The sequence below is a fragment of the Telopea speciosissima genome, chromosome 10 (genome assembly GCF_018873765.1).
Source record: "Telopea speciosissima isolate NSW1024214 ecotype Mountain lineage chromosome 10, Tspe_v1, whole genome shotgun sequence".
Taxonomy (NCBI): Eukaryota; Viridiplantae; Streptophyta; class Magnoliopsida; order Proteales; family Proteaceae; genus Telopea; species Telopea speciosissima.
The window spans coordinates 20,197,975-20,270,063 of NC_057925.1; the positions used below are offsets into that span (position 1 = coordinate 20,197,975).

Consider the following 72,089-nt stretch of genomic DNA (forward strand, 5'->3'; position numbering starts at 1 on the left):
TGTCAATAATGTAATTGTTGAGTTTCATCCTAAATGTTGTTATGTAAAGGACTCACAAACGGGGAAGATCATGCTCCAATGAACAAGTGAAACCGGCCTCTATAAGCTCAATAAGGCTGATTTGCCATTGCCTACTTCAACTAAGTGCTGCCAAGCGTTTATGTTGGCGAAAGGGTTTCCAAGTCAATATGGCATGACCGACTAGGACACCCGTCATTGAAGTTCTTAAACTCTCTCTTGCGCTGCTCCAGTCTTCCATTCCGTGCATTATCAACTCCATCAGTTTGCGTTTCCTATCGAATGGGAAAAGCGCATAAGCTGTCATTTGAAGCTAATAAGAATATTATATAATTTCCTTTTCAATTGATGCACTTTGACATTTGGGGACCATCTCCAACTCCATCGGTACAAGGCTATCAATATTATATCTCCTTCTTGGATGAGCACAGTAGATTTACCTGAATTTATCCTCTTATACGTCGATCTGGAGGCATTATCTACATTTCTTCAATATAATTCTCACATTGAAAATCTTTTCAATTGCACAATTAAGATTTTTCAATCAGATGGAGCAAAGGAGTACCAAGCATTTGATTCCTTTTTCAAACAAAAAGGGATAACAAATCAATATTCATGTCCCCATACATCAAAACAAAATAGAAGAGCAGAGCGCAAGCATCGTCATATTGTAGAGACTGGCTTGTCTCTAATGGCAAGAGCTTCTATACTATTACATTTCTGGCCAGCAGCATTTGAAAGAGCTGAGAATTTGAAAAATTGTCTCCCAATACCAGTGCTTCAAACAAGTGTCCATTTAAAGTGCTATTGATGAAGTTTCTGTTAGAGAAGGCGATGACCGTATTGGAAAATCTGAACCATCCCCCTCAATCTGTGATAGCAGATGAAACTTTGAGATTATAAGAAAATCTTAAATGTTCCATTATTGGTACAGGTTATGATATAGATAAATCTTGCAAGGCTATATTTTTCCAGCCTCAGATAGCTTCATACTTGAATTTGAACCATTTCAGAGTTGTAATCTTTAAAGTACTCTTTGTTGCCAATAAAGGAATTCTAGATTTAAGTGGGTCTTTCTTCTCTTTCTTAAAACCCTAAATTGCTTATATGCTAGTTGAAATATTGTAATTCAATGACCGGCTAAAGAACATCATTAATTTTTAGGAAATTATCATCGCCACCCCCTGGGTTACACCCTTATTTTAATGCAAACCCACTAAGTATCCAAATATCAATACCAACCCAAAATCTAATGGGGTTAACTGTGTAAAATGCAAATGATCGACTAAAATTCCCTCTACAGTACAACATAAAAAACCTAGCCCCACCTCACTTTTTTACCGTTGGATTTCAAATCTGTGAAGGAAAATAGGGCACCCAACCTCCATCTTCCATCCTTGCGACCAGCACACCGGAGAACCTGCAACTGTCTGGCCAAAACTCGAAGTACAGACCTGGACTGAGATTTCCAATTTTGAGTGACAAGCTCACATTGTGCAACCGACCATTTCGCTTGAGGGGGAGTGTAATGGAAAAGGATATGGATAAACCCAATTCAAATTCAAACTCTATATTGAACAACTCAGCGCCCGTAGCAAGTCTCCTAGTTCGTTGGAAGATCTCCAACCTTAGTGAAGAAGAGTTTGGATCAAACTCATTCAAATGTAAATGTCGTTTGAAAATTCAAAATGTAGTTGTGGTATTTAATATTTATAAATACACAACCCAATAGTTAAGATGAGATGGGAAAGAATTTAAGTCACTCTAAACTTTTAACAGGACTAAAAAAAGATAGAATTTTGTTTTACTGGAATGAAACAAGAATTTGGAAAATGAGTTTCCCTCTCCCCCCGACCCAAAAAAACAAACCTTCAAAAGGCCTTGATGTCTAATATTTTTATTTGACTTTCTTTTTTTTTTTGGTTGGAGGGAGGGTGTAGGTAAGCACACGAATAATATAATAATCAACATAATTTTGCCTTTCATATCCATTAATTATTAAGAAAGTTTCCTCCACCGGTGGAATAGGATTCACTCATTCATCTAGGGTCATTTTACTCTATCCTCCTACTGTACAAGGTCGATAATGCACTCCCTAGGACTGCAATAGGGTCGGATTGGGCCGGGCTTTATAGAACCCTAACCCAACCCTAACTCCCCTTAGCTGGGCCCAGGCCCGACCCGACCTCAGGGCCTGAAAAATCCAACCATGACCCGCCCTCAGGGTTGGGCCGGGCTGACCATGATTTGCCCTGATCATGTGGAGGGGGAAGGAAATACATGTGCCGGAATGGGCCGGGGTGAAAATTATCAATTTTACGTAAAATAACACTATAATAAAATGTATTATATCACTTATTGTCTTCATATATAATATATTATTTAACAAAAGTGGGTGACGTTTAAAGTTTATAATATATATATATATTATATCAATATATATTTTATAGTATAACTTAAAATAGGGTTGGGCCAGGCCAGGCCATGCTTAGCCCGAAACCTCAATCCTAGCCCAAACCGACCCTGACTCAGGGACAAAAATTTCCAGCCTTGACCCGCCCTCAGGGCCAAATATCTCAGCCCAGGCCCTGTTCGAGCTCAGGGCGGGTTCAGGCCGATAGGACCAAACTTGCACCCCTAGCAGTCCCTATAGTTTTGGATACACATCTCGAGACACCCATAGACAAGGGATTCTCCATTCACCGTGGATAAAGGGAAACTGCCTCCGTTAATTATTGATCAAATGTAACATGAAGTCATGAAGCCATGTTCTAAGGCTCCATATAACTTAAAAAGAGGGGGTTTACCAGGTCAGTCAATCTACTTAGAAAAGACTTTAAAAATAAATAAAAATGTTCAATAGAGCCTTGACAATTGTGTCATCCAACATGTAAATTAAGGTACATTCCATCCAAATTCTTTCTTGAAAGACACTATCAGGGGAAATACAAGGAAGAAATTAAGAAAGTCTAAGAGGGTTTTAGATTTTGGTTTGGTACCGTCTCTATCTACTAACACCAGTAAAGTTTCACATAAGAGAGGTCATCTCCTTTCCATATTTTATGATTAAGGTTTTGATTTTTGTTAAATTATACCATTACTCCCACTATCTCTATCATTGGATCAATTGGGCTTTATGTCATAATCTTAATTTATGAAAAATTAAGCACATGCAAATACTTAATCATTGACTTAATTTGTTTTTCATTCCCATTGTATCGCTAGCCAAGGCACCATATGCAGTGTGAAATCAACCTTTGCGGCCGTAGGACCACCTTAATATAAAACATAAGTAAATCATATAGGTCATCTAAATATTATTTAGCTAATCCCATGCTTATCATGTGATCGATCTTGATAAACAATTTCTCGAATTTTCTCTCATCTGATGAAAGGGTTCATACGAGTAGATTGAAACCAAGGGTTAAGAATGTGTTTGGGAAATTTTTTTGTTATAGAATGTATTTTGAAACTTGATTCTTCTCTATTTTCTCACTTTACAATGCATTCTATAAAAGTAAAGGTCATAACGATTAATATGCAGGTTTCATATATTGTGTCCTCTCACATTCCATGCCATGAAACTCACATTCTCTCTCCACACTAAATGCCCTTGATTATGAAGTGATTCCATGAAGAAACTATACTCTTACATTGGAATCCTTCACCCTCCCCCCTAGTTTAATTTGTTACTTTCTCATTGTAGTAAAACATAATTGAGATCCATCTCTCATGGAAAGCACCCAAAAGTTTTCCATTGAATAATTCTATGTTTCCAGGCAACCAAACAAAGTTTTCTTTTTTGTTTTTCACAATCAAAGTTATAATTTTTTTTTTTTTTTTTTTTTTTGGTGAAAAGAAAATTTATTGAAACATTAAACTGAGTACAAGCTAGAAAAAAAAGTAACAACTTCCCCTGATGATAATATGGAGCGGGCATAGTATGCTAAGTGGTCGGGTAATGAAGTAATAAACACAGACCGAATTAAAAAGTTTTTTTTCTTCATATATTATTGATAATTTTAAGGCAAATTAAGCAGGTACAAAACAGATTAGTTGACATTAACTTCTTTTTTATTTTGGGGACTTATTAAATAATAAATAAAAAAGGGCTGTGCATCACGTCCATAACGTTTAGGAATCTTAGGACATAGAAGATGATTTTAATATATGAGTAAGGACCACTGCCAACTTGTACACCTTGTCACTTAATTTTTTAGGGTCAACCATTAAATGGACTGAGGAAAACCACTGCCAACCTGTATACCTATCCAATACGATAAATGTAAGAGTGTGTGGTTTGACTATGAGCCTTTTCTTTAGGTTAAAAAACTTAGTTCAATTTTAAATATTTTTGTTCAATAGATAATTGTTCTGTGTTTTTTTTTTTGTAAATCAATAGATAATTAGATTATTAAACAAAAATTACAAAATGTAAATAATAAATTGTAAAGCATAACCTAATACAAGGCTAGGTTGGGCTAGGCTTAGCCCGAAGCATTAACCCTGGCCCAGTCCGACCTTGACCTAGGGCTTGAAAATTTCAACCCTAATCTGCCTTCAAGGTTGAAAAATTCAGTCCAGGCCCTATTCGAGCTCAGGGCGGGTTCAGGCCGACAGGGCCAAACTTAAACTCCTACCCCTAGCTAAACGGACTCAAGTGGACAATGATAATCACCTATCCTCTAATTAAGGTCAACCATTAAAAACGATGGACTCATGGAGAGGACCATTGCCAACCAGTACACCTATCCTCTACACTTGTTTATCATGTAAGACACTTAACAAGTAACAGGGTATTATTGAGTCCAACCCATATGCTTAAGAAATCATCCACGCACTTGCACGACCATGCATAAAAAATTTTGCCTCATTTTATTTAAGTTGGAAGATTTCCTTTTGATAAATTTGTATTATATGTATTATTATTTTATTTGTTAAATAATACATATGCCACTCAGACAGTTTTACCAAAAAAAAAAAACTCAGACAGTTAATATATGTTCGTGATTTACTTCTAATTTTTTAAAAAAGAGTCGTATTAAATATGCACTAGTCTTACCAAAAAAAAAAAAAAAAAGTATTAAACATGCACACTGTCATTGATGTGCATGTTTTTTACACCAAAACTTGTTAAAATATTATTGAAGTCTAGGTTCATTTAATCCCCATACTTATCCATACTCCTTTTTTATTATACCATATTTACTAATCATTGGTATGATTCACTCTTATAAAAATAAATAAATAAGAGAAGATATTCTTTTGTTGTGTCTGAATTAGAATCATGAATATCTTTTAATTATAATTATTAATAAGAAAATGAGAACTACTAGGAAAGCTAGGTGTGACTAGATCAAGGTGTTCTACCAAAAAAAAAAAAAAATGAATAAATCAAGCTGAGAACTACTGAATGATGTTGTTTACCCAATAAATAAATAAATGATGATTTAGAGGGAAACCACATGTCAATTTTGAATTTAATTTAGAGGATTCCATTAGTCTTTCAATTGTAGTTGGTCTATGGGCCCTTAATTAGGATAGATCCAAAAAATATAGATATATATAATTTAAAGGGAACCCACATGTCATTTTGACTTCAACAGCATTGACTAACAAACAAAAAGGAAAGTTCCATTACATCAATTACCCCATTTTGGCTTACTATATGACGAAAATACCCTTAAAATTGAATATAAGAATCATTCTAGGTCACTTTGGGGGATACAATCATACACCACTCCTCCTTCTTGTTGTCTTTGCTTACAGCTTAATCTCCTCTTCCACCTCCTCCTCAATCGTAGAATGGCTACTCCACAAGAGTTAGACATTCTCACAAAGTCTTTCACAGGTTCGCTCCTCTGTTTCTTTATTTCAATTTCTCTCCTTCATTCGTTCGTTCTTTCTCTGCTTAATTAATTTCTCTCCTTCATTATTGATTGGGTTTCTCCTTTTGCATAATCATCTATTTTTAATCTGTGTTACAGGATTTGGAGTTGATGAGAAGTCAATAACAAGAATATTGGGGAAATGGAAGCCGGAGGAAAGGGAATCCTTTAGGAAGGGATCTCCCAACTTCTTTAAACAAGATGATCGTCTCTTTGAAAAATGGAATGCTGACCATATTGCCCTCCTCAAACGTGAATTCTCTCGTTTCAAGGTAATTCATATCTAATTTTTTGGATTAATTAGAAAAAAATTTCGACAATTTTTACTATGTAGGGTAATGATTACAAAAGTTTTTTTATTGGATATGAAAATTTTCCTTCCCTTTAATTTTCCTTGCAACCAAACGGAGCTATAGAATGTAGTGGCTTGGCTTGATTTTCCTTCTTTTTTCTTTGTTTCAATCAATGTATTAGAATGCAGTGGTTTTGTGGACAATGCATCCTTGGGAAAGAGATGCTCGTCTGGCAAAGGACTATTTGATTAAGGAGAACCGATCTTGTGATGTTCTGATTGAGATCGCTTGCACCAGATCATCGGAAGAGCTTTTGGGGGCGAGGAAGGCCTACCACTCCCTCTTTGATCACTCCCTCGAGGAAGATGTTGCTTCTCATATCCACAGCACCAACCGCAATGTGAGTTTGAGTATTCATGATGGGCCCTACACAACCCATTTGTTGATATATATGGGTTCATTTAAGGCCCATCCAAGCCCTACATCTAAGTTGGGTGTCTTGGGCCTTGAACCTATTCACTGTCTCTAAAATCTATTGGGCCTTAAAAGCCCATTTTACTGCCAAACCTGCTATAACATGGAGTTTTCGTGATGGGCAGTTTTTTGTAGCACTGGTGAGTGCCTACCGATACGAGGGTTCGAAGGTGAACGATGAGGTTGCAAAATCAGAAGCTAAGATCCTCTGTAACGCCATTAAGAATGCCAATACGAAGAACCCGGTCGAGGAGGAGGAAGTAGTAAGGATACTATCAACTAGGAGCAAGGCCCATTTGAAAGCAATCTATAAACACTACAAGGAAATGTTTTCCAAGACACTTGATGAGGTAAAACTATTGAAACACCAATACATTAGATTAAGTAGAACCATTTTTCTCTGCAACTGATCAATGTAACTAATTAATTTCATCCTTTTGTTAGGATTTGGAGCATGGATCAAGCTTAAAAGAAGCAGTTATGTGCCTTTGCACTCCTCAAGCATATTATAGCAAGGTAATTAAGGATGAACTCATCTACTAGAGTTACAACAAAAATACTAAGTTTTTAAGATTGATTTTCAACTTTTTTTTTTTTTCTTTCTCTTTCTCATTCTCATTCTGGGACAGGTATTGAATGCTTCACTGAAGAGTGGTGCAGATGAGAAAACAAAAGTTGCACTTACTAGAGTGGTTGTAACCAGAGGTGATTCTAACATGAAAGAGATCAAAGAGGAGTACCATAAGGAACATGGAGTTTCCCTCTCTCAGAAAATCGAAGAGACAACTCATGGGAACTACAAGGACTTCTTGCTTTCCTTGATTGAAAGGGGAGAGTAATTTAAAGAAAATAAAAAACCTTAAATTTCTTTTCTTTTGTTTTTTGTTTTGACCTTCCTCCCTTGAACTTCACTTGCAGTCTTCGAATGTTGTGTTTGTATGAGTATCATGTTTGCAAAAGTAATTGGATTTTAGTACATACACGGTTTCCTTTTTCTTGTTACCTATTTTGTAGGGAAGGATGTGTTGGCTAAGAGATAAGTTGTGAGAGAGATAATAGGATGAGCTCTATTGAGGAAGCTCTACCTCTTTCGCATAAGCAAATTAAGGGGGTTAAAACTCTCATTTCATATTTACTAATAGAGAATAAATAGGGAAACACCTGTAACTACAAAGTAGCTATCTACAACTCCTTCTAACTCCTTCCCATTACCCACAATTCCCATTTCCATCCAACTACTAATATAGTTACAACTTCTACCACTTAAATAATATAATAACCGCATATTTCTACCTCTTAAATATAATAACTGCATATTTAAATTCAAAAGTATAACTACCTCCTATATCCTGCTTGTATGATGCACGTGCATGCGTGCATGTAACAGATTCCTACCAATGGTGACCTTTCTATTGAGCCAATTTTATTTTATTTTTTTGTGCAAACACCCTTGATCACAGAAGTCCTATTCCTAAAAGAAGGGATGGAGGCTTTAAAAATCTACCATTTCTCATCTTCGATATCTTCCAAACAGTAATGCTATGAGTAATGAAGAAGTTGTTCCTTCTGTATAGACCCTGACAATCTACTCCATTTGATGATCCAAGATGAGAAAGTCAAGCTCATATCAAAAGTGTATCTCGACATATGTTTAGTTTTGGTCCGACCCTGACCAATTGGTCATTTTTGGGCTCTAGGGTTAATTTTGTACTTTCTGGGTTAGTGCTTCCTTATATAATGTTCTTTTCTCTGGGAGGGTTATAAGAGAGGTTTTGTAACATTTCAAAGATATTGAAATCTGTTCTGCTATTCGGCCGTTGACGTAGCTTCTCATCTTGGGGGTGAACCACGTAAATCCTTGGTGTTGTGCGTTGTGTGTCTTCTCTATTTTTCGATTTCTGCTACAAATCGCCACTTCTGGATATTGTATTCTTAACAATAACCCCTTGGGGTAAGACCCCCAACAGAGCTAGTCCAAGAAATTTATAAAGCTGAGGGGGATCTTCAAGATAGCCTCAACTTTCGCAAGAGAGAACAAACTTCTAAGGTTAGGCAAGTCCCACTATGCATTAGAACCGGTAAACTCAGAGACCCATTGATATGGGCAGTCTGGGGTTCTAGGTAGGGCTGTAAACGGATCGGATTCGGTTCGGATAGTGCTATATCCGCATGCATCCGCATCCGATTAGCTATCGGACGGATTCGGATAGTGCTAAACGGATACGGACACGGATACGGATCCGATATTTTATCCGTTTACATGTAAATATAGCTTTTCGAATAGCTATAGCCTATCCGTATCCGCATCCGTTTAGCTTTTGGACGGATTTGGATAGTGCTAAACAGATACGGACACGGATATGGAAACGGATTTCAGCTATTCATTTACACCCCTAGTTCTAGGAGAGTGAAGACTGTACCCTTCCAGCAATGGAATCCAAGAATCCTTCCAAGTCTGAATAGAGGTTGCCATCCCAACCACACATATAAGACCTTTTTGTAACAGAGTTTTGCCTTTCACAATATTTCTCCAAGCCCAAGGTGTCTTATCCCTTACTTGTGCTTGATTAAAGTCATCGTCTGGTTAGTAAATGCTTTCTTTTTTTTGCGAAAGGTCAGCAACTTGTATTCAAGAATGAAAAGAATAAGGTTTTACAGTGACTGGAAACTAAAAGAAAATAATGCTTTGCTATCTACAGTATGAACATTAGCACTTCCCTCTTATGTGAATCTATAGTGCATCCTCCCTAGGGCTTCCCAATTAACCACCTGAACAACCGAACTCGGGGCTGAATCCCAACTGATCGTAGTCCTTCCTTTTGCCGCATGGTTTGCAAGTGCGTTTGCAGCTAAGTTTGCTTCTCTGAAGTAGTGCCTGATGCGCCATTGGATAGTGTCAAGATAAGCCGATACAACCCACCACTCTTGCATGAATCGCCAAGGAAATGATCGACTAAGGACCGTTGAAACAAGAGCTGCAGAGTCACTTTCTATCCACAAATTTTCAATACTCAGCTCTTGGGCATGCTTGATTCTAGTGAAAAATGCTCCCAACTCTGCCATATAGTTGGTCCCTACTCCCTAAAAAGTCGCAAAGCATCTTCTTACCATACTCTGATGGTCTCTAAAGATACCTCATGCACCCATCAAACCTGGATTACCCAAAGATGACCCATCAATGTTCATCTTCCACCATCCAGCGGGGGGTGGCCTCCAACACACCTCAATTTTCTTCCTATCAGGGGGCTTTGAAATAGCACACTGAAGTCGCCTAGCTATCACAAGGTCATGGATCGTCCTGACTTGTACTCCATGTGGCCGAGAGCAGCACATCACTTCTCTATAACAAATCTTTGTCACCTGCGATGGAGTTCTTCTGTGATTGTCATAACATCGCCTATTACATTCCAACCAGATTTGTTGGCATGCAATTAATAGTAGTGCATTCCACGCTTACGGGAGAGGGACTATGTTTGCTTTTCTTCGCCACCATGAGAAGAGCAACTCAATGGATGGGAAGCCTCCCCATGCCACATTAAAGAGAAGCAGCATTTCACTCCAAACCTGGCCAGAAAATGCACACTCTTGGAACAAATGATGTCCCGTTTCACATGCCTCAAAGCACAGTTCACACCTAGACGCCATTGATACCTTCCTTCTAATTACTTTGTTATCAGTAGGAAGGGCATCGTATGCCAATCTCCATCCGAATACTGAGGTTCGAGGGTGCAGGTCCTTATTCCAAATCTCTCCAAACCAGGCGGGTTAGTAAATGCTTTCAACCAGCCTAGCCCACAAGGATTTTTTACCCTTGATGGGCCCTCCTGAGACTGATGGTTTTGACCCAGCACTACTCTCAGAGGTCATACGATTAAAAATGAATATTTTACTCATATGTGATTTGAGTACCCAAACCTTATCAAAATTGCCTGAAACTTCTAGGATATCTTTGTTTGTAATTTTAAGTCTGTGTCTATTCTTTGGTGAAAAGACGATGCAATTTGGCCATCATTTCATATATGATACGCATTTCCAACCCCCCCTGCGATTTGGGCAAAATTTTGATTGTATTCCTAGGTAATTTTGTTTCCAATCTTCGCACCATTGGATGGTTCTTGGAAGAACCTTTCGGGTGATATATGACTCATTGAAGTCCGATGGTTGGATCTTTGGATATTGCCACCCAAAGATTTGCTAAAAACAGACAAAATTGGGATTTATGGCCTTGATTTTCGTCAGCGAATTTCAAAGTTCTCTAGCAAAAGTCATTGCGAGTTGCTAGCGAATTCCAATTCCTACCAGAGAAAGTCATCGGAATTTATTGGCGAATTCCTTTTTGCCGACGAATCCAAATTTTTGCCAACAAAAGTTACCAGAGTTCACTAGCAAAACCCATAATTTGTTGGGAAATTTGTCAATGAATTTTTGGGGTTTTTAGTTTTTTTTGAAAAACTATGATTACCCCTCCCCCATATTCAAAAATAACTTGGAAAACCTTAAGAAACTTAGAAAATTCCATAGAAAAGCTCTGGAAAAAAAAAAACAGAAGAGAGATTATGGGAAATCCAAAAAATCCTAAAATATAGAAAAATACGCAAAATACCCCTGAGAGTCAGAATTCTATTGTAATCACATCATGCTCATTGGAACCCTACAGACCTGAGTCTGTCCCTTTTGGCCAAAATAGTTATTTTCTCTCTCCTCCTTAATTTAGTTATTTTAATCCAATCATTTAATTAATTTAATTAAATATTGATAAAATTTAGTAACCTGAATAGGGTTTTTACCCTAATCAGGTGTTTCGTTTCAAATGCATATTATTAGGATAACAAAACATATATATGCATCTACTTTTTCAAAATTTCTGGTACATTGTTGTAATGTCAGTTTTCTTCCAACTTCTCTCTTTATATGCCATTATAATGCCAATCCTTCTGATCATGTCATTGTGCTATCGACCCTTAAATAATTTCCCAAAATGTATATATTGCATGTAACATTGTACATACCATGTCTCCTGAACTACGTTATGACCTGATTCCTAGTAAAGGTACATAAGCTGCTTGCCAAAGTTACGTTCATGTTCGGTCTCCCCCATGTATATATTGTTTATTTACTTCTTCATTAATACAAGATTCATTTTGTTTAGCTTCATTATGATAATTTGTACCTTGTTTACATTAATTTACATGATTTCCTATTTGCTTTATTGCTTTTCAACCTAAACACCAAAACTATGTTAGATTCACTGCTTTCACTATGAATGTTAAAATATAGTTTAGGAATGGTCCAAATAGAGGGAGACCAGCCCCTCGATGGGGCAGACTGGGTGTCTAACACCTTCCCTGCCCATAATCTTGATACCCTACTAGAGATTTGGTCAGACCGAAGCCTTATTTATTGGATCTCTTTTTTCTCCCTGAAAGAGGAGACATTTAGGGGTCTTATACCCTTAACTAGGTGGCAACTCCCAAAATAAATCTTTTTCACCCCTCTTCTAAAACCAGTCGACACGAGAGAGGTGATCCCCTTGGGTGCATCTTCCGCATTTGTACCTACAATGGCGACTCCGCTGGGGGCACTCGTGACTCCTGTTTTGGACTACTCTTTATATAATGTATAGTAGTTATCACATTTTTCTGGTAAATAGTTCCATCATGTCATCGTGCTCAAAGTGAAGTCGTCCGACAGGGTGCTCCCTATTATGCCCTAATCCTCGGGCACACTATACTAAGCACCTTGAGATCAGCCAATACCTTCTTTCTACACCAACACTACACACCTACTATAACCAATGATGTAGATGTTGGTCCCTTATGTAGATTTGGATCGCCAACAGTGAAAACATACCCTTTGATCTCGTACTCGTTAGGTTTGGAAAATTAACCAATCGGCAAAGTGTTCTCTGGCATGCTTTCAAAGGCACTATAATAAACTCTTTGAGACCGATTGATTGGGCTATTCCCCTAAGACTATTTCATATGGATAAAACCGCATACCTTTGATTGACTCCGTTTGACGGATGATAGGTATATCGATTCCCAAAATACGTTACCCCCGACAAGGAGTGCGCTCCATGTTGGTGCTGGGTCACTTTAGACTTACATATACAAAGGCACAGCATGTGAGTACTTTGAAATTGGCTTGTACATATTGGTTCCTAGTCAAAGGTGAACCTTATATCCCATTCTCTCCATCAAAGTGACTAGGTTTTCGCCAAAATTAACAATCATCTAAGACCAGGATAGGAGCTATGTTAGCTTAGATTCTATCTTGATTTAGTTCTATTCATTTTCAATTTAAAACTCGATGAACCCCAATACCAGTCTTGGAATACACAACTTTGTGGTATTTTCGTATTGGTATCCGGCAAAACAAAGTCCCAACTTGCAAAATTTTTAGTAACTAGATAGGTACAGAACTGAGTTAAGTTTGTTCTTAGTCAGATAAAAATTTCTTTTAGATCAAATGATTGTATTTTAAGCTAGTTTTTTTTCTAATTGTGATACTGTTCGAAACAGATTCAACTGAGGTTTCACTCTAGCAGTCTTTCTGTTCATCTTGAAACACCATTTCTCGTCAAAAATACCATTCCTGACCCCTATGGGTCCCAGATCCTGATCCTGCTAGTCTTAGATGGTTTTCCTCCGAATCCCCATCTAGAGCACTGTCCAATTCTTCAAGCAGTAAAATGAGTCAAGACAATGGCTCTCCACCTAACAGTGACATATTTTGAAAAGTTAAATTCATTTATTAAAAAATGGCAATTCTATCATTCAGTAAGTTACCACCAATTCTTTTTTTTTTTTTTCTGTTTTTCTTGGGGGGGGGGAGGGGAGGGAGGACAACATCGAGAAAAGTTGAAAATGAAACTCATTTTCCAAATTCTTGTTGTATTTCAGTAAAAAAAAAAAGAAGAAATTTCTATCTTTTTTAGTCCAATGTAACTTTCTATTGTTGTGAAAGAATTCCTGTAACATATTTTGATTATTTTCCAATGAAACAAGCAAAGCATAAGGCATGTCCTGTGTTCAGGATTTTCCTCTCTTTCTCTCTTCTTTTATTTTTTAATGGTAGTTATGAAAATCTCCAAGAAAAAGCACCTGCACAGTTTTGCCACCAAGCACCAAAATCAATCATTTTTTCTTCCAAGCAAATCTCCCCTCTTGGAGTTGTGGTAGACATTTAGGAAACGAAAGATGCTTTCATTGCAACAAAGCAACACAATGCAAGGGTCTTGATTGCTGTGGAGTTGAAATACATTGAAAAATTCAAATTTCTCAAAGAAGACCTGCAAGGGCTTGTACCTAAACAAGAGATTATCAAAACAGATATTTCATTATATTAGCTAAAAATTATGGGACATTATCGAGTTTTATGCTAACATCGAAATCCCAAACTAAACTATTTTCAGTACTTTCAATCATTAAATGTAGCACTGTCATGGATGTTACAGGAAAGTTCATCCAGTCTTGAATGAGTTCTGATTTTGAACTTTGATGATTGAAGTTTTTGTACAAGAAATTGATATTATATGATCATGGGCTGGCTAGTATCAGAATTTACAAACTGCAATTGAGTTCACAACACAATTCATCTCACAAGAGACACAGAAGTGATCTAGTGCAGTTCAAATTTTTCCTCCAAGCAGAGTGACTAAGAAATCCTTGTAGTCTCCTGATGTATCACCAATAACTGCCTTGTCAAGGTTACTTTTGTATGTGTTGAAGTACTCTGCTCTGATCTTCATCATATCTATTTCAGCCCGAGTTACAATGGCTCTAGTTAACGAATCCTCATCTGTTCCCAGTCCAACAATTGCGTTCCTCACAACCTAACAATAATTGGCAACAGAGAAAAAGGTAATTGTTTTGAGAATGAAGCTTAATCTGAATAAATCATTGAGAAAAATCCATAATTCATGGAATGTTAAGGAAATTAATTTTCCTATGTTTACCTCAGCAAAGTGTTTCTCAGGGGTATCTATGCACAAAATAGCCAATCTTAAGATGGATTTAAAATTGCCAGTGCCACTGCTCTCTATGTCCTGTTAATGAATGGATTTTTAAAACTCAGTCAAAATGTTAGAATGCCACAGTAAATATAGATGGCTTTTGATCCTGAATGGCACACCTGGTAAATGGAATTCCCATAGTTTTGTTTGTAACACTCAAATGTTGCTTTGAGTTGATACTTATTCCTGGTACTGAGCATGAATACCAATTCATCATGATAGAACTCCTTTTCAATAGCATCATGAAGCACAGCAGACTCTGAATGTGCAAGATTTGAATCCACCAATTCTCTGTCATACCTATAGGAACTCACTAAGCACAAAAGAAGCTGCAAGACGCACATGAACTAACTCAGTTAGACACTTTATAAAGCTGTGCCTCCAGTCAACTGGGTTGGTGAAAATGGAAACCAACAAGTTAATCCAAACAATGTCTAGAACTTGGCTGGGTCTGGGGGAGTCTTTGTAGTTTTGTGTTTGTGATGAGTTTGGTTTACCTTTCTGAGAGGCAAGAAGGATACATTGGATGTGATGTCTTCTTCAAGGGAGCAATTAAAGAGGGAACAATATGCTTGCCTCACAGCCATCAAATGTTCTGGAGTTGATGCACAGGCAATCTCTATGATCACTTGTAGATGATCAAAACCCTTCTTCAAATGTTCTGGAGTTGATGTACATGCAATCTCTATGATCCCTTGCAGATGATCAACACCCTTCTCCTTCTTCCTCAAGCTTTTATTGGCCAATTTTGCATCCCTTTCGGAAGGATCCATCGTCCACATAATCACTGCATTCTGTTTTTATCATAAAGTCACTGTTAAATTCAGGCAGACACTTACTAACATGTGGAACTCTGGTTTATAAACAAGTGAAATATATCAAGAGGGACTCCACCAGTAATCTTAAATTCTACAGCAACAGAAGAATCCAGACTTGGTCAATTTATATATATATCTTGTTGATTACTTACATATAATTCAATATCTCTAATAGACTATCACATTGATGTGGTTAAGGGATCTTGTTTAAATTTATGCATCATGTGTTGATGCCTTAGAAGAACAGTAAATGTAAACCTAAGGCTATGATCCATTAGGTTTATCTGCAATAATTTGCCTACTGAAACTAACATAAAAAGATGTAAATCCATAAGGGATTTCACTGAAAGTCAAAATTGCAAACAAATGATACATAGTTTCCTCTGTGTGTGTGTGTTTGTGTTTGTGTTTTCAGAACTGAAAAGTTGATTGTGAGATTTGGAGAAGAACGAACCTTGAAATCAGAAAACACCAAGTAGTCATGAGGAAGCTTGGATTTGAGAGTATCAGTGAGAGACTTATTGTAAAGATGTTGATATATGTCTCTGATCTTCTTGCGCTGGCTGCCATTTCTGCAACCCAAAATCCTTATGATCTCCTTCGTATCTGTTCTCCATACTGCATTCATGATTCATGGTGAATTCAACAAACAGTACATGGTCACCCAATTCTCATATTCCATCACCTTTAACTGAAACATGATTGGAACCCAGAAAAAGAAAAGAAAGAGAGTTTGGAAGGAAAAGAGAAAAAGAAACCTCCAAAAGCTTCTTCGAGATTCTTGCAGTCTTTGTCTGGACTAGGAACTTTATCTGGTATTCTGATTGTAGCCATTTTTTCTCCTTCTTCCTTGATTCAGACCTTGGCTGAAAATCAAACTACTTGCCGCTTGGAGGAACAGAGGGACAGAAGGGGAGGCAAATGGAGTTGATTCAATTCAATTCAATTTAATAGAGGAAAACACAAAAGATAAGCCATTAGGCTCCATTTGACTACTTGGGAAATTAAAGGGAAGGGAATTTATTTTTTATCACTTCATTTCCCTTTAATTTCCCTCACAATTAAATGGAATTGAATAAGTGCTACTTCAATGACACCAATCTACGGCCATTATTGTCCCCCTATATGATAAATATCCAAAGGGAAGCAGTTTTCTGTACGGGAGTGTGGTCAACGCCTGCACTCCCATGTGTCTATCTCTCTCCTCCTTAAAACAAAGGGGCAGAGTTATCTTTTCATATGGGGGAGGAGAGAGATAGACTCATGGGAGTGCTGGCGTAGGCCACACTCCCGGACAGAGATCTTTTTCCCATATCCGAAATACCTCTTTTCTCATTATGAAACTCATCTCAATCCTTGTCCCATCCAAGGATTGAGATATCGGTATGGTATCGAAATCGTCGATCTTAGCCGATACCAATCCAGATCGGCTTTATTATAGCAAAAAGTGAATATTTTGGAAAACTAAGAATATGAAAAACTTCATCATCAAAAGGGAAAAAGAATGCTAACCGGTTGCTAGCGCAACATACCAACGCCTAGACACAACCCAATGCAAAAAGACCTGGAAGGGTGGAAAGGACCAAGATGCATCGGTCTTTTCGCACTGAGCATTGTCAGGGCATAGATACACGCGAAGGCACATCACTAGTTAGCATTCTTCTCCCTTATTAAAATAGAATCCGGATCAGCTATCCACATGGGGACGGGTGGAGACAGATCTGACCCCTCCCTGGGGTGTGGGTCCCACACCCTAGAGGTAGGTCCCACACCCCCATGGAGGATTCAGATCTGTCCCCACCCATCCCCATGTGGGCAATAGATCTGAACTCGTCAAAATAATGTCTTTCATCCTCATCAAATGCAAAATGAAACCATGCTCTAGGGTCTTCCTATGACTTGAAAAGAATGTTTATTTTTATTTTTTTTTGGGTAAAATAAAAAAATGTTTATCATGCTGGCAATCAAGTTTGAAGGGCTTTCAATGGATAAAATAAGCTCCATGAGGCCTTGATGCCTAATATTTTTTTGGGGAGTTCTCCGTTCTCTTTCTCATTAAATATACTATATTGCTCCCCACCATTGTTTGGAGTGTAAGATGTCAATATAAACCCACTCCCTAGTTATTGTTGAGTTTTTATTTTATATTGCGTGGGGTTGTAAGGTAAACATGTGAAAATTATATTTGTTTTTTTGGTATTAACATTGAGAAATTTTATTAAGAACAACTTTATTAAGAACAACGTGAATTACACATGGATGAAGTTGAACATAACTCCTGGATCATAGATCGGAATTAGTTAGAGACCAAATGTAGTATGAAAATAAAAGGGGGAGTTATGAGATCCATCTGCCAACTTAGAAAAAACTTAAAATATAAATAATCATACTTAATAAACATTAACACTTGTTTCATCCAACATGCATGTTGGAATCTTCTTCATCTACTAACACCATATGTCCAACATTTGATGATAATTAGATTCTGATTTTTGCTAAATTAACCCATTACTCCCACTATCTTTGTCACTATATCTAAATGATATAGGAAATTTTATTCTACATTTGGCAGCTTAACTGCTAATTAACCTTTAAATGTGCTTCATATCTTAATGTAATTTTATAAAAAATTAAGCACATGACATAATTTATTTTTCATTCCCATTGGATAGCTAGGCACCATATACAATGTGAGATGAACCTTTGCCATGCCCTAAGGCCATCTTAATATAAAAACATATGTAAACAGCCTCAATATACATACCCTCCGAGTATTTTATCAATAGAAGAAAAAGACTGTAACGGGAAAAATGCATGTTTTATTCTTAAAATTATATCTATATCAATCCACATTGTTGATTGGAAAATTTTATGTTGTTAGAAATCTAAAATATGCCCATAGTTTGCTTATAGTTGTAGACATGGAACAAAAACTCGATCGAAACCTGTCGAAATCACCGAATTAACTCGGTTTCTCAAGTTTCCGAGATGAGTTGAAAGAGGATTTTATAAAATCCCTGGATTCGATCGGGTTTCGATGGTTTCGACTGGTTTGGACCATATTTCAGTGGTTTTGACACATATGCCCATCGAAACTAGGGGAAATTTGACTCGAAATTAGGACAGACAGGTATTTATGCCAGAAACTTCCAGAAACCAGGATAGACACTTAGTTATGTCTTATATCATTTAAGTAAACGTTTTGTATTTGTATTTCATTTACGTAATATATTATTCATAAATAAGCAAATAATCCCTTATTTGAATCCAATAAAAATAGTTAAAAAAATCAAATTCCAAAAGAAAAAAAATCAACCCCCCAATAATAGAACAAAAATCGGATTTTCGTCGGTAGGTGCAATTTTCAACTTTCTAATGCTTAAGTTCTTCTCAAATCTAAAAATTTCATAAATCTTAATTTGGTAAAACAGTGTTAAAAACCAAAAGCACAATAAAATATTCATTTGTTTTGATGTCCAAAAAAATATTTTCATTCATAGTGATTTTGACAATATTCACGCACACCAAATTAAGATTGATCGGTACATAACTCCTTCAATATAAATAAGATTTAAGCAATCTTGTACTTATTGGAAAGCTGTCAAAACAAAGCTTTATAACAAATCCAAGATTGTTTAAATCTCGTTTATCTTGAAGGAGTTATGTTTCGGTCAAACCTTATTTGATACCATGTCCAAGAATAATATACAGTATCAAACTTGGATAAAAAATACACGTAATATTTTTAGTGTTCTCTATGTAAAACTAATGCATGGATTGAGTTTAAAATGTCAAAAATAGGCACCACAATAAGAATCAGGGCAAAAAAATAACTTATGGGCCTCGAAACCAAAGTTCGAGTTAACTTGGAGAAAGTCCCAAGTTTCGATCGAGATATGGTCAAAATCGAGATGAACTCATTTTCTGGTTGGTCGAAACCTAATCGAAACCTGAGTTTTAGAGCCTTGGTTACAGGTCATTTAATTATTATTTAGCTAAGCTCATAATTTTCAAGTGATCAGATAAACAACACCTCGAATAGAGTATATAGAAACCAATGTTTTAAGAAGGCTATGTAGAATGCAACTTCTTTATTTTCTCGTTTCAAAATACATTTTAGACCCATAATCTATTATGTGAGTATATAGAAACCAATGTCTTCACCCCTTCCTATCATCTTAACAAAAATATCAATGAACCTCGTGAAAAAATGTGTCACAAACAAATTTAAAATTAAACCCTTTTTTTCTTTGGCTTTATACTCATTGCAATGAAACCAATGTTTTGAATGAACTGAACTTTCTCACTAATCCCCCATTAAAGGACTAAGATTTTAGTTTCTTGGATAAGGCACAATTCCGTGTGAAAATCCCCCAAAAAGGAGTTGCTAATTGGCAAAGGCCAATACCACACAAATCAGAGGTCACGAGTTCAATTCTCTTTTGACTTTCCAATCAAAAAATAAATAAAAAAATTCCTTGAGGATTCAAGATATGCTCCAAAAGTGAAGACTGCTGCAACTCTATTGTCCAACAACAGACATGCCATGTGAAATTAACAGTGGTGGACGTACTATCGCATATGATTCCTTTCACACTGCTGGCAGCCCATCAATGAGTTGGGCTCTATACCTACATTTTTTTTTGTTGAAGACCTATTACCTACATTAATTGGGTCATTTTATAGAAGATGTCCTCCCCTGACAGATTCCCTGACAGATTCCAAGTTAGACAGAGGAGAATACGGACAGAGCAGAGGGTCACCTTAATTCTTGGTGAAAATATATGGATACCCCCTCAACTATGGCATGTTTTCTTTTACATCTTTTCATTTTCAAAATTTTCTGAGTGAGTCCACCGAATTAATTCACTATTACCTAACTAACAGAAAATATAAAGTTACTAAATTACCCTTTATACCTTAATAGATCAAAACAAAAAAAAGACCAAATTACTCTAAGTCCTCCAACCCTTTCAAGTACCTCATTTCCCAAATCTCTTATGAACCACTGCTATCTCCTCGAACCCCCACCCTTCATCTCTTGAGGCGATTAATGGCGGTGAGCTCCCAGAGGAAATCATCGATCCCTTGCATGTTATTAGAACCAAACATACCCAATGAGATCATAGTTGTGCAGGAGAGGGAGCAGCTGTGATCGCCAAAACAAATAGTTGTTGTTTGAAAGCTTGATGGCGATCAAATTATTGAAAGAGGGATAAGCTCCAGCAGGGAGGGGGGAGGAACCATTAACAGTGGAGGGAAGAATCGATCCTAAGGACCCCTCAATGTCCATCAGAGAAGGCATAGTGTGAACTACATTTTGAATTGAATTCTTGATGTCCAACCTCAATGTCGCTAAAGTACCCTTGAGTTTGAGGGGGCGTATTAGAACCAATCCCTCCATCAACGGAGATGATTTATCTCAAGGCATTCAATCCTCAAAGAATTAGCAAGACAATCTCCCAATCAAAGGAGATGATTTATCTCAAAGGATTCCATCCACAAAGGACCAGCAAGACTTACCTTCAATAGAAAAGGTTACCGTTGGAAGGAGAATAAGTGATAAGAATATTGGATTACTTATGACACCTCTTGCTTCCTTAAATGTTCTCATGACACCTCCTACTTCCTTTAATGGAGGAACCGTTTCTCAAAAACATTGTATATTGTCCATAAATAAGGACCTAATGCTATGGAAGAGATAATAAAGAGTATTACTATTGCCATGGATGTAGGTTTACCTTAAACTGAACCACGTTACATTATTGTGTCCTTCCTCTCTCTATCTCTATCTCTTATTTATTTTCTTATCACATGTTATCCCTGTAAAACTTCTTGGCTGCAATTTCAGTCTTTTTCCTATGGGAGCAACCCCTTGTAAACCACACCGAATCCACCCTGCCCAAGCTTCATCTTCTCATCGAAGTTGTTGGTAGCCTTCTTCAGATCCTTAAAAGCTGAACTTCCTTGGCATTCCTGGCAAGCTCTTCAGCGACCCCAAAATGGTGGGGTCGTTCACAACCCTCCTCTTCTTCCAATACCGAACCAACATGAAAATACTGTTATTGGTGAAGCTTGATTTTCGCTCCTGATGTGCCGTTGGGATCTTCGAAGGGCCATTTCGGCCTCGAAATGATCTCGGATTGCTGAAAAATGGCGTACATCCCCCTAGGGGGCTGGTTGTTGTGTTGGGCTCGTCGAGTATTTCAAAACGGTATATTTTGGGATATACATTATGTTTTGGTCCGACTCTGTTCGGTTTGGCAATTTCTGGGTCCTGGGGTATTCTTGTACTTCTTCGGGTTAAGGCTTCTTTATATAATGTTCTTATCTCGGAGAGGGCTGTATGAGAGGTTTTGTAATATTTCCAAAAGATAGTGAAATCTGTTCTATTGCTCGACCGTGGACGTAGCTTCCCATCTTGGGGGTGAACCACGTAAATCTTTGGTGTTGTGTGTTGTGTGCTTTCTTTGTTTCTCGGTTTCTTCTGCAAATCGTCATTCTGGGCCTTGTTTTCTTAACAACTACCAGTCCCCAACAATGCCAAAACCGGCACTCCGACCCCGAATAAGATCTTCAATTCAACCACATTAGAATTCTCTTTTTAGGGAACCCCTCCATTGATAGATCTCATTTGAGCATACAGTTTAGCTGCGCCTTCTCACCCATGGATGCCGAGAACCCCATGTATGAGTACTGACTCACATAATTCTTCTTGATATTTATCTTCTGTTACGAGTATATCTAAGGAAGGAGTACATGGAAGGTTTTCTAAAGTAACTTATTTCTTATAGAGTGAAGTGGGTTGTTTGGTTTTACGTATTTGTAGAGGTAGTTATCTGTAGGTTTGAATTTAAGAGTCCAAGTTGTTTTGAAGTTGAATTGCTAGAGTCCAAGTTTGTGAGGAGCACATCTTACTCCTACTTCTCTGTAATTGAACGTTGGAAGACATTGGATACCTAAATTCTACCAATAAGAGAAAAGCTATTGATGAGTCATAAATCTCCTAACCAACCAGAGGTCACCACGTGGATGTGTTGAGACCAAATCCCAGGTCCGAGCCGAGCCGTCCAAGGTCGGGCCGAACCATTCACCCAGAGAGAGGCTGCACTTTATTTCCGGCTTGGTCGAGCACCGAGGCCGAACACTTAGCCCGTCGCGAACTGGGCCGAGCACCTAGTGCGCAGTGCTACACCAAGTGCAGAGCGAGGAAGTGATCTCCCCAACATGGCCAAGTTCCATGGCCGAGGCTCGGGCCTGCCGAGCCCTGAGCCGAGCCCAGACAGGTCGGCCCAAGATAGAGCTCCATGACTCGATCAAGCTCCCACATGACCAGGGGAAACTCCCATGCCGCATACGCCGAGGCCAAGGCTGAGCGCTTAGGCCACGGCCGCCCAAGGCCGAGTACTGAGGCCACGGCTGCCCGAGACTGAGCACCGAGGCCATGCCCTCCCAAGGCCGAGCACCCCTCCCAAGGCCGAGCACCGAGGCCACGGCCACCTGAGGCCGAGCCCTCCACAGAAGCTACCATAACGCCCCACCAGGGATCACGGTGCCACGACAGCACAGCCCGAGAATCACAGGATAAGGATCGAGCCACGATCCCACGAGACTCTGAATCGCTCTCCAATAAGGACTCTTACCTTAGTGAGAGTCCGATCCCAAAAATAACTCTCCACTCCGCCCCGCGCGGAAGAGCCCTACCAACAAAGGACTCTTACCATGCAAGGACTCCTCCACCTACCTCACCTCATTCTATAAATACTCAGGTATGGAGCTCAAACTCTCAGATCACTTTTTACTAAGCTGTTACGCTGTTGCACTGGAGACCTGACTTGAGCGTTGGAGAATCCTTGGTCGAAGCCACACCGGCTCTCTTGCGCTCACTCGGTTTTTTACAGGCTCATCCGTGGGTGAACCGGGCATCGGAGGTTTTCACACACAACAACTATCAGAAGAGGTAGCATTTGAAATCCAATCATCACTTACATGTTAAGCCAAGGGCGTGGTTTCCTCAAATCAAACCAACTCTGATTCATCTTGTTATTCCCTGTTAAACCTCCTGTCTCAATCCATTTACGATAGGTACGTCCCGGACCAAGAGGAACTCTCCTCAGTACGTACCATCTTCTCACTAAATGTGTTCGTATTCACAATGCATATTAGTTTTGTGGCCAAAATGATGATGAACGTGTTCATAATGCACTTTGGCGTCTTCTCACTGAGGCCAAAATATCCAATTCCATTGACGAGTTTTTGCTGCTATTGTTATGCGATGAAGATGATGATGAAGGCGAAGAAACTTCCTAGAGATTGAATGGTTTGGGGAGAGAGAGAGAGAGAGAGTTTACCGGAGGAGTAGCAACAGTGACCGGAGAGCAAGGGTGGAAGGTCGAGGAGACGGCGATCGGAGAGTGGGGGTCAAGGAGATAGCAACGGTGAGGAGATAGTCAAGGTATTTTTGTCTTCCAAACTTTAAATTTGGGCAATTTGGTCCTAAAAAAGGCTTGGGTGAGTATTGAGGTTTAAAACTTAACCGCAGTTAGTTTGAAAGACTAATTTACAAGCTTTCAATAGATGAGGGGGTGTGTTTGAAAGGTTTTAAAGAGGAGGGGGTGTACATGAAAGCAAGCCGTAGTTGAGGGGGTGTCCCTGTATTTTCACCTATACATTCACCGAAAATTATCTTCTGTAATTCTCTGCACTGTCTATTTCTCCAAGTCCCTTTAATAGGGGGTGAATTCCACCCGAGCAGTGTGTTTGGGCAAGGGGTAGGGTGGTCATTTCCGCCCCTTGTGAGAGGAATTTAAAGAAATAGACAAGCAGGGAATTATAGGTGATAAAGACCATACACTTATGCTCCATACTTGCTAGTAGAATGTGATGGATAATCGAAAACCATTATAGATCTGTTTGATTATCTTGGCTTTGACCCTTATTTTGAATATTGGTTATGACCACTGGTTCAACCTAATATCACATGTGACTCTAACAACTTTTTTGACGGTCAAAAGACTGCTTAGCGGTTGCACATGCACAGAAAAATATCTCTTGCGATTCCCTGACCGGTACAATTCCTCTAGTGCCTCTAATAAGAGGGAGGCGGACCCCACCCGGGCAGAGTGTTCGGTCAAGGGTGGAATGGTCATTTTGTCCCCCCTTGTTAGGGAACCACAGGTGATAAAGATCCCACATGCACAGAATAATGGTTCAGCTTTATCCCCCCCCCCCCCCCCAAAAAAAAATAAATAAATAAATAAAAACTTCTTCAACTAGTTTCTTCAGGGTGTCAAATTTGTATCAAACCGAAATTGGAACCAAACTAAATAAGCCAAACTAACCGAATTGATTAAAATTTGCTTCAGCTTGAGTATCGAATTTTAAATACAGGGAGAAAAAACGCCATCTGGTTGTGTGCAGTGCATAGCCCCTACACCTAGACACAGGGCTATGCAAAATGACCGTCGCATCCCCATGAAAAGTGGAAAACCCCGAGGGCACAACAGTCATTTTGTACGACCAGTGTCTGGGTGGGCCACACGCTGCACAACACCAAGTAGCATGCTCTTTCCATTAATATCTTATAGTATAAAAAGACATTATAATACTAATATATTTTAGTATATTATTATTAGATCTTATAAGGGAAATTTTCACTTACCTCCCCTAAGGTATCACATAATTACAAAAACACTCCTCAGTTTTAGAAAATTCTGCATGCTTCCTTGAGGTTCTTAAAAGTTAACATATGCCCCCATTGTGTTAGTGTAGACAGTAGGACTAACAATCTTAAAAACAAGGGCTGAACTGACAAAAATGCCCTTGTAAGAAAAAAAAAAACCTACAACTCATCTTCTCCAAATTGATTGGGGACAATAGATTGGGGACAATAAGTTGTAAGTATCCTTGTAGGGAACACCATGAAAGCCTATAAGACACATTAAGCATTGGAAGTGGTAGTGCTCTTACAGCTCTTGGCTTGGGACAAAGCATATCTGACCCAATTCAGGGCCGGATTGAACAAACCATATGGTTCTGACCTGGTTTCATACGCAATTCTTTGTATTCCACGCAGAGACTGGGGAGTCGGGTGAAGGCACAAGGGATGTAACCCAGAAGGCACATGAGGAACAAGGAGGGACAGAGAGTGTAGGCGAGCTATTAGGAGCTGTGGGCGAAACCGTAGCTGAAATTGCACAACTATAGGAGTTTATATGGGTGTTTAGGTTTTTCACTCTCTTGAGCCAAGCATGTCTCTTATTGAAATGGGCCATTGAGTACATAGGATTTAGATTTCATAGATTTTGTCTAATTTAGTCATAAATTGTATATAGCCCAACATGCTAAAAACTGTTTTAACTAGCGTTTTGGTATTCAAACCGATTAAGACCTGATACCGATTAATAATGGGAACGAAACCATCCCATTATTAATCGGTATTGAGTCCAATGTTTGGAATAAATCAATAAAGTGGAACGTTTCTGGTCTTGGTTCCAAAAAGGTAGATCCATCTAACCTGAACCGTCCCAATCCTGAACCACAAATTCTATTGGCATTGGAGTGAAGTAAAATCCAATAATAAAATCCATATTCTATTTTTTACCCTTCTTATCTATGTGAAAATGACTATATAAATTAAGACCTTTTTTCACTAAAAGGTCATGTATATTAAAAAAAACAAAAAGGATAGTACAAACAAACTGGACATCTCCAGAAAAACCAACAAAAACACTGTATATATAATCAAACCCCCACCTACGGCATTGCCATCAGCAGGGGATCAAAAAGCAACCAAACAAAAACAAAGACAAGAAACAAAACACATTATTGCCATTGGAATCTTGGTCTTCCCTGAGCATCACACTTGAGCTCCTTTACAACCGAAGTTGGCCAAACATCAATAGGAATCAAAAGTTCAAATTTGGTAGCCGATTTAGTCAGAAAATCAGCTGCCATCGGATTAGTTTCACGAAAGCAATGTGTTGGGGTAAAATCCACACATCACCTTATATGGTTTTGATGATAACAAATAAGTTAGTTGAACTAACTTGTGTTATATTGTATAGAGACCTTACAACAAATAAAGCATCAAGTAAGGGGGAGTTTATACAAACTTGTTGAACCAAGACAAAGTATCAAAGAATGGTGTGAAGAAAAAGACTGAGAAAAGGACTAGGTTCAAAGACCATGTTTAAGCATCTCAAATACAAGAGCTTTTAAAAGCATGTGTTCAATGTTTTTGTTTTAAGATGTAGTTAAAGTTTAAGTCCATTTGTAATGCACACACTCACGCATGCATACATGTAGAGTGACCCTAGGAGGTGTTTTTACATGGACCTAACCCAAGCAAATGGCCCCACACTTGTCCAAACATGGACTTAGCCATTTTCAGCAAAATCAGCTGATCCGGCATATCGAATCCGAATCCGGCATGCCAAATCCATCTTGACATGTTTGTTTGCAATCTCAGGGTTTGCTCACAAAGAGCAACCGGAATGTGCTACATCTGATCCGGCATAACGAATTGAGAATCCAGCATGCCGAATCAGATCCAGCATACCAAATTGCAATATGTCTGTTGGGAATTAGCCGTTTGACAACGGATAGATTCCATGATCTAGCATACCGAATTGGGAAACGGCAAACCGGATTAGGACAGAATTATATCCTAAAATGGCAATGAACCTTAGATGCTTTGAGCACCTTTGCCTATAAATAGGTAAGCTCATTTGGACTAATGACAATCAATTAAGACTAATCAAAGCATCGCAAAGGCATTCGAATTTGAACATTCAAAGTGTTGAAGCATTCATTCATCAAAGCATTCAAGTTCACTTCCCTGTCTACCTAATTATATTCACTTAGCATTGAAGCTTCAAAGTGGAAGTTAGCTACACATTCACTAAGGTTGAGGTAATCCTTACTTAGTAAAGCTTTCTTTATTATATGTTGTGAGTCCTCTTGCTCGAAATCAAGAGTAGTTAATTGTGTTGAGTCCTCTTGCTCGTCAATCAAGAGTAGTTGGTGGTGTGAGTTCTTTTGCTCCTAATCAAGAGTTGTACGAGTTCTCTTGCTCATTCTCAAGATTCTTATTAGTGGAATTCTCTCTAAGGTGAGAGGAGTGGACGTAGGCATAAGTGGCCGAACCACTATAAACGATTGTTTTACTATTGCAATTTACTTGCTAAGTTTTATTAATTGTTTTATTAGCCAAACCACTATAGCTGAGAAAACCATGGAAAAATCAGCTTCAAAGTCATGATCACCACTACAGTTGAATCACACTCGAACCAAAATGAGGCAAAGTTCTCTAGCCTAATCCAATCTCTTTAGCAGCGCACGAAACTCTGCTTCGAAGTTTGAAGTAACACCAAAGTAGGATCTAAAAGAATAGATCGATCACCTGAGCATTAGAATATCTAATAACTCCACCCGCACCCGCCTTCCCAGAATTACCAAGCGAACGCTGCCATCAATGTTAACTTTAAACCATCTAGGATGGGGTGGGCACCAATAGACTTCCAAGAGAGATTTAGGTCGATCCTGGGGGACAAGAATCTTCAAATATCTAGAACACATCAGATCAACAAAATAAGACACTCTCCCTTTGAATTTGGAAGCCAAATCCCTGAGGTCCCACAGATCCCAGACAGTTGATATAAATTAAGACCTCATATATGCAAGCACTCATTATAAAATAACACATAAAAAATCTTGGCAAGAAAATCAAACCATAAGAAACTTGATATATGTTATCCCTTTGGTAAATGGAAGCTAACAGGAGAGTTACCAATATTAGTTATTCAATGTAAATACATATACTAAAGGAAATTGAAAAGAGGATAAAAAACTATTTAAAAATTGTTCATTGTCTCCTTTGTATCACACTCCACCAGTTGCTCATCAATTTCCATTCTTAGTATTGATCTTGAACGGTTGAACCTTCTCATTGAAATCCACATACTGCACAACCACAGAATTACTCAAGTTACTTATATTACTCTTAGGATCGATGAAAACATGTTTTTTTAAAGAAACTATTTGTAGCTCTCAATATTTAATAACATGCAATTGCAACATAACTAACCATTCTTCAAATTATAGTTTTTTCAACTCTAAAGAATTGGTGATGTATGAGTAACAAGGGGTAACCTCAGTTTTGAAATCAAAGAAAGAGTAAGTGAACACAATTTTAACCCATTTGAATATATATTCAATCAACATGCCATAGGCATTTTTTGCAAGAGTTGCTGATGCCAAGACCATAGTTAGCCATTATCATAAATGCTTGAAAAGCCGCCAAGGTGACAAGATATAAGATAACAACATTTGTAAAAATCTACCTTTGTCATATGATCTAAGAATTTATTTTTCCCAGTTTTTTTCATAAGCATTAAGCGGCCAAGATAACACAATAATTACAAAGGCAATAAATCATAATCACCTTTTAATCATTTATGGTTGCTCTGCCTTGATTGATTCATGCTTTAAGAAAATTTCCCTTGATTAAATGCAGTTCCCTCACAACATCGTTCATCTGAACACGTTCTCTTGGTGATTCCATAGAGCATTGGAGTGACATTTCAATTATTGCTGTTACGCATTCTTGCAATTTATCTATCTTATGACTAGGGCCTTCAGTTATGTTGATAGCACCCTTCTCAATTTCTTCTCTTTGTCCTTCCTTGGGTAGGAGTGTGGGATCTAATACTTGCATCACGTTTGCAGGTAAAGCTGCCTTTGCAAAGTTACGGAGATTTAAGTCATCAGTAAACATCTGGTCTGTTGGCCTTTTTCCTGTGAACATCTCCAATAAAAGGATCCCATAGCTAAACACGTCCCCATGTATACTTGCCCTTCCACCCATGCCATATTCTGAAATATTGAAACCTCTCGTTATTAGTCTAACAATAAGAGATGCATATTTTTCTTCTTTTTTTTTTTTTGGTAAACGGAGATGCATATTTTTCATATAATACAAGAAATTACAGTAAAATAGGGAAATTGTGACCATATTATTCAAAAGTAACGAGTTACATGGTTATTTCTTCAATTTGAGAACCATGGGTCTTTTGATTGTGTTAAAAAGAATTCAATCTAAATTTGGTCCAAGTATATACCATGGTCCAATGCATTAATAGTATAATGAATTCCTAATTGAAATGGATATGGATAAAACCATGATCTACTGTAATTAAGATATAAAACTGTGTTGAAAGACTCAATCTATTAAGATCAAGTTCTGAATATCCAATAATAGTTGGATTGAAGTATTAACCTAATAAACAGGATCTTTTAGATCTGGTCCCTTTTTCTAAATCATCATTTGGGTCATGTTTAACAGCCTACAAAGAATTCTGATTAGAAAAAATATAAACAGCTTAGTAAATGACAGTTAGATCTACAAAATAAAAATTTAAGATATTGATTGATAACTAAAAATAAAATTGTATGGTGTATTTGTTACCTGGAGCAGCATAGCCAATAGATCCTTTTATCCCAATGGTACTAGTTTGAGCATCAGATGAATTGTCATCAGGTTCTAAAAGTAGCCTCGCCAAACCAAAATCACTGACATGTGCAGTCATATCACCGTCTAATAGAATATTGCTTGGCTTCAAGTCACAATGAACAATTGCCGTATAACAATGGTAATGAAGGTAATCCAATGCAGAAGCCACATCATTTGCGATGTTTAATCTTTGAAGAAGGCTTAAATTCCTTGAATGATTATGTGCCTCCATCGACAGATGTAACCAATCATCTAGACTCCCATTGGGCATGAACTCATAAACTAGGGCTTTGAAATCCTTCCCTTTTGAATCAAGACTTGAACAGGAAGTTAAAATCTTGACAAGATTTCGATGTCGAATGTTTCTTAATGCTTTGCATTCATCCATAAAGCTCTTGTAAACTCTTGGATTTTGAAGGTTGAGTACCTTGACTGCAACAATTGTTTCATCCTGATTGATAATCCCTTTGTATACAGAGCCAAAACTACCAGAACCTATGAAATTAGCTGAAGAAAATCCTCCAGTAGCTTGGAAGAGCTCTTTGAAAGAAATCTTTGGGAACTGGTCATCAATTACTAATGGTGTGGATGGAGGTTTACTTTTTGATTTTCTTATCCAATAAAGAGCAAGAAAGGAAGATATCAAAAGAAAACCTAGAACCACACCGATGATTACGAAAACCATTTTAAAAACATTGGACTTTTCTCGTTTCGTAGATCCATGACATGTAGGAAGTCGTAACTCTGTAATTCCCCCACAAAGCTTATTATTTTCATTCACAAAAATTGCACTTGCATTTCCAAAGATTCCTTTTGTTGGCACCTCCCCTTCAAGATTATTGAAGGATAACTTCAATCTCTGCAATGCTGAAAGTTTCTCTAGATCTTTTGGGATTTTTCCTGATAAGTTGTTGAGTGAGAGATCTAAATCTTGAAGCCCCTTCAAAAGAGTCAAAGATTGAGGAATGGTTCCTTCAAACAAATTACCCCACATATAAAGATATTCCAAACTATTACAGCTACCAATGGAGAAGGGAATTTGCCCAGACAGTTTGTTATGGGAGATATCTAATAAAGAAAGACTCCTCAAGTTACCAATTTCAATTGGCAAGGGACCGACCAGAGAGTTATTAGATAAGTAGAGAGATATTGATAAGGAGGAAATAAGAAAGAGTTGTCTAGGTATTTGGCCTTGGAGGCTATTATTACTAAGGGTTAGGTCCAGTAAGTTTTGACAATTCCCAATGCTAGGAGGAATGCTTGCATTCAAGTTGTTGGCTTCTAAATGGAGTCCAGTCAAAAGAGTGAGATTGCCTATAGAGGAAGGTATCTGTCCTGAAAGTCTATTTTCATTCAAGTACAATACTTGAAGCTTCGGAAGTTTCCCTATACTAGATGGAATATTACCTTCGATGAAGTTATATTCCATGCCCAATAAGCTTAAGCTGATGAGATTTTCAATCCCCGCAGGAATGGTTCCAAATATTTGATTCCCTCCTAAAGCAAGCATTGAGAGCTGTGTTGAGAGATTGGCTATATAGTGGGGAAGGGGACCCTTAAAACCATTTCTTTGTATGTTCAACCTCTGAAGATATGTACAATTGACCAAAGAATTTAGGAAATCTAAATCACCAGCTTCCCCCGCTCCAAATTGATTTCCACCAATATGGACTTGTTGAAGGTTTTGAAGATCTCCTAAGTTGTTAGGGACTGGTCCAATAAAAATGTTTTGAGCGAGAGAAATATGTACGAGTGTCGAAATGTTGGAGATGGACTTCGGAATTCTCCCAGAGAAAAAGTTGGCCGCAATTGAGATCATTTGGAGATTTGGAAGAGTGAGGCCTATGTCTCGTGGAAGGCTCCCATGCAATTGGTTTCGTGCAACAGAGATAACTTTAAGAGATGAGAGATTCCATAGCGAGAGAGGAAACATACCAGTTAGATTGTTTCCATTTAGTGATAGAAAGTATAAATTTGTAAGCCGACCAAGGGATTCTGGAATGCTCCCCTTCAGTCCACATCCAGATAATGAGATAACTTGGACGGTTGAAATATTCCCAAAAGAAGCTGGTAATTCTCCTGTTAAACCATTGTAATCAAGAGAAATTATCTCCAACTTCGACAAAGATGTAAATAGTTCAACCGGAATCTTCCCGACAAGATTGTTACGGGAAATGGAAATTTCTACAAGACCAGTGCAGTTGGCAAAGCTAGTAGGAAGATCTCCTCCTAGAGAGTTGTTGGAGAAGCGAATTACTCTTAGTCGAATCAGATTACCGATTTCTTGGGGGATTTCGCCATGGAATCTATTGTTTGAAATGTTGAGGGAATGAAGAAAAGTGAGATTCCCTATGGAAGGAGATATGCTTCCTCCCAAGCCCTTCCCTTGTAAATCCAATCTGATAACCCGTTGTTGATGACGGTGGCCACATGAGATCCCTACCCAATGGCAGAAATGGATGGAATCATTCCAAGAACTTAGTGCTTCATACGGATCATCAATTTGCGTCTTTAACTCGAGCAAAGAAAGTCGATCTGTCTCATTCCCTACGATACTTCCACCGGCGACAACGGATTCTAGCCTCAATGAGCTCCCAAAAAGAAGAATGAAAACTAGAAGAAGAAGAAGAAGAAGAAGCTGAAGTTCCATCAGAATCAAATGTTGGGATGCAAATGCAGAAACCAAACAATCTAGACTCTATTAATAATGCCTTCGGGAGAAAAAGCAACAAAAATGATATTCCACCAAACGCTAAACCTTAGAAGTCAAATCTTTGATTACTACAAAAACTAAACTCCATCACGATCATGTGGACTTATGAGTCTTGATTTTCTGTCCTCTATAGATTTTTGTTTGAATTATTATGGAGTTTCTACTTGTAAAGCGTCGTCCCACTTGCATTTTGGCTTGCTAGTTTCCAATTCAGCACAATGCCAAAATTTCGTACCTAATCTGGATTGTGAATAAGTGGACTTGGTTGAGAGAGGGAGAGAGGGAGAGAGAGAGATGTCAATTGTCAGTCACTCAAGCCAACGAGTGGGTGGTTCATATTTCATACTACGAAGGTCATAGCCGATTATTATGACTAAGGCCGTGAAAAGCAAGGGATTTGGAGTCTTCGAAAATATTTCTGTGAAAAGCATGCAAACGTCTTCATCCCTCCTGGGCGGTGGGCGGTGGGCGGTGGGCTCTAATTTAATTTAATGGCACACACTTGTCATGGGATAGGGTTTTGGGACTTTGCCGTTAAGAGTGTTGGAAAATATGGCCGTGAGGGACACGGAAGCATCATCTATCTCTCCTTGGCTCTTTATTGAATGCCACACACTGCACAACCATCGTCATCTCTCCTTAGTACCACACATCTGTAGTTTAAGGAAGGGAGGGGCCGGACGATGTGTATTTTAGGGATTAAGTAAGTTATCAGGAAAGGAAGAGATCGAGATGAAAGTTTGTTTTACAGGGAAGAAAAATTGTTTATTTCTTCCCCCAATTTGATACCCTCCCTTTTTTTTTTTTTAATTTTTCTATTTTGTCCCTAAATCTTGAACCCCTTCTGTAAAATATAAATAGGACACATGCTAGCATCGCCCTGAGTCTATCTCTCTCAACTTATGAAATGAAATGACATATATGTCTCTCTATTGTGGGATGGGAGAGATAAACTCAGGGCGTACTAGCGTACACTATGGTCCCGGATAAAAAAAACTCAATTGCATATAATTAATAGGGAAAAAGAACATTTCCTACACAGTCCGTGCACTAGTGTGGGGGCCAATGAGGGAACAGATAGAAGCATCCAATAAGAGGGGCGGAACAATCATTTCACATTCACTTCAGTCACTTGTATGTGAACGTGGAGGAACGTAACCAGACGTCGTTCTTTTTCCCTAATTAATAATGAGAATGTACTAGTGGTATTAAGGCCCTCTCTTTTCCCATGCAGACAAGATAGCCACTAGAAAAATAATGCTGAAAGATTTAATTGGCAGCAACGTATTTTAATTGGTAGTGGGTATGTAGACATAATTGGTATTATTCTTCTCTAAGAAGTTCTAGAGGGGAATGTTAGTTGTCTTCGACTTCTTTCTTGATAGGGTATTCCCTTTTTTATCGCTTTCAAATCCTAACATTTATAGTTTGTATAATATTTTTGAGGGGGGTGAATGTTCGCGTATGTGAACGTACTTGAACATTCCCTGCATTTAATATTTTTTTTGGGTAAATTACTCCCCCCCCCCCCTCCCCTTGAATTGGGTAATAACTCTCCCTCCTCCGAACTCAAAAGATTCTATCAACCTTGGTATTGGGTAATAACTCTTCCTCCCCTGAACTCGAAAGATTCTATCAACCGTACCCATTCCGGAAAAAATGGCTATTAAGTGTTAGTAAAAGACTATATTACCCCCTTCATCTTCTTACCCATTCCGGCAAAAATGGCTATTAAGTGTTAGTAAAAGACTATATTACCCCCTTCATCTTCTTCTTCTTCCTCCTCCTCCTACAACCCCTTTCCTACAACTCCGCCGCCACCCTACTGCCAACGCAACCCATCTCACCATCCCACTCATGCTCTCTCCTTGCCTTTTCCCTGCTGCTGATGCAAAGGGCCGGTCTCCATGGTGAGGAAATGATAACTCAGACACACAAAGCAGAGATCATCACGCAACTGAATAATTCCAGACCGAAGTCCAACAAGAATTCAGATGTTCAAACTCAGTCATATGGTCATGGTTGAATCTGCAATTCCAGGTGAGAGATCCTCACTACTAGTCCTCCTAAATAGAATAGTTATAATGTCGGAACAACCAACAACAAAGGAACTGGGAGAGACTGAAACTAGATCTGGCGGTAGAATGAAGAACCAAACATGAAATTCGAACAGGATCTCGAACTGAGCTTCAGCAGAAAGGGATCGCCCACTGCTAGGTAATAAAGACCCAAAACTTGAGATTAAAAGAAAGAAACTGAAATATTAAAAGGCATCTAAGGGTTGAATCGGCCTATGGAGGTGATTTAAACTCTGAAATATTAGGGAAAATAGAATACTAAAAAGAGTCAAAGCTAGCATTGAGTGTCTTCAAGTGGACTCGAAGACGTCGAAATCAAATACCTCCGAACCAGAGGAGCGGGCTTATGATCCTGATAAACCATAAATATACGGGCCAATCCCGAGAGGACACGTGTCCTGACCCGAAGAGAAGGCCAGCTCAAGCCCGGCCACGACAGAACCAGTTCGGTAGACCAAGAGGAATAGGACCCAAGAGGCCACCCCAAAGACCAAGTCTACCATTCATGCCACGGAGTCCAACCATGACGTCATTGGCAAGATCTACATTATCCTATCACTAAAAGATCAGGAGGTATACCAAAGGAAGTACTATTCTCAAAGAGGTACAAACCTAATCAAACTCACCATGAGAAGAGGACGTTTAGGGAACCTCTTCCCTACTAGGACTCTACATCTCACAAGGAGCTATTCCAAGTACAACTCTGCTACAAGATAGATTCTTCCACGATGGATACTTATCATCAATTGGGACTCTCCACACCGTTATACACAACTATAAATACTCAGGTATTCCAACCCATTATTCATCTTGAATTCCAATAATTCATCTGTTGCTAAGAGAGATCTAACTTAAGCATCAGAGAGTCCTAGGCCGGAACCACACCGGTTCTCCCTTGTCCTTGATGTCCTTTTGCAGGTTGTTACACCCAAAGGACCTACTGGAGGTTTCCTGGCACAATAGATTGGCGCCGTCTGTGGGAATGCTAGCCAATGTATCTACTAGCTCGCTTCCTTAAGTATTCAATGGCACCACGGGGTAAGAAGGCCGCTCCTTCCACCAATGCTCCAAGGAAGAGGAATGAGACACCCCCACCGAAGAGCTCTCGTCGGAGGGCCAATCATCATGAACTTCAAGAGACGGAGAACGAGCACGTCGACGTAGTCAATCTCAATAGCGAAGTAGTCGTGGAGGCAGTACCTGACCCGAACGCATTGGCAACTGTGGGCCAGATTAATAACTTGCAGAGACAGATCCTCCCAGACCAAAATCTTTTTCGGGATTATCTGAGGGCTGACTTCCTACAGGAGGGTGATGCCACTGCCGAGGATACAACCAATCCTTCGATAAGAGCAAAACCCTAGGAGGTCACTCCCTGGGGGTGAAAGATCGGAGAGACTCGCGAGACGCGTAAGTTTAACCCATCAGCAAGGAGATCCTTCACATCATCCCGTGAGAACAGCGGATCTGCCGATCCGATCGGAACGTGGGGCGTTACGGACGTACAGATCAATGGAACCTAATCAGGATGGTTCAAACAGAAGATCGGTATTCTAGGGGCGACTAGGAGGAAAATGCACACCAAGGCCGAGTCGAACCTATCGTGAAGAAAGTCCCTCACGTTCACATCAAGGCTCATCACGTCGTGACCACTCGTCATCACATCAAAACTCACGGCAGGAGGAAACATCAAGGAGGGGTTGAGAGTGGGTTCATAGTGGGCGCGCCACCAGGCGTGACGGACAGTCACATGATAAGGAGCTAGATAAAGGACTCCGAGAATTGGACAAGAAGTTGGAAGGATTGTAGAAGCAGACGAAAGGTGAAACACACTCCATACCAGGCCAACTTCCATTCTCGGCAGAAATCATGAGCGCATCTCTCCCCTCCAGATTCAGGTTACCCACCTTCGAGCTCTATAGTGGAACCACGGACCCTAACGATCACATCAACTACTTCAATGGGATGATGACCCTGTATAGTGGATCGGAGGTCATCTCTTGCCGAGCTTTCCCTGCATCCCTCAAAGGCGCGGCCACTTCGTGGTTCACAAGGTTTAAACCTCGATCGATAAACTCCTTCGTAGGACTCTGCGAACAATTTATCACCCACTTCCAAAGCAGCGTAAAACAGAAGAAAACCACAGTCAACTTGTTGAATGTGGTACAGAATCCAGGGGAGCCCCTCAGGGAATATGTCATAAGATTTATGAAGGAATCCCTGGAGGTTAGAGATCTAGACGACCAGACTCAACATGCAGCCCAAGCTGGGGGCATAAGAGACCTCGACCTCATCAAGGACCTGATGCGGCATGAGACCAAAACAATGAAAGAACTACTGGAGCGATGCAATGAGTTCGCCAACATGGCCGAAGTACTACAATCTTGGAAGAAAGTAATCGAGGCCAAACCACAGGAGAATAAACTATCAGTGCCGGATGATTGCAGAGAAAGCAAACGGACTAGAACAGAGCGCCGACAGGAGAAGGTTGATTGCCGATGGAGAAAACTGAGCATCGCCCAGAGAGAACTAATCGAGCGGGAAGCCCCGACTACACTCCCCTGAACACCACAAGGTCATAGATCCTTATGCAGATCCAAGACCGTTGCTTGCTTAATTGGCCGTGGCCCTTGCTTACAGAACCCGATGATAAACCAAAATTATACCGGCCAATCGTGGGCCGCCACATGTCCTGGCCTAAGAGGGAAGACCATCCCAAACCCGGCCACCTTACACCTCACTTGATTGGCCCAGAAGGTAAAGAACCAACAAAGACGTCCAAGGTCCAAGACCAAGTACTACACGCAAGCTACTAACATCACCGACGAGATGTACATCACCTCATCAGTTAAAGGTACCACCTACCAGAGGTACAATTCCGAATGGACTCATGCACCAAGGACCTTATCCAATATACAAGGGCGCATGCATGTCTATCTACCGAGAACATCTTCCCTACTGGGACTCTACCTCCCATGGGGGAGCAACCAACCAAGAGATGAATCCTACCAACTAGGAACGCTGATCTACTACGAGGACTACTCGTTACCAACTGGGACTCTCCACACCGCCTCACTCCACTATAAATTCCAAGGTACTCTACCCCATTAACCCATCTTGAATTCTAACTATTCATCTGTTTGCTCAGAGAGATCTAACTTAGGCATCGAAGAGTCCTAGGCCGGAACCACACCGGTGTTGAGGAAAAGACCTCATATACTCCTAACCATATTTTGATGATAACAAATAAAGCCTCTCTTAGACTAACATTTGTGTACGATGCTTAGATGAGAGCATAGCACCAAGTGAGGGGGAGCGTACACAAGAGCGAATACAAATGCATACAAGAATACGCCTCAAGATGGTTCCAAAGACATTGAAGTCAAAGAGTCAAACCTTGAAGACTAAAGGCTATGACTAACCAAAGAGCCTATTGAAGATTGAAGACAAATTGAAGACTCTGTAATCAAGTATTTGTAATGATAAAGTCACAATTGATGCAATGCACACATGCACGCATACATCCATTTAGAATGTCCTTAGGAGGTAATTTGACCCCTTAGACACTTGACCATTGAGTGTTGGAACTCCCCCAAACCAACACCTTTTTGGAATTGGACTATTTTCACTGAAACTACCCAATCCGGCATACCGGTTCCCAATCTGGCATACTGGATCAATGGGAATCTCAAGAAAATGGTCGCAGTAGCCCTCTGGAGTACGTTGGATTATGATCCAGCATATCGAATCTGTTTTAGCCTGTGTTTTACCCTGATCCGGCATACCGGATCAATATATTACTGTTATATTTTGACCGTTACTCCTTTATTCAATATGGAAATTAGGTAATCTAACATACCGGATTGGCATCCAGCATACCGGATTATATATGCTTTTTGGAATCCGATGTTAATTTAGATTCCTAATTAAATTAAGCCATCTAGCCTATAAATACCCACTTGTTTATGGCTCTGAACATCACTACTAATCATAATCAAGAGCCTCCAAAAACAAGTCACTCTCAAGTGAGAATTCAAGCACCCATTCAAGGCATTCAATCTCACTTAGCTTCCTTCATTCAACTTGCATTAAAGTTCAAGATTGAAAGTTAGCATTTCATTACTAAAGATTGAGGTAACTCTAATACTTTAGTACATTCATTTTTACTTATTATAAGTAGGTTGAGTTCTCTTGCTCGGAATCAAGAGTAGATTGAGTCCTCTTGCTCATTAACTCAAGATTAGTTGTTGTTGAGTTCTCTTACTCATTATTCAAGAGTTGTACGAGCTCTCTTGCTCACACTCAAGAGTTGTTATAGTGAGATTCTCTCTGAGGTGAGAGGAGAGGACGTAGGCAAGTGTTGGCCGAACCAATATAAATCTCTTGTATCACTCTTTGTTTTATTGCTTGTTTATTGCTTGTCTTTACTTGGTTATTTCCGCATAATTTTTAATTTTACTACCTTTACCTATTCACCCTCCCCTTTAGGTGAATTCACAACCAGTTCTCCCTTGTCACCCAGATTCTTTTATAGGTTACGACACTCAAAGGGACCACCAAACGATTTCTTGATGCAATAGATTGGTGCCGTCTATGGGAATGACGCTAGCCAACCATATCTACTAGCTCGCTTCCTCAAACGTTCAATGGCACCATGGGGTAAGAAGGCCGCTCCCTCCACCAACGCTGCGAGGGAGAGGAATGGGTCACCTCCACCAGAGAGCTCTCGTCGGAGAGCCAATGTTCATGACTCCCAGGAGAGGGAGAACCTTGAGAACCACCATGGAGGTAGTCGACCTCAACAACGAAGTAGTCGTGGAGGCAGTACCTGACCCTAACGTACCAGCAACTGTAGGTCACATCAATGACTTGCAGCGACAAATCCTCAATGACCAAATACTCTTTCGAAACTATCTGAGGCAGCGGGCAACGTCCCACCGCCGTAGGGCATTGCCATTACCAAGGACAAAGCCCATACCTTGATAAGAGCCAAACCCTAGGAGGTCACCTCCTAGGGGTGAAAGATCGGAAAGACTCGCAAGGCGGGCAAGTCCCACTCACCAACAGGAAGATCCTTTGCATCATCCTAGGAGAACAGTAGACCTGCCAATCTGGTCGGGACGTGGGGTGTTATACCCGCACCCCGGATCATAATTAATTTTTATTTTTCCCCGTGACGTGTGGTTATCACTGCCACGTGCTGGTGAGCTGTTCTCACTGGTGGTCAAACCCAGTTACAAATTATTGACCATGATACGGGCTTACCATTGACACCCCATGGCAAAGGAAATAGTAAGTTCTAGCCCTTAATTTTATTTATTTACCCTTTTCCTCGATGCCCTCGAAGTGCGGGTCAAGATTTAGACCGCCCGGGCTAATTTAGTTGAGTTGGGAATATTCCATTTGTGGGTCCCACTTATTTAAGGGAGCGTGTGATGGGCTTATAATCCCATGGTGGATGGACCCATCCCCAAGTGGGTTCTTTTCTATTTGAAACCTATGGGCAGGCCCATTTAGTTAAGAGGCTCATTTGACTCTATTTGACCCATCTAACTTAGAGTACCCATTTAACTTGGGTGACCCATTTAACTTAAACTACCCATTTAGCCTAATGACCCATTTATCTTGGATCCACCCATTTAACTCTTGACCCATTTAACTTAAACTATCCATTTAGCTATTTGACCCATTTAACTTAGAGGATCCAAGGTCCATTTTCTTTAAATAAGACAAAGGGGGGGGAGAAGCATTCATTTCATTTCTTCTCCCATCTAACCTAAATCGTGGAGGAGAGAAAGAGGAGAGAAAGGAGAAAGAAGAAAGAAGAAAGAAGGAAGAAGGAAGGAGAGAAGGAGGAAGAAGGGTGGAGAAACTTGGTTGGAGGTTGGAAGAGCACTTCTTGGAGCCTCAACATGGAGCCTTCTATATTGGGGGTAGGTAAGTCATTCAAACCCACATCTCTTCATCTATTTTGATTTTTGAGGTTTGGGAAATGGGAGAAATTCAACCTAGGGTTCTCTTGGAACCCAAGGAATCGATGGAACCTCTAAACCTAGACTATGGTGGAGTTATTTCACTCCATTACAAGCCCTAAGCCTAAGTAATCTCTTTCCATTTAAGAAATTTAAGGTTTCTACCATATTATGTCCTAATTTAGGTTCTCTTTGTTTTCTCTTAAATCCATGGGATTACATGGACCTAATGAGGTCTTAGAACCCTAATGGACCTAGGAGGAAGTTTTTTTGAAGCCTCCCTACCTTTAAACCCCTTGGAAAATGAATCCCTAGTGAGAAACCCTTCAATTTTCGGTTCTGCAGGTATGTGGTTTTACACTCGGATTCAGTTTTCTGAAACCACATCTGCATCCGACCTTGACTAAAACTATCCTAAGCCCCTGGTTAGCTAGGATTTACATGTGGTTTCAGACCTGCAAGAAACCACCCTGAAATTACCTTCCTGAGAAGGATTCTGTGAAGGTCGGATTTACACTCGGTTTCAGTTTTCTGAAACCACATCTGCATCCGACCTTGACCAAAATTGTCCTGAGCCCCTGTGAAGGTCGGATTTACACTCGGTTTCAGTTTTCTGAAACCACATCTGCATCCGACCTTGACTAAAACTGTCCCGAACCCCCGGTTTCCTAGGATTTACATGTGGTTGCAGAATTTGGGCATGAAACCACTCCTGCAACCACTTTGTTTCTGGAACCTCATACTTAAGTGTTTATGGGAGACCTTTTGGGGATCCTTTCCTTTCGCTCGTTTAACCTTATTCCACTCTTTGTATAGGTTAATATATTCACTTTTGTGGCTTATTGCTTGATCGAGGCGACAACTGATAATCTTGGTGCTTGGCGTATACGTTGTGAGTGGGTTTGGTCGTTTGGGCTTGTTATTATTATTGCATTATATATTATGTAATCATTATAATTAATAAGCATGTTTGTGCATATTGCATACTCTTATATACAATTGTTATAATGTTGATTGGTAATGTGATACCTTGATGGGTCTCGGTGCCGGTGGGTACCGGTGCCGGAACCCCGAACACTATATACATTTATGAAGAAATTTTGTTGAATGTCATGTTGAACTGTATGCGCCGTGCCGTGCTGGTAACCGGGCACTAAACCAGATGAAAAGTTGATGCGCCCGGATTACCTCTCGGGACGATAGGACCTGCATGTAGTATATTGTGGCTAGGATTTCACACCCTTATGCTACGACCCTTACCAACAGGGGTTTAGGTGTTGGGTAATCAGTACACCGGATTCTGTGGAGGTGGGAGAGGCCAGTCATGGTAGTATTGGTTATCAGGGGTCTGCCACTGAGTGGTCTTGGAGGCTTCGATCGGCGTAGGTCCCACGTGACAATTGAGGTTTCATTGTGGCGATAAGTTAAGTGACCCACAGTGTCTCCCGAGTTGTCACAGTAGCATATGCCATTGACTTAGTTGTTTGTTAGGTGGAAAAATGGACTTAACATGTGAATGAATCATTGGACTATGTGAATTGCGTGTTTGTGCATCCCCATCCCCTCACTGGCTCAGTGGAGCTAACCCCCTCGTGTACACAATTTTTAGATTATGATGCAGGTACGGAGGAGCCGGAAGCTGTGTTAGAGGAACATGGCAATGGGTGTCCTTGTGACAATTGTGCCTACGGGCCGTGAGAATTCTAGGGACTTGTTCCCCTTTTGTTTATTTTAGGGCGTAGGCCCATGTATAAACATTTATTGTTATACCCTTGTTGATCATTATTAGATGGTAATGAAAAATGGATTAACTACAGTATTTATCATCTAGGCTTTGATCATCTTGTAACTATTAATTTTATACGCTTCCGCAAAACTAGTGATCATTTGGAATGTAATATTTTCCTTTCCGCACTCTGATATTATATTGTTTTAATATTAGTTATGATTGTGCGTTGGGACACTGTGTCAGTGATCCTGGCAGCTTAGTAGGATGACAAGCGTCGTCCTAGTCACCCCTTATAATGTATTTTATCCCTTGTTGGGATGGGGGCGTGACATGGGGTGTCACTGATGCACAGGTTGGTGGTACCTTGCTCGGACGGTTCGATTAGAAGGTCAGTGTTCCAAGGACGACTAGGAGGAAGTCACACACCAAGGTGGAGCCGGACCTACCGAGAAGAAATTCCCTCGTGTTCGCATCAAGGTTCATCACGTCGTAACCACTCACCATCACGTCAAAACTCATGGCGGGAGGGAACTTCAAGGAGAGGTCGAGAGCAAGGTCGCAGCGAACGTCCCGCCAGATGTGATGAACAGTCACGAGAAGAGGAGTTAGATAAAAGACTCTGAGATTTAGAAGAGAAGCTGGAAGGGCTAAAGAAGCAGACGAAGGGTGAAACACACTTGGTACCGGGACAACATCCATTCTTAGCAGAGATCATGGGAGCCACACTCCCCTCCCGGTTCAGGCTACCCACCTTTGAACTCTACAGTGGTACCACGGATCCTAATAACCATATCAACTACTTCAATGGGATGATGGCCCTGTATGGGGGATCAGACGTGGTCTCCTGTCGAGCATTCCCTGCATTCCTCAAGGGTGCAACCACTTCATGGTTCTCAAGGCTCCGGCCTAGATCGATAAGTTCATTCGTGGAACTCTGTGAGCAATTTGTCACCCACTTCCAGAGCAGCGTCAAGCAGAAGAAAACCACGGTCAATATGTTGAATGTGGTACAAAACCCTGGGGAGTCCCTCAGGAAGTATGTGACCAGGTTCACGAAGGAGTCCTTAGAGGTCCGAGACCTAGACGACCAGACCTAGCATGCAGCCTTGGTTGGGGGAATTAGGGACCTAGACTTGATCAAAGACCTAGTATGACATGAGACCAAGACAATGAAGGAGCTTCTAGAGCGGTGCAACGAGTTTGCCAATATGGCCGAGGTACTGCAAGCTTGGAAGAAAGTGATAAAGGCCAAGCCTCAAGACAACAAGAGGTTGGCGCCGGATGACCGTAAAGAGAGTAAGAGATCGAGAACCGAGCGCCGACGGGAGAAAGGTGACCGCCAGTTAGAAAGGACAAACCGTCACCAAGAGAGGAGTAACCGAGCAAGCAGCCCCAAGTTCACACCCCTGAATACCACCAGGTCCCAGATCCTCATGCAGATCCAAGGCCGTGACCTACTCTATTGGCCACGACCCATGCTAGCAGGGCCTGAGAAGCACAACCCCAACAAGTATTGTCTCTTCCACCAAGATATTAGGCATGACACAGAAGACCGCATCCAACTGAAGAGGGAGATAGAGCAACTTGTGAAGGCGGGGTGCTTGAACAAGTATGTGAAGGGAGGACGAGATGGCCATTCAGACTAAGGAGGCAGAGGCCATGACCGAGAAAGAGAAGAGTCGCGGTGCAAAGAAAGAAGAACAGACTGAGATAGGGAGAGAGACCGCCCGAAAGAGAGGAAAGATGGAGCTTAACTAAGTGGTACCAAAGGAGCCCCCATCGTCACCATACTAGGAGGACCTAGACAGGAGTCTACGAGGAAGGCCAAAGCCCATGCTAGATTCATGGAAGTAGCAGAGAAGCCAAGCAAGGTAGCTAAGACCGAGACGGTAATCTCCTTCTCGGACGCAGACCTAGAAGGACTGAGCTTGCCACATAAGGATGCCCTGGTGGTACAGGTAGAGATGGCCAATCGACCCGTGCATAGGATGTTGGTAGACACTGGGGTGTCTGTGGACGTGCTCTCGCTAGAAGCTTACAAGCAGTTCGGGTCCGGTGATGACCAACTCAAACTGGAGCTAACCTACCTCCACGGTTTCTCGGGCGCTACCGCCTCCATCAGAGGGATAATGGAGCTGCCCGTCACCTTTGGAGAGTACCCTCGGTAGATCACAATCATGGTGAACTTCATGGTAGTAAGTCTGTGGTATCCTTCAACGGCCTCCTAGGGCGACCATCCCTTATGGCCCTTAAGGGAGTCGTATTACCTATCAACCTGAAGATGAAGTTCCCAATAGAGAATAGGGTGGGCGAGATCTGAGGAGACCAAAAGAAAGCCAGGGAGTGCTATGCGACGCTCGTCCAGAAGAATAATGGCAATACCCGTGGGATGGCGCTATGTGTAGGGAACCTCGTCAACGACCAGAGAGACGAACTGATAGAGCGAAGAGGAAGGCCAGTGGAGGACCTCGTCCTATATCCCCTTAGCAAGGACGATCCCTCCAAGGTAGTGCAGATTGGGTCGCTGTTGAGTAAGGAACAGAAGGACAAGCTTGGGCGTCTCCTCCAGGAGAACATGGATGTCTTCGCATGGTCGACCTCTAACATGCCTGGCATACCCCGGTGCATAGCCGAGCATAGGTTACACATAGATCTAACCAGGAAGCCCATCCAACAGAAGTGATAAAACTTCACCCTTGACCAACAGGCCGCCATCAAAGAAGAGGTCGAGAAGCTGAGCCACTCGGGGTTCATCAGAGAGGAGAAGTTCCCAACATGGCTCGCGAACATGGTCATGGTACCAAAATAAATGAAAAGTGGAGGATGTGCGTCTACTACATCGATCTAAATAAGGCATGCCCAAAGGATGAATACCCACTGCCAAGGATCGACCTGTTGATCGATGCTACCGCCGGCCATAAGATGCTGAGCTTCATGGATGCCTACTCCGGGTATAACCAGATCCTCATTAACAAGGATGATGAGTCCTATACAGCATTCCAGACAGATAAGGAGAACTACTGCTACCGCATCATGCCATTTGGGCTAAAGAACGCAGGAGCCACCTACTAGAGGATGGTCAACAAAATGTTTGAAGAACAAATTGGGTGCAACATGGAGGTGTACATAGAAGACATGCTCATGAAAAGCATCCAAGCCCAACAACACCTGACCGACCTAGAGGAAGCATTCGAGGTACTACGGAAGAACTAGATGAGGCTAAACCCCGCAAAGTGCGGCTTCGTCGTGACAGCAGGAAAATTCTTGGGCTTCATGGTCTTAATACGTGGAATAGAGGCCAACCCATCCAAGATCAAAGTCATCCAGGAGATGTCACCCCCCCCCAGACAGTCAAGGAAGTACAGAGACTAAATGGAAGGGTCGCGGCCCTATCAAGGTTCGTGTCGCGGGCTGGAGACAAGTGCCTACCATTCTTCAAGACATTGAAGAACCTCCGAAATCCTAAAGACTTCATGTGAACGAAGTGCCAAAAAGCATTCGAGGAGCTGAAGAGGTACCTGGAGAGTCCACCACTGCTTGGACGACCAGAGCCTAATGAAGAGTTGTAACTCTACTTGGCCGCCACCCCGATCGCGGTAAGCACGGTACTACTGAAGGAAGAAGGTAAAGTACAAAGACCTATCTACTACGTCAATCATGTCTTGATGGACGCAGAGACAAGATATGCTAAGATCGAGAAGGTAGCCTATGCACTCATGATCGCGGCAAGGAAGCTAAGGCCATACTTCAAGGCCCACACGGTCGTGGTACTCACAGACCTACCACTGAAGAAGGTACCTGCACAAGCTAGACATCTCAGGATGATTGATAACCTTGGTGGTAGAGTTAAATGAGCATGACATCAAGTTCTGACCTCGGATGGCCATCAAAGGTTAGGCCCTAGCGGACTTTGTCGCTGAGTGCACCCTATCAGAGGTCGAGCCAAAAGCAGAGGAGCATGATAGCAGGTCATGGGAGCTGTTCATAGATGGTTCGAGTAGTACGACAGGAAGTGGGGCTGGCTTCATACTCACCAGCCCCGAAGGTATTTGAATCCAATACGCCCTCTGATTCACCTTCCAAGCATCCAACAACGAAGCAGAGTACAAGGCACTACTAGCTGGACTCCGAATGGCCAAAGCCATCCAAGTCACTCACCTAGCCATCCGGAGTGATTCCCAACTTGTAGTAAATCAGGTGAATGGGGAGTGGCGAAAGATGAGCACATGGCAGCATACTTACTGCGTGCTCGAGAGATGATCACGGAGTTCGTGAAGTTCTAGATGGTTCGAGTACCAAGGGTTGAGAACGCCGCAGCAGACGCCCTATCCAGGCTAGCAAATGATGAGCTCTGGAACTTGGCCAGCGCCGTATAAGTTGAAATACTACATGGGCCAATGTACCGGGAGAAGCAAGTTAATGAGATCGAGGACGGACAAGCTGGATGGACCCTATAGTCAATTACCTATAGAATGACATACTACCAGGAGACAAGGTTAATGCCAAAAAGATAAGGATGCGGGCGGCAAAGTACACGGTCATTGATGGGGTACTATACAAAAGAACGATCACTGCACCATTGCTCAGGTGTCTAGGACTCAAGGGAGCCAAGTACGCCCTAGTAGAGGTCCACGAAGGAATATGCAAAAGCCACATGGGAGGGCGAGCGCTAGCCTATAAAGTCCTCTGTCAGGGGTTCTATTGGCCACGGATGCAGGAAGAGACCATATAATATGCCAAAACTTGCGAACAATGTCAATTGTTCCCCCCGGTACCCCATCTGCCTGCCACAAAATTGACCTCCATCCTTAACCCCATACCGTTCGCCATATGGGGGACAGACATCTTAGGTGACTTCACGGCAGCGTCTGGGAACAGAAAGTACCTAGTGGTCACCATCGACTACTTCACCAAATGGGTCGAGGCTAAGCCACTGGCGAAGAAAATAAAGAATGAGATGGAGAGGTTTGTTCGCGACGAGGTGATCTATAGGTTCGGGGTACCAAGAATCCTAGTCTCAGACAATGAAAAGCAATTCAACAATCCAAAGTTCAGGGCTTTGCCAATCCTACAACATCGACTATTGGCCTGTCTCCGTAGCTTACCCACAAGACAATGGTCAGGTGGAGGTGACTAACAGAACACTACTTGAGGGAGTCAAGATAAGGTTAGAAGGAGCCAAAGGCAAATGGGTCAAAGAACTTCCAAGTGTCCTATGGGCATACCGAACAACAGTAAGGATGCCCATAGGAGAGAGCCCATTCCGATTGGCATATGGTACCGAGCCCTTGGCACCAGTAGAAGTCCTTGCCATGTTCCACAGAGTCCTGTATTTCAACGAACGCACATACGACGACCGGCTCTGGACAAACTTGGATTTCATGGACGAGGTTCATGAGAAGGCACTGCTCAGGAACGTGGCATACCAGCAGAGAACGACCAAGTACTACAACGCCAGGGTCAAGGAGAGGCTTTTCCACCAGGGAGACCTAGTTCTAAGGAGGGCTAGAGCATCACAGCCCAGGAAGGAGGGAAAGCTATCGGCCAACTGGGAAGGACCCCACATAATTTCCAAGCAGATGCGGCTAGGGACCAACCACTTGAAAACTTTGGGGGGCAAGAAGTAGGGGTATCAATAATGCCCGACTGGCCCGAACCCGCCCTGAGCCAGGCCCGGACCCGACCCTGATCTACTAACCCGAAGGGTGGGTCAGGGTTGAATTTTTGGTTGACCCTGGCAGGGTCGGGTCGGGTCCAGGATAAGACCCCGGGCTTAGCCCGGCCCGGCCCAGACCCGACCCTGTGTAAGTTATAACCATTTCCCACGATTCTCATCAACTAACACCTGATGAGAAGCAATAGGGTTGCAGAGGCTCTCTATCTCACACATTCACACCTCTTTCTCATCTCTTCCTAATTCATCAAAATATTCTCTGCTTGCTTGCGATTGCAGCAAACCCTACCCTATTATTATTTTTTTTTTGTTACCCAAGATTTACCACTCCTGGTGATCCAATAAACTCCCCCGGTCAGAGAGAGAGGTGAGGCAGCCATGGCGGAATCCCACAATGAAGGTAGTTTCCACAGGTGCTCAACAAGTCCAAAGCTGAAAGTGTCTCCTCCGTCTCAATCTGAGCTCTACAACCAGAGATGAGACCTGCGAATCTTAAAATTTGCCTTTCACTGGATGGATCTATCTCTAAAATCTTAAATCTGTCAAATCTCATCAGTTTATTGATTGCCCTGTGTCAGTTTATTCTTCTACATTGTTGGTCTTTCGTTGTGGATTTTTATTCCATCTTATCTTTATCGATGGGCCATTGATGGATTATCTGATAAACTTCTTTTGTAGATACAGGATTTTATTTTTTCAGTTTCAAGGATAGAGAGATTCACACTCCTAATGAACCAAACCCCTTTCTCCTTGCTTAATTCTCTTTTAAGACTATTTTCTCAACCTCTTGGAGGCAACATTAGGGTCGGGTCAGGGTCGGGTTGGGTCAAGGAAAACCCTGGCAGGGTCGGGTCAGGGTTGAGGGTTTCTTGGCCCTGCCAGGGTTGGGTCAGGGTCAGGGTTTAGGTTAAGGCCTCTAGAGTCAGGGTCAGGGTTTAGGCAGGTCCGGCCCAACCCGACCCATTGACACCCCTAGCAAGAAGATAGATCGAGCTTGGAACTCAAAGCATCTGAAGAAGTACTATCAATAGAGTAGCAGTAGTTATGGCTTTCAGCCACAGTAGTTCGCATTACAGCATTATAATAGTAGAAATTTTTTGAAGTTTTGAAGTAATTATTTCGTTTTGGGCTACATTTGTCTACCTCTCGGCCGTCAGTCGAACACTTTTAAGCACCGAGGTCTAATGACCACCAAGGCGTAAGGCCACCGAGATCTAATGACCACTAAGGCATAAGGCCACCAAGGTCTAATGACCACCAAGGCATAAGGCCACCAAGGTCTAATGACCACCGAGGTGCAAAGCCACCAAGGTCTAATGACCACCAAGGCATAAGGCCACCAAGGTCTAATGACCACCAAGGCATAAGGCCACTGAGGTCTAATGACCACCGAGGCATAAGGTCACCAAGGTCTAATGACCACCGAGGCATAAGGCCACCAAGGTCTAAGGACCACCAAGGCGTAAAGCCACCAAGGCGTAAGGCCACCAAGGTCTAACAACCACCGAGGCACAAGGCCACCAAGGTCTAATGACCACCAAGGCGTAAAGCCACCAGGGTCTAATGACCACCGAGGCCTGTCAATGCACAAATGACGAAGAGCAATACACAAGGGAGGCAAGAACTCAGCCATAAAAAAGAAAAAGTATATAACTTCAAAAAGCAATGGTGATTATAAAGCCAAGTTCTGAAGTTCTAAGTTCAACATTTAATAAACAAAAAGAACGGAGTCAAGGAAGAGCCGCGCCCTCCTCCGGAGGACTCACATCCTCCTCAGGGGGGAAGCCATATCAACCTCAGGCGGAGGAGCCACGCCTTCCTCAGGAAGGGCCGCGCCCTCCTCAAGGGGAGTAGCGCCTTCCCCAAGAGGAACGTTGGCTACCCTAGCATCTACAGTGATCGACGGCACATAGCCCAAAAATCTGGAGAAGTCGTAGTCAGGAGTCTCCCCAAGGACATAGGCCGCTATGTTATGGATCCCCATATCATACACCTCCTGGTTATACTCATAGAACAGATCCCTTATGGTTTGGGATGTCTGGAACTATGCCACAGTCTGCTCACCGGCCTGGACCAAGTCAGTATCACGACCCCGCCTCACAGTCTGGAGCTCCTCCTCCAATGCTCGGACCCTGGCAGTCAAACCCGAGCTCTGGCCCTCCAAAGCTACACTCCTGGAGGACAAGGTACTGATCTCCTCAGCCATCCTCCTCTCCTGGGTGGTACCCTCCTCACGAGCAGCCTTCTGCTCTAGAAGATCCTTCTCCAAACTCTGTAGAGACCGAGCATGCTGGATCTCTTGGAAGACGAATCTCTCAAAGCAGAGTACTGCCTCGGTAGTACGGTGCTAGACCTACAACCAAAGTCGTTGTCAGTGAGCCTCCCACGTGCTAGGTACCAAGTGACAAAAATCAGAAGGTACCAAGTGACAACAATCAGAAGGTACCAAGTAACAAAACTCAGAAGGTACCAAGTAACAAAAATCAGAAGGTACCAACTGACAAAAATCAGATGGTACCAAGTAACAAAAATCAGAAGGTACCACTTACAGAAGCAATGTCCCCATAAAGGGACCTCAACAGCTCCATGTGGCTCATCTCCTGCAAAGCCAGACGCTCAGAAGGAAGTCGACCCTTGTCCAACCACTCCCGTGGAACGTTGCTACCGGCAAAAAGAGAAGCACCTTCTAGGATATCCTAGGGAAGAACCAAAGGAGATGGACCCGGCGGGTCTGCAGCAACACCCGAAGAAGAGACCACTCCCTTGCCCCAGGGGGAGGGTGGAATGGAAGCACCAGATGCAGTAGGAGCAGCAGGGGTCGGCCATGGAAGCTTGACCCTCGAAGAACTCCTCCCAATGCTAGGAGGGTTGAGACCCCCTTCCTCTTGGCACCCAAGCCATAACCACGGTGGGAGGAGGAGTAAGGACCGAAGGGGTGCCGGTGTCCCCTACCCCAGCAGAAGGGGCATCCACAAGAAGCGCGGCCTGGTCAGCAGCCCTCTGAGCCAGCCTCCTCCAAGAACTGGCGCGATAAAGCGCAGGGTCCAGTCGCAGGTCCACTGAACAATAACAGACAGAGAAAGAAAACGAGTCAGCAGTAGATAACCAAAAAGAAAATTCTAGGCACAAGTACCAAGTACGGGTGTTTAAGTTAAAATAAAACCACAAGCGTACGGGTCAATCGTAGCTACGAGTCGAACGCGAGGAGATATACGCCACTCTATTTAACTAACTTAAAAGTAATGCAAAGTGAACCAAATTAAAGTGTTAAATTAAACTAATTAAACTAACAAAAATCAATGCATCCTAACTCATAAGCATCTAACAAAATTAAGGGATTAAATCGGCGTCCTAACACATGAGCATCTAATCTATCAAACTAAAGCGAATTGAAAGGAATAAAAAATGCAGCCACACATACTAACCACATAAAAAGAAATAAGGGAATAAAAATGCATCCATAAACCACAACCATATAAAATTAAAATAAAAGAAATAGAGGGGGAAGAAGAAGAAGATAGAGAGAGATAGAGGAGATGGAGAATGAGATTGAGAGTTTAGATAGTAAAACCTGGATGTACTTGCGTGAATGTAATTGAAAAGTTTGAATACTTGCATAAACTTACCATGGCCTCCTCTTCTAAATCTTCAAGTCTTGTCATCAACTTAAGAACTTAGACTAGAAGGCTTAAAACCTAAACTATAATTAAGAAATTACAATCCAATTGAAGACTTAAATTGAAATTAAAGCATAAACTAAACCTATTATAACTATTAAATCAAAAAAGCAAACTAGAACTTGGAAAAGCCAAAAATCACAAATTAGAAGGAGAAGAAGAGAAGAAATTTCACTAAGTGAATGAACAATTTTTACAAGAGAGGTAGGGGGTATTTATAGGTGGAAGAGAGGAGAAGAGAGAAGCTGGAAGTGTAGGAGAAATATTCCCTAAGAAAAGAGAATATTCTCTTCTCTTTCCTCTTTTACAATGCCTTGAATCCTAAGAAAAAAGAAAAAAAATAGAAAGAAGAAGAAGAAAAGATTGATTACATAGACCTTCTATTTCTAGAAAAGTAAACTTCCAATTCTAACAAATGCTTCCTTTTCTTTGTAGATATCTTCTCTAAGCAATAAAATCAAAGCATCTTTGATTTTTCAACCTTCCATAGATGAGAAAATATAAATCTATCCCAAGTGTAATTCTAGAAGTGTCCTTGAGAAGTTGGAGGAGAGAGAGTAAGGGTGATGACTATGATCCCTTCAAGAATAAATAAAATACCCATTCTGTCTTTCAGAAAATGTGGAGCATGGGGTGCTTATATAGGCCTCACCATTGTGTTCTTTGCAAAAAATCACCCAAAATAGACCCAAATTTCGTCCAATTCGGAGTTGGGAAGCCCAAGATATCTGAAGTTGAAGTTGGACTGTCCAGAGCCTTCCAAATAGAATCTTTCTGGTACAGTAAAGTAACTTCTGATAATTGCGTTAAGGCCCCTCGAATCCGAACTTCCGCTTCACTTTATTTCCGTCCGATTGTCAATAATTATAAATAAACCCCTACAGACCATTTTCGCGCGTCTTAACGAAAACGGCCATAACTTCTTTGTTTCAACTCGGAATCAAGTGCCGTTTGAACCGTTACGAAGCTGACTCGATGGGCTATGCATCCATACTATTAACACCTCTAAAAAGCTTAAAAACATCTCCTTAGTATCATCTCCTCCATTTTCATAATAATTCACCTAAACCCTGAAAAGCACAAGAAAGCATCGAGTAACTTTGTCCAATGTGGTAAAATGTATGCTTTATGCCCTAAGATTTCACACATAAATGTGCTCATCAACGGGCACGAGAACAAAGATCTTACCAGGACTCAACTTCCAAAGGAATAGGAAGGCCTCCGAGTCCAACACTTGAACATCGAACTTGTTGCATCCCAAGCACCAATTGAGGGAGTCATTCAGCTCAAGAGAACGGTTCACACTCTTGAGGTCGTTAGCCTCCCAAGTGGTCCGCAGCAGGCATTGGGGGACCGTAGCAAAGAAAAACTGATCCCTCCAACATTTCACCGAGCTGGTGAGCCCCTCAAAGAAGTCAAAGTTGGCGAAGGGCACCTTAAGGGAGCGGCGAACAAAGTGGTACCACTCATCATTCCCCTTCTTCAACGTGTAGAAGTGCGAGAACAGGGGAACGGCGGTGGTTCGCCCCAGCCGGGTGAAGAACACATAAAAGCCCAAGAGGACCCTCCAAGAGTTAGGCAATATCTGCCCGGGGGTAACGTGCCAGTGGTCCAAGACCAACTCAACAAAGCAAGGAATGGGGAAGCGAAGGCCATAAGCGAAGAAGACCTTGTAGAGACAAACCTCATCCGCCCGATGGGAGAAAGCACGATCATCGCCCCCGGGGACGCGGAGGATAACCTCAAAAGGTATATGGTACTCCTGGCGTAGAGATACCAAGTCCGAGGCAATCAGGATGCTAGAGAACTGCCTTATCCTACTAGTAGGGTCTACAGCCGGGGGCGCCGCCCCAGAAACACTAGGACCCCCTGGGACCAAAGTCACCAGAGGTCCCCTCCTCCTCATCGCTAACAACGGCTCTGGGAGAAGGCAATAGGGGAGGTTATCCACAAAGGAAAATGACCCAGAAGAAGGCTCATCCGTGGCATACCCCTCACTAACAGTGGTAGAGTCAAAATCACTCAACGTCATAGATGAAGATATGGAAGACTTACTTAGGCGGTACTCCCCAATGTCAAGCTGCCAACCCAAGAGATTAGAAAGAGAACTGCCACATGCAAAAAAATGAATCCATAAGGTACCATAAAAAAAAAAAATTTTGGCCGAGGCCATAACTAAAAGGCAGCAGGCGTGGGCGAGAAGGCCAAAGATGCAAGGGCCCAGAGGACAAGGGCGGCAGCCATAGGCGACGGGCGTGAGGCGCAGGCGACAGGCGTAGGCGATGGGTGCGAGGCACGTGACGCTGGTGATTGGTGCGACGTACAAGCGACGATCATGAGGCGTAGGTGACGAGTGCGAGGTGATGCAGGCGATGGGGGAGAGGCACAGGCGACGGGCACGAGACCCAGGTGATAGGCGCGAGGCAATGTGACGCAGATGAAGGGCGTGAGGCAAGGTGACGGGCGCACGGGCTAGACACAGGCGACAAGGGTGAGGAGCAGGTGACGCGATGGGCGGGGGCAAAAGCAGGCATCAGGCGCTGATGCTGGTGACAGGCAACAGGCAACCGACCATGAGGAAGATCGTGGACACAAACCAAGGTCGTGAGCGTGACCAAAATTGAAGGGGCAGTGGATCAAACGGACATAGGCTAGACCAAGAGGCTAATGACTAAAGAAAGAGAAGGCTAAGGCAAAGAAAGAGGGCAAGGGAGAGGTCACCCTGCTCATTGTGACCCAAGAGCAAACACTTGGGGGGTAAATGACATAGTGGCTGATTCCAAAGCAAGAGAGAAAAGCTTCAAAGCAAAGGGAAAAGGCAAAAAGCAAGAGAGAGACAAGAGGAATGAAAAGTGAAGAATGGAAAGAAAGAAAGGAAGATATGGCCAAAAAGAAAGGAAAAAGAAAAGAAAATGCAAAAAGTGTAGTGGGAGGGATTAGAAACCTCCACCTCTTCCACTTCACTAAAAGTTTCATAGGAACATCCTCCGAGAGAGCTCATTTACATCAAGCCGATCACTGACACAAAGACTGGAAAACTACTCTCTTGAACACTCCGTTCCAAGAGAGTGGGGGGCAAGTGATAAACCAAAATTATACCGGCCAATCGTGGCCGCCACGTGTCCTGGCCCAAGAGGGAAGACCATCCCAAGCCCGGATACCTTACGCCTCACTTGATTGGCCCAGAAGGCAAAGAACCGACAAAGACGTCCAAAGTCCAAGACTAAGTACTACACGCAAGCTACTAACATTACCGATGAGATGTACATCACCTCATCAGTTGAAGGTACCACCTACCAGAGGTACAATTCTGGACGGACTCATGCACCAAGGACCTTATCCAATATACAAGGGCGCATGCATGTCTATCTATCGAGAACATCTTCCCTACTGGGACTCTACCTCCCATGGGGGAGCAACTAACCAAGAGATGAATCCTACCAACTAGGAATGCCTATCTACTACGAGGACTACTCGTTACCAATTGGGACTCTCCACACTGCCTCACTCCACTATAAATTCCAAGGTACTCTAGCCCATTAACCCATTTTGAATTCTAACTATTCATCTGTTTGCTCAGAGAGATCTAACTTAGGCATCGGAGAGTCCTAAGCTGGAACCACATCGGTTCTCCCTTGTCACTCAGGTCCTTTTGCAGGTTGCGATACTCAAAGGGACCACTAAGCAATTTCTTGACGCAACACCCGAGAAGCAAAATCCAAACAAGTACTATCTCTTTCATAAGGACACAGGACACAACACGGAAGAGTCCATTCAACTAAAGCGAGAGATAGAACAACTCATCAAGGCAGGGAACCTGAACAAGTATGTAAGGGGAGGTAAAAAAGGCCGTTCGGGTTAAGGAGGTCGAGACCATGATAGGGGAAGAGAGGAGCCACGATGAGAGGAGAGGAGAACAGATAGTGATGGGGACAAAGGCCACCACGAAGAAAGAAGAAATGCTCTAGGACCGAGCAATACCAGGGGAGCCCCAATCCTCACTATAATGGGAGGACCAAGGTAGGAGTCTACAAGAAAGGCAAAAGACCATGCTCGATTTGTTGGGGTAGCAGAAATGCCGAACAAGGTAGACAAGACAGAAACGGTCATCTTCTTCTCAAACATCGGCCTGGAAGGAGTGAGCCTACCGCATAAAGATGCCCTCATGGTGTAGGTGGAGATAGCCAATCGGTCCGTGCATAAAATGTTGGTTGACACCAGAGCGTCCATAGACGTAATCTCATTGGAGGCCTATAGACAGTTCGGGTTCAGTGATGACAAGCTCAAGCCTGAGGCGACCTACCTTCATGGGTTCTCAGGAGCCTCCTCTTCCATTAGAGGAATGATCAAACTATCAGTTGTATCCTTCAACGGCATCCTCAGACAACCAGCCCTAACTGCCCTGAAGGGAATAGTATCACCGATACACCTGAAGATGAAGTTCCTAACAAAGAATGGCGTTTGTGAGATCAAGGGGGACCAGAAGAAGGCTAGGGAGTGTTATGCACTATTTATGAAGAAGAACAATGGCAACACTTGGGGGATGGCTCTGTGTATAAAGAACCTCATTAGCGATCAAAGGGATGAGCTCACAGAACGGAGAGGAAAGCCGGTGGAAGACCTCCTCCCATTCCCTCTTAGCGGGGACAAACCTACCAAGATAGTACAGGTCGGATCGTTGCTGGATGAGGAACAGAAAGATAAGTTGGGGCAACTCTTGAAGGAGAACTCGGATGTCTTCGTATGGTCGGCCTCCGACATGCCAAGCATTCCTCAGCACATTTCCGAACATAGGCTCCATGTGGATCCTACTAAGAAGCCAGTCCATCAGAAGCGGAGGAACTATGCCCTCGATAGATAAGTTGTAATCAAGGAAGAGGTCGAGAAACTGAGTTCTTCGGGGTTCATTAGGAGCAAGAAATTCCCTACTTAACTCGCAAACATCGTGATGGTTCCCAAACCAAATGGCAAGTGGAGAATGTGCGTGGACTACACCGACCTAAACAAGGCATGTCCCAAGGATGAATACCCCCTACCAAGGATTGACCTATTAATCGACGCGACTGTAGGTCATGAGATGCTGAGCTTCATGGACGCATACTCAGGCTACAATCAGATCCTCACGAATGAGGAGGATGAGACCTACACGGCATTCAGGATGAATCAGGAGAACTACTGTTACCGCGTCATGCCGTTCGGGCTAAAGAACGCAAGAGCAACCAATCAGAGGATGGTTAAGAAGATGTTCGCTGCACAGATCGGGCGCAACATGGAGGTGTACATGGACGATATGCTCGTGAAGAGCATCAAGGCCGAGGACCATTTTGTCGATCTAAAGGAAGTGTTCGAGGTATTGAGGAAGAACCAAATGAAGTTGAATCAAGTGAAGTGCGCCTTCGACGTAACATCGGGAAAGTTTCTAGGTTTCATGGTTTCGGCCCGAGGCACAGAAGCTAACCGGCAAAGATCAAGTCCATCTAAGAAATGTCGCCACCCCGAACAGTAAGAGAAGTATAAAGGCTGAATAGAAGGATAACGGCTTTGACGAGGTTCATGTCGCGAGCTGGGGATAAGTATTTGTCGTTCTTCAAAACCTTGAAGAACCTAAGAAGCCCCAAGGACTTTATGTGGATGGAAGAATGCCAGAGAACCTTCGAGGAATTAAAGAAATATCTGGAGAGTCCACTGTTGCTGGGGCGACCAGAACCAAATAAGGAATTGCAGCTCTACTTAGCAGCAACCCCGGTATCTGTAAGTGCAGTATTACTGAAGGAAGAAGGCAAACAACAGAAGACTATCTACTATGTCAGCCATGTATTGATCGATGCACAGACCAGGTATACCAGGATCGAGAAGATAGCCTATGCGCTCGTGATTGTGGCAAGGAAGCTAAGGCCATACTTCCAAGCCTACAAGGTCATCGTACTCACAGACCTACCGTTGAAGAAGGTATTACACAAGCCAGACATATCAAGGCGACTGATCGCCTGGGCGGTAGAATTAAGCAAGTATGACATCAAGTTCCAACCTCGAATGGTAATCAAAGGTCAGGCCCCAGCAGACTTCATAGTCGAATGCACTTTCCCGAAGATCGAGCCAAAAGAGTTAGGACATGAGGCGCATGATCGAGGATTGTGGAAGATGTTCATAAACATGTCGAGTAAAACGATAGGGAGCAGGGCTGGGTTCATAATCACCAGTCCGAAAGGTTTTCGGATTCAATACGCACTCCGATTCACCTTTCAGGCCTCAAACAATGAGGCCGAGTATGAGGCATTGCTTGTCGGACTACGAGTCGCAAGAGCAATCCTGATCACCCACCTATCCGTCCGAAGTGATTCCCAACTCGTGGTAAACCAAGTAAACGGAGAGTAAGAGGCCAAGGATGAGCGCATGGTTGCCTACTTAATACGAGCTCATGATTTAGTGGTAGAGTTTGAGAAGTTCGAGATGGTTCGAGTCCCACGGATCGAGAACGCCGTAGTAGATGCCCTATCAAGGCTCGCAAATAATGAGCTCCAAAACTTGGCCAGCGCGGTATACATCGAGTTGCTCCATGAACCGGCATACAAGGAAAAATAAGTCAATGAGATTGAGGAAGGGCCGAGTTAGATGGATCTCATCGGTAATTATCTACAGAATGACGTATTGCCCGAGGATAGGTTCGAGGCTAGAAAAGTGAAAATCTGAGTAGCCAAGTATACGTCGATTGAGGGAGTGCTATACAAGAGAGCGGTCACGGCACCGCTACTTAGGTGCCTAGGACCCGAGGGAGCTAAGTATGCCTTAGCAGAAGTGCATGAAGGAATATGTGGCAGCCACATGGGAGGGCGAAACCTAGCCTATAAAGTCCTGCGTCAAGGATTTTACTGGTCGAAGATGCAAGAAGAGGCCATAAACTATGTTAAGGCCTGCGAGAAATATCAGCTATTCGCCCCGATACCTCATCAGCCGGTGACACACTTGACTTCTATCCTTAGTCCTATACCGTTCGCCATGTGGGGGATGGACATTCTGGGAGGCTCCACACCGGTGTCTAAATAGGAAGTACTTGGTGGTGGCGATCGACTATTTCACCAAGTGGGTCGAAGCTGAGCCATTGGCAAAGATAACAAAGAAAGAGATGGAAAATTTTGTTCGTGACAAAGTGATCTATCGGTTCTGGGTTCCAAGAATTCTGGTCACGGATAATGGGACGCAATTCAACAATCCCATATTCAAGGCCTTCTGGCAAACATACCACATTGACTTCTGACCCGTCTCCATAGCTTACCCATAGGCCGATGGCCTGGTCAAGGTAACAAACAGAACACTGCTCGAGGGAATCAAGAGGAGACTAGATGAAGCCAAGGGGAGATAGGTAGAGGAACTTCCTAGTGTCTTATGGGCATACTGAACAACAGTGAGGACACCCACCAGAGAGAGCCCATTCCGACTAGCATACGAAATCGAAGTTGTAGCACCGGTCGAGGTCCTTACCTTTTCAAATAGAGTCTTGCACTTCAACAAGTGAACGTATCATGATGGACTTCGAGCGAATTTGGATTTCTTGGACGAGGATCGTGAGAAAGCATTACTCTGGAACATGGCATACCAACAGCGAACGGCCAAGTATTATAATTCAAGAGTCAAAGAAAGTTTGTTCCACTAGGGAGACTTAGTTCTAAGAAAAGCTCGGGCATCGTAACCAAGGAAGGAAGGAAAGCTATCGACAAATTGGAAAGGACCCTGCATAGTTTCCAAGCAGATTCGACCAGGGACATATCCCGTGAAAACTCCGGGGGGCAGGAAGATAGATCGACCCTGAAACTCTGAACACCTAAAGAAGTTCTACCAGTAAAGGATCAGCTACAAGTAGTTAGTTATTTACATGTTTCAATAATTTTTGAAGTTTTTTCAAGAAGGATTTTTCGAAGTTTTTCCAAGTTGAAGATTAAAAAGAAATGAAAGCTCTTAGCTTCACTTCCCCATTGCCGAGCACTTCTCCATCACCATCGAAGTTTTTCCAAGTTAAAGATTAACAAGAAATGAAAGCTCTTAGCTTCACTTTCCCATTGCCGAGCACTTCCCCATCACCGATCGAGTTCGCACAAGCACCAAGGCCATCGGCCACGAGGTTCTATGCCAACCAAGGCCATCGGCCACAAGGCTCTATGCCAAACAAGGCCATCGACCACAAGGCTCCATGCCAACCAAGGCCATCGACCACGAGGCTTTATGCCAACCAAGGCCATCGATCATAAGGCTCTATGCCAAACAAGGCCATCGGCCACAAGGCTATATGCTAAACAAGGCCATCGGCCATGAGGCTATATGCCAACAAAGAAACTCCGGGGGGTAGGAAGATAGATCGACCCTGAAACTCTGAACACCTAAAGAAGTTCTACCAGTAAAGGATCAGCTACAAGTAGTTAGTTATTTACATGTTTCAATAATTTTTGAAGTCTTTTCAAGAAGGATTTTTCAAAGTTTTTCCAAGTTGAAGATTAAAAAGAAATGAAAGCTCTTAGCTTCACTTCCCCATTGCCGAGCACTTCTCCATCACTGTCGAAGTTTTTCCAAGTTAAAGATTAATAAGAAATGAAAGCTCTTAGCTTCACTTTCCCATTGCCGAGCACTTCCCCATCACCGATCGAGTTCGCACAAGCACCAAGGCCATCGGCCACGAGGTTCTATGCCAACCAAGGCCATCGGCCACGAGGCTCTATGCCAAACAAGGCCATCGGCCACAAGGCTCCATGCCAACCAAGGCCATCGGCCACGAGGCTCTATGCCAACCATGGCCATCGATCATAAGGCTCTATGCCAAACAAGGCCATCGGCCACAAGGCTATATGCTAAACAAGGCCATCGGCCATGAGGCTATATGCCAACAAAGGCCATCGGCTATGAGGCTCTATGCCAAATAAAGCCATCGGCCACGAGGTTGTATGCCAAACAAGGCCATCAGCCACAAGGCTCTATGCCAACCAATGCCATCGGCCACGAGGCTATACGCCAAATAAGACCATCGGCCACAAGGTTCTATTCCAAATAAGGCCATCGGCCATGAGACTCTATGCCAACCAAAGCCATCGGCCATGAGGCTCTATGCCAACCAAGGCCATTAGCCACGAGGCTCTATGCTGACCCAGGTCATCGGCCACGAGGCTCTATGCCACCAAGGCCTTTCGGCCATGAGCCAACAGACAAAGGTAAAATTACAAGCACAAAGATTCAAGGTAAAGATAGTAAGACGACACCAAAATTATGAAAGGTACTACAAGCACATGCCAAAAAAGTACTCTGTTACACGAAGAAAAAAATAAAATCAAGGCTCAATACGAGCAAGGATGATAGGGGTGACATCAACGCCCTCCACCAGACAAGGGAGAACCCAGCTTAGGGACCGGGCCACCTTGACGCCCTCCTCCAGATGAGGGACATCCGCTACCATCTCTTCAGCATCCACGACAACGGAAGGGGACAAAAGAGAAGGAACCTTGGAAGGCTGAAGGGGAACTATGCCTAGAGATGAAACCACCTCAGCTTCCTCCTCTGAATGAGGGTCGTCGGCAACTACCTCGTTGGCATCCACAGCGGCAGGAGGGCATAGCTCTGAAACTCCCTGAAGTCATAACAGGGAGTTCTCCCGAGAACAAAGCCTATGACATCGTTTATACCCATAGTATAAACCTCATCATTGTAAGCATAGAACATGTCCACGTAGGCACGGGATACTCGAAAGTCGGCCACGGCTTGCTCACAGGTGTGGGTAAGATCGGCAACATGCTGCTCCCATAGGGTATGAAGCTCTCCCTCAAGGGCTCGGACCCTACCAGATAAATTCACGATCCTAGCCTCCAAAGTAGCCTTCTGAGAAGACAACGCATGAATCTCCTCGGCCATCTTCCCCTCTCGGGCAGCCACCTCCTCGCACGTGGCCTTTCGCCCAAAGACGTCCCTCTTCAGACTCCGCAGGTGCTGGGCCTGCTAAATGTTCTGGAAGGCATACTTCTCAAAGCATAACACCACCTCGACAACCCGGTGATGAACCTGCAACCAAATTAAAGTTAGCAAACCATTAACATGCAAAAATAGGGGAAGAGAAGATAAAGAGGCACGAACTCACAGAAGCTATGTCTCCACAGAGATATCGCATCAGCCTAGAGTCACTCATCTCCTATAAGACCTCACGATCAGTGGGAAGTCGGCTCTTGTCCACCCACTCCCTAGTGACCTCCTCGCTGACCATGACAGAATCCCCATCATGGATTTCTCACAGGAGGACCAGGGGAGAAGGGATCGGAGCACCCTCATCAGCGCCCACCGATGAAACCACCCCCTTACCCTTGGAAGGAGGAAGAATGGCAGCACCAGGAATAGCAGGAGGAGTGGCAGCAAGGGTCGGTCAGAGAAGCTTGAAGACCAGAGAGCCCTTTCTTGCACATCGGGGACCGGGAGCATCCTTCCTCTTGGCACCCACAGCAAAGACAATGCCAGGCATGGGCACCTGAGGATCAACCACGTCAACATCCCTCGCCGTAACTGGGGTAGAGGAGACGTCCTTGTGGGGATGCAAGGCCTTCGTGGCTGCCATCACGACTTCCCTTTGCTTCATGGCATTAGCGCGGAAGCAAGCAGGATCAGGCCGAAGATCCACTGATAACACAACATGAGAAGAAAATAAGTCAGCATCGAAAAAAGTAAACAGAAAAGCAAGGTACAAAAGGCTAACAAAGGACCAGTCCAAGACCTTAATCGGACTCAACTTCCAATGGAATAGGAAGGCTTCCGACTCCAATTGACGGACATAAAATTGATGGCCTCTCAAGTAACAGCTGAGGGACTCATTCTTGAAGTCATTCAGAGCGGGGGGCAGTTCATACCCTGCAAGTCAATCTCTTCCCAATTGGTCTGAAAGGAGCATTGGGGGATAGAAGCAAAGAAGAATCGATCCCTCCAATGTTTGACTGAATTAGGCATCCTCTCGAAGAAGTCAAAGCTAGGAAAGGAACCCTTGAGGGAACAGCGGTGAAAGTAGTACCACCCACCTCCTCTCCTCGATGTATAAAAATGCAGGAATAGGGGAACAGTAGTAGAACGACCAAGCCAAGCAAAGAAGATGAAAAATCCCAAAATAACCCTCCAGGAGTTGGGTAATACTGCCTAGGAGTAAGATGCCAGTGGTCTAGTACCAACTCAGTAAAGTGGGGAATGGGGAAGCGAAGACCGTTAGCGAAGGAGATCACATACAAGCATATCTCATCAGCTTGGTAGGAAAAGGCCAGATCACTATCCCTAGGGACACAGAGAGCTATGCTGGGGGGGAATATGATATAACTGACGAAGGGACAGCAGATCAGAGGAAGTCAAGGAGCTATGGTAATGTCCAATCCTAGTGGCTTCCATAGTAGGGATAGATGTCCCGGAATCATTCCCTCGGAGTGACCATCAGAATCTGAGCTCGAGATAGAAGGGACAAGGCTGGTAGCTCCCCCCCCCCCCCCTCATCACTGAGTATAGGTCTAGGGGAAGGCAAGGGGGGAAGGGTATCCACATCCAACTCGGATGAAGATGATGCAGACCCGCCGACACCAGGTCCTCCACAAGTATGGTCCAAGTCAATGCTACTCGACATAATAGTAAAAGGGGAAGACTTACTCGAATAGAGCTCCCGAACACCAAGACACCCGGCAATGAATCGAACTACACCTGCAAGGAAGAGCAAGTTAAAATTAGTATTCAAAAAAAAAAGAAAAAAAGAGAAGAAGACAATCACCGAACCTCAAGGAGAAGGCAAGCCCAAAAAATAGGCCGAACGCGGGAGAGAACACTGGCGAGCATGAGTGGGCGAGCACGAGGCATGCGGGCAAGCACGAGCTGGTGAGCAAGAGGCACGCAGGCAAGCACGAGCCATGCGGAAGAGCAGGCAAGCAGGAGCGAGCAGGCGAGCACAAGCGAGTGGGTGAGCATAAGCGAGCGAGCACGAGCGGATGAGCACGAGGGGGCGAGCACGGGCGGGAGAGCACAAGCAAGCAAGTACGGGCGGGTGAGCACAGGCAAGCGAGTACGGGCGGGTGAGTACAGGCAAGCGAGCACGAGCGGGCGAGCACAAGTGGGTGAGCATGGGCAGGCAAGCACGAGCAGGTGAGCACAAATGGGCGAGCACGGGTGGGCGAGCAGAAGTAGGCGCGCACGGGCGGGTAAGCACGAGCAGGCGAGCATACGAACGAGCACGCGGGCGAGCACACGGACTACTGGCATCGGCTAGAACGGATGAGCTTGGGCGACCAATGCTGGGCGACAAGCCACAAAGACCAACACAAGATGAGCCCCAAAGGCAGCTAGGCAAAGCCCCAAGCACAGGCAAAAAAGAAAAAAATTTCTCTCAAAGAGGAGAAAAGATAAACACTTGGGGGGTAAAGAAAAGGGACCTAGCAAAAGGAGGGAAGATGGGTAGAGCACCAAGGAAGAGAGAGAGTGAGGAATAAGTGAAAATCAAGAAAGTGAAGGGAGAGAATGAGGAGAGAGTGAAGAGCAAAAAGTAAAGAGAAGAAATAGAAAAACTGAACCAAAAAAAAAGGAGAGGGAGAGACTGAAAAGTTTAGGTGCGGGGATTTGAACCCCTTACCTCTCCCACTTACTAAGAAGGGAAGAGGCCATCTCCTCCAAAAAACAAAGTCCCTTCAACGGTTACAGATGCTACTCTCTTGAGCACTCCGTTCCAAGAGAGTGGGGTGTAAGTGATAAACCAGAAATATGCGGGCCAATCTTGAGAGGACACGTGTCTTCAGCCGAAGAGAAGGCCAACTCAAGCCCTACCACGACAGAACCAATTTGGTAGACTAAGAGGAATAGGACCCAAGAGGCCACCCCAAAGGCCAAGTCTACCATGCATACCACAGAGTCCAACCATGACGTCATTCGCAAGATCTACATTATCCTATCACTAAAAGATCGGGAGGTATACCAAAGGGAGTACTATTCCCAAAGAGGTACAAACCTAATCAAACTCAACATGAGAAGAGGACGTTTAGGGAACCTCTTCCCTACTAGGACTCTACATCTCACAAGGAGTTATTCCAAGTACAACTCTACTACGAGATAGATTCTTCCACGAATGATACTTATCATCAACTGGGACTCTCCACACCACCATACACAACTATAAATACTCAGGTATTCCAACCCATTATTCATCTTGAATTCTAGTAATTCATCTGTTACTAAGAGAGATCTAACTAAGGCATCGGAGAGTCCTAGGCCAGAACCACACCTGTTCTCCCTTGTCCCTGATATCCTTTTGCAGGTTGCGGCACCTGAAGGACCTACCAGAGATTTCTTGACGCAACATATCCTCATGCTTAAATGACTTCTTTGACTTGAATCCAGGTATCTCCCAGCTCCATTTCTTCAGGTTCGCCATTATCATCTATCCAAACCTTAGATCTCAAACAATAATCTTCCACTGATAACTCCACGAGAGGAAAACTAATGAACATGCTAAAGAATAGACTTTAACCAATGAAGCAACTGACCATAAAGCCTTTTTAGATCTCAGAAGTTAAAGCCCTTCTCCTCTATTTTTTTTTAATTTGATTTCCCCCTTTACTCAATTCAACCTTATTCCTTCTTTTGCGCTCTTTAATGGATATGATGATGAAGTTCGTATTTACTGGACTCATTACTCCCGCCATAACATCTCAAAAAATATAAAAAATAAAAAACCTTCTCTGATCATTTAATGGAAGGATACCTGCTACCAAGCTTTGGTTCTGCCAGAGTGGTTCCGTCGGAGTGTTCGAGCTAAGGGAGAAGAAGAGATTCATTTTCTTTCTTGTTATTAAGGGGTATTATTAGAATATCACAAACATAAGGGCATTTTGGGGTTTAAGTGAATATATTTTAGGGTAATGTCATCACTTAACAGCGATATTTCACGGAATGGGTATGGTTGATAGAATCTTTTGAATTCAGGGGAGGGGAGAGTTATTACTGAATACCCAGGGTTGGGGTTTTTCATTCGGGCATAATCGAGGGGAGGGGGGAGTAATTTACCATATTTTTTTTAAAATTGAAATGAAGGCAATGAATTCTTGGTGCCGAGATGCTTCCCTACTAATGAAAAGATTGCCAAGCGATCAGCTCTCATGGCCATGGTATCTAGATGTAATCTTTTCCTTAGGGATTATAAAATATTCAGCATGTCTTTCTAGAGTGTCAGTTTGCCGTGAGAGTTTGGCCAGAGCTGATGAATTTTTTTGATCAACCTCAGATTGGGTTTCCCTCTATTGAAGGACATTTTACTTGGTGGAGGAGAAAAGCGGTTGTAATTTCACGTAAAAACCTATGGCTTGCTTTGGTGATTTTGGTGCCATTTCAATTATGGACGGAGAGGAATAGACGCCACTATGATAACTCTTATTGTAATAAATCTCTGGTGGTGAAAGTGGTGTTGTGCGAGCTGCAAGACTTTTCATCTTTGATTCCTATCTAGGTCTCATTTGTAGCTAACTTGTTGATCTCTAAGAAAATGCAGGTTGTGACAACAAACTCTTCAGCTAGGAGGATTGTTAAGGTCCATTAGAGCTTTCCACCGGTGGGAAATTTGAAGTTGCATATCGATGGGTGCTCTCTGTTAGAAAAGGAAAGATATTGGGTCAATATTGGATATTGGACCCAATTTTGAATTCCTCTAGCAATATGGATCTTTCCTTGTTGGGAAAGATTGTATGGGTTGGTAATTGAGTCCCAATAGGAAACTCAATATACCTTACCCATGTGAGCTGCCATTTTGGGAATGAGAGATGGGCGAATCTTATAAAATATAAGAGATTGCCAAAAACTCAAGAGACACACAAGGAACCCCAAAACCGTGGAGCTCTCTCTCCCTCTCCTGGAATCGTTTTCTCCCTCTCCCTCTCTTGGTGTTTGATCTTAGAGAAAATCCAAGGCCTTGTGATCCTTGGAAGTGTAGAGGAGTTCGCTTGACCGTGCAGGGAACTCAAAGCTTTGTGTGGTGTGTGGAGCAATAGTGAAAGGGCTATCATCGGCTGGAGGTCTTGCATCTGTGAGGCTCTAGGTAATGATCGATCGTTGTATTGTTCTGTTATTGAATGACATCTCCCATCGATATCCTTGATCTTGTTTTCACTTCCGTTGGATCGCACTTTAATTGCTAACTGTGGCATCAGAGCCTCATTATCGATGGGAATGTTTTCTTTTCTCCATTATATATGTGATACTCTAAATTTTTATTCAGTCTTTTAAATATATAAAAAAAAAATTGGGGGGTTAGAATGCATGCGGGGAAGGGCCGCGGGCTTGCTACCCTTTCGCACACCCCACCTGTCGCACACACCACACCCCCTGTTGCACGCCTACACCCCCTGTCGCGTGCCCTGCCTGCCTGACTGCCTACCGTGTGCGTCCTAACTGCCTACCGCGTGCGTTGGCCCCTGCCGCTCTTGGCGTGCGCTGGTGGTGCCTTTGTGCGCCCTGCGGCTCCTTGTTTTTACTATGGCTACCTGGTGTAGCAGTTTTCAAAAAAAAAAATCTGGTTAGACTTTTTAGGGGAGATTTATTGGAGAAGATGGGTGGAGAGACTCCTTCCTTCACCCACCTTCCCCAATAGACATAATGGCTTATTTTAATTTTATGGCTTATTTAATTTTATTTTAAGCATGTATGTGTTCATAAGAAAGGGGGTATGTGACAACCGTTGTGGTATAGGTTGTCATGGTAATAGCTATGTGATGCACATGATCATTGTGACATTGATTGTCATGGTAATGGTCATGTGATGCACATGATCATTGTGACATAAGTTGTCATGGTAATGGTTATATGATGGTGCATTGGATGCACATGATCATTATGGTATTCGTTATCATAGCAATAATGGTTTTATGTGTTTTTGGCATTTTTCACATAAAAATATTGGAAGATTAATTTTTGAGCATTATGTATGTAATGAGAACCATGGTTATGGGATTTAAAATTTACATGCATTAGATGGATTTGTGTGCTAGGCATGGCATGGATGTGGTTTGATATGTAATTTCTTCTTTATCCTCCAGGCAGTCCAATTTGGTGGACTGGTTTCCTGATTTGTAATTTTATTTGGAAAGGATTGTAATAATTTTTGAATTAGCTTAAATTATATATTGTAAGCGGTTGGAGATCGTGTTGAGATCGGGATCGTATTTTTTATCGTGGATCAAGGATCTTGTCGGTTCGTTGGAGTGAAGATTAAAGGAAGGACTTGCTCACTTGAAGTGTCCAAGTTGACTGCAGTTTTGGAATAATTTTCCTGTAATAGTTAGTTGCATATGCATTATCATATAATTATTGCCATGTGTGGATGAGGCTATGATTGCTCACATCCATCTTTTAATCAAAGTGAGTTTGTCATGAATATGAACTCATGTTGATTAAAGATGTTATCCCATAACTACTGGTGTTTATATTTTTCCTTGGATGGATGTGCTATTATGCTTATACATTAGATGTATGATTGTGATTTTTATGCGTTCCCGCTATCCCTCAATTTAATACAAGTGTGATATGGGAAACCCTGGTTGGTGGGATTCTCATGGCCTCCCTTAGTTGATAAGTGTAGAAATTTCATCGATCTACCCTTGTAGATGCCGATAGGATAATATTTGGATAGGTTGATGAAATTGTCTACACTCATCTCACATGTGATAGGTAGAGAATATGGTCAGTGGTACATGTACTATGATTGTAGGCATTGACCCACAAATACCATAATTCCCTCTAAAATTAAGGATAAACATTTGACTTGAGTGTGTGTCAGCTGATAGGAATGGGCATAACACTCAGGTGGCTAAATCACATTGAAAGTCTAAATGACGGACATAATAGTCCACTCAACCAATATGCGAATGACGAACTCCGATAGGTTAAGTCAGGAGCATAAGGGTTGATGGTTTTCCAATTCATACCCTATAAGCTAGAGGGAAGCTTAGGGTGTGATTGACCATTGATTATTCTTACCCCAGTTGTTTCAATGGTTGTAGATCATGCTAATTGTTAAATTTTGTATATCATGTAGATTTAATAATGTCAACCCAAATCAACTATGCCGCCCTTATTAAAGACCATATTTTGATCGGCCCAAACTATGTTGACTGGAGGAGGAACATCAAGTTACTCCTGTTTGCAGAAGGTCTAATGTCTGTCCTGGATGAAGAAGAGCCTGAATTCCCCAATGAGGAAAACTCTAAATCTAAACCGGTCTATGAGTTATTTCGTCAGAAAAACTCAAGGCCAAACTCCTCGTGCTAAGTTCTCCGAAAAAGACCATCACTGATTCTGTCAAGGATCTGTACTTGACGAAGGATATGATGGAGGAGTTGAAGGGGATGTATGGGAGAGAAGAAAGACATGCCCATCATCAACTGGTGACACTCCTCCATGGCACGAAGATGGCCCAAGGAACTCCAGTTATAGATCATGTGATGAAAATGCAAAACTTGTTCCAAGATCTGGAGAACCTTGGGACGTCTTTCAAGCTGAATTATAAGACAGATGTCATCTTCTACTCTTTGTCTCAGGAGATCTACGGATCATTTATTGTTAATTATAACATGAATAAACTCTCTGCCGAACTCCCTGAGCTGGACAACATGTTGCAAGAGGTAGAAGCTGCATCCAAGAAGCAGAAAGTGGAGGTCTTGACTACAGAGGACAAGTCTTCTTCCTCCAAGCCCAAGGACAAGAAGAAGAAGAAGAAGGCTGACAAGGGCAACAACCCTAAGGTCAGTGCTAAGGGGATTCAAAAGAACAAGGGCAAGGGAACTCATTTATATTGCAAAAAGGATGGACATTGGAAGAAGGAATGTCGTGCTTTCCTGACTGCTCAGAAAAAGAAGCAGGAGAAGCAGGAAGAAGGTATTTCTAAAACCTTAGTCCTTTATGAGTCTAATTTGTCAGAGGAACCTACTAACACATGGTTGGTGGACTCGGGGTCTACCGTCCATATTTGCAACTTATTGCAGGGGTTCAAGCTGACAAGAAGGCTACGTAAGGATGAAGTTCGTTTGAGAACGGGTATGGGAGCTAAGGCCGTTGCTAAGGCTGTTGGAGATTTTACTTTATTTTTTAGTAGTAGCACTTTGATTTTAAGAGATTGTTTTTATGTCCCCCTATTTAGGAGGAACATTGTTTCTATTAGTAGGCTGGTAAAGGATGGTTATACTTTTCTTTCTGGTGATAAGTTAACTATTCAGTTTAATAACTCTTTTGTTACTACTGGTTTACTGGATAACGGATTGTATCTCTTAAAATCAATACTAGAGGTAAATGAGATCTCCAATAATTCTATAAAAAGAAAATCAATCCAAGATAATTCAACATATCTTTGGCACTTGAGGTTAGGTCATCTTGGAGTAGAAAGGATAAAAAGGTTGGTGAAGGATGGACCTTTAGATTCATTGAAGGTAGAACCTTATCTAACCTATGAGTCATGTCTACAAGAAAAGATGACCAAGAAACCTTTCTCTAACAATGGAAGAAGAGCCAAAACTGTGTTGGAATTGACATACTCTGATGTGTGTGGACCCATTAATGTTCAGGCGAGGTATGGTTATGAATACTTCATAACCTTCACTGATAATTACTCTCATTATGGTTACATATACTTGATGCACCGCAAGTCGAAAACCTTTGACAAATTCAAGGAATTGCGAGTAGAGGTTGAAAAATAGTTGGGTAATTACATCAAGTGCCTCCGATCTGATTGAGGAGGAGAGTATTTATTAGATGAGTTCAGGGACTATCTGAAAGAAGCTCAAAGCTGGGATTATATCTCAGTTGACTGCCCCAGGGACACCTCAACAGAATGGAGTTTCAGAAAGGAGGAAACGAACCTTGTTGGACATGGTTTGGTCCATGTTGAGTTATTCAGAACTACCATTAAGTTTTTGGGGTTTCGCACTGGAAACTGTCATCTTTATACTGAACAGGGTACCAACAAAGTCTATGCCCAAAACACCTTTTGAATTGTGGTATCGGCGCAAGCCTAGTCTCCAACATGTTAAGGTGTGGGTTGCATAGCACATGTAAGGAAACAACAGACAGATAAGTTGGAATCCCAAACAGATAGATGTTATTTCTTGGGATACCCTAAGAAAACAATAGGCTACTATTTCTATGACCCTATTAATCAGAAAGTCATAGTTAGTAAGCATGCGACATTTCTAGAGGATGACATGATCTCACCAAGATCAGATCCAGTGGTCATTAAAGATGTATCTAATGATCAAGTGCCCTTTGCACTGACAGAAATTTTAGTTGACGTGCCCACAGTAGAGCAACAACCTCAAGAGCCTAGACGGAGTGGGAGGTCTATCTGACCACCAACTCGTTTGAACCTTCTCATAGAGGAAGATCAAAAGATGGAAGAATTCCACATGGTGTCTGATTATTCAAACACAGATCCTTATACTTACGATGAGGCTCTTAAGGATGTTAACTCTGTGAAATGACAGAAAACTATGCGTAGTGAAATAGATTCCATGGATCCTAACCATGTCTGGACTCTTGAAGATCTGCCACTAGGGGTAAAACCCATTGGTTGTAAATGGATCTACAAGAGGAAGAGAGGTGTGGATGAAAAGGTGGAACATTTCAAAGCAAGACTGGTGGCGAAGGGATACACTCAGAAGGAGGGTATTGACTATTGTCAATTGCTGCATACCACGATTATGAGATCTGGCAAATGGATGTACAGACCGCTTTCCTTAATGGTCATCTTGATGAGGTCATATACATGAGTCAACCAGAGGGTTTTGTTTCCCCAGGGGAGGAAAACAAGGTATGTAAGTTGTTGAGGTCCATTTATGGACTAAAATAAACTTGCAGAAGCTGGAACATCCGTTTTGATCAAACTATCAAGGAATTTGAATTTGAACAAAACATTGATGAACCATGCGTGTATAAGAAAATCTGTGGGGGTGTCGTCTGTTTCCTTGTCCTATATGTGAATGATATACTACTCATTGGAAATGATGTGGAGTTGCTTTCATCTATAAAGATGTGGTTATCCAAAACATTCTCGATGAAAGATCTTGGTGAAGCCAGCTACATCCTAGGAATCAAGCTTGTGAGAGATCGCAAGAAGAGGATGTTGGGATTTTCACAATCCACCTAAATTGACAAAGTGCTTGACAGGTTCAACATGCAGGATTCAAAGAGAGGAAATGTGCCTCTCAGACATGGAAT

The 72,089-nt window shown here is 42.3% G+C and overlaps 4 protein-coding genes and 1 long non-coding RNA gene across 5 annotated transcripts; 3 read left to right on the top strand and 2 right to left on the bottom strand.

Moving 5' to 3' along the window:
• The first annotated feature begins 5,793 nt into the window (after positions 1 to 5,793).
• Positions 5,794 to 7,526, top strand: LOC122642870 (annexin D4-like). The gene is made up of 6 exons (XM_043836474.1): positions 5,794 to 5,869; positions 6,006 to 6,178; positions 6,381 to 6,599; positions 6,799 to 7,023; positions 7,118 to 7,189; positions 7,303 to 7,526. Exons 1-6 carry the CDS (start codon positions 5,824 to 5,826, stop codon positions 7,510 to 7,512), a joined length of 945 nt encoding a protein of 314 aa, XP_043692409.1. The 5' UTR covers positions 5,794 to 5,823; the 3' UTR covers positions 7,513 to 7,526.
• A 6,533-nt stretch (positions 7,527 to 14,059) lies between these two features.
• LOC122641792 (annexin D3-like) lies at positions 14,060 to 16,417 on the bottom strand. Its single transcript, XM_043835093.1, has 7 exons — positions 16,264 to 16,417; positions 15,960 to 16,123; positions 15,414 to 15,481; positions 15,185 to 15,338; positions 14,807 to 15,016; positions 14,631 to 14,720; positions 14,060 to 14,507 (listed from the first exon to the last, which is right to left on the bottom strand). The coding sequence occupies exons 1-7, from the start codon at positions 16,337 to 16,339 to the stop codon at positions 14,304 to 14,306; spliced, it is 966 nt and encodes a 321-aa protein (XP_043691028.1). The 5' UTR covers positions 16,340 to 16,417; the 3' UTR covers positions 14,060 to 14,303.
• An 8,540-nt stretch (positions 16,418 to 24,957) lies between these two features.
• LOC122641819 lies at positions 24,958 to 32,490 on the top strand. Its single transcript, XR_006329967.1, has 3 exons — positions 24,958 to 24,968; positions 27,628 to 27,632; positions 32,281 to 32,490. It is a non-coding gene; the product is annotated as an uncharacterized LOC122641819 (long non-coding RNA).
• LOC122641818 (probable LRR receptor-like serine/threonine-protein kinase At3g47570) lies at positions 28,961 to 31,051 on the bottom strand. The gene is made up of 2 exons (XM_043835122.1): positions 29,973 to 31,051; positions 28,961 to 29,380 (listed from the first exon to the last, which is right to left on the bottom strand). Exons 1-2 carry the CDS (start codon positions 31,009 to 31,011, stop codon positions 28,986 to 28,988), a joined length of 1,434 nt encoding a protein of 477 aa, XP_043691057.1. The 5' UTR covers positions 31,012 to 31,051; the 3' UTR covers positions 28,961 to 28,985.
• Positions 32,491 to 47,533: 15,043 nt separating the features above from the next.
• On the top strand, positions 47,534 to 48,136 carry LOC122643410. The gene has a single exon (XM_043837034.1). The coding sequence runs from the start codon at positions 47,534 to 47,536 to the stop codon at positions 48,134 to 48,136; it is 603 nt and encodes a 200-aa protein (XP_043692969.1).
• The last annotated feature ends 23,953 nt before the right edge of the window (positions 48,137 to 72,089 follow it).

Excerpts from the sequence above, each read along its gene's own strand:
- LOC122641792 (XM_043835093.1), bottom strand. The coding sequence starts at position 16,339 with ATGGCTACAATCAGAATACCAGATAAAGTTCCTAGTCCAGACAAAGAC. Across the intron at positions 15,017-15,184 it reads CCTTCTTGCCTCTCAGAAAG|CTTCTTTTGTGCTTAGTGAG; the intron begins GTAAACCAAACT and ends TGCGTCTTGCAG. Across the intron at positions 14,721-14,806 it reads ATGGGAATTCCATTTACCAG|GACATAGAGAGCAGTGGCAC; the intron begins GTGTGCCATTCA and ends ATTCATTAACAG.
- LOC122643410 (XM_043837034.1), top strand. The coding sequence starts at position 47,534 with ATGAAAAGCAATTCAACAATCCAAAGTTCAGGGCTTTGCCAATCCTAC.
- LOC122642870 (XM_043836474.1), top strand. The coding sequence starts at position 5,824 with ATGGCTACTCCACAAGAGTTAGACATTCTCACAAAGTCTTTCACAG. Across the intron at positions 7,024-7,117 it reads TTTCCAAGACACTTGATGAG|GATTTGGAGCATGGATCAAG; the intron begins GTAAAACTATTG and ends TCCTTTTGTTAG. Across the intron at positions 7,190-7,302 it reads CTCAAGCATATTATAGCAAG|GTATTGAATGCTTCACTGAA; the intron begins GTAATTAAGGAT and ends ATTCTGGGACAG.
- LOC122641818 (XM_043835122.1), bottom strand. The coding sequence starts at position 31,011 with ATGTGGGGTAATTTGTTTGAAGGAACCATTCCTCAATCTTTGACTCTT. Across the intron at positions 29,381-29,972 it reads TATTGGCTATGCTGCTCCAG|AATATGGCATGGGTGGAAGG; the intron begins GTAACAAATACA and ends TCAATATTTCAG.